Source organism: Equus quagga, chromosome 12 (genome assembly GCF_021613505.1).
Source record: "Equus quagga isolate Etosha38 chromosome 12, UCLA_HA_Equagga_1.0, whole genome shotgun sequence".
Taxonomy (NCBI): Eukaryota; Metazoa; Chordata; class Mammalia; order Perissodactyla; family Equidae; genus Equus; species Equus quagga.
The window spans coordinates 104,054,888-104,126,976 of record NC_060278.1 but is presented as its reverse complement, the minus strand read 5'-3'; positions in this window follow the sequence as shown (position 1 = coordinate 104,126,976).

Sequence of the window (72,089 nt, the reverse complement as noted above, 5' to 3'; positions counted from 1 at the left end):
TCACTACCCTTGGGGCTTGGTCAAAGCCACCCTGGCACAACCTGATTGGAAGCAGCATCATTTAGGTATAAACCCCTTCCCCTCCAGAAGGTCTGTGGGATCCTTACGGTACAGCTCTGAATATCAATAGGAGAGATAACTTTTGACAATCCTCACTAGACTAAAAGCCTTATAAAACATTTGCCATAGGAAGAAAGGTTTATCTGTGTAACGTATGTATAATTAAAAGAGACTGTACAGGATCCATCTCTCCAATGTCACCACTTATATATGACCGTGTAGGAAGGAGTTAGCCCATTTTCTTACCAAAAGCAAGGTAGGTAGGTAGATTGATAAGTAGGCAAGAGTTAACAGTCTCTGATAGGATATGCCATTACATCATCATTCAATGGCAATCAACTGAAAAAAAAAAGCTGTCTTGATTGTTACTGTATTTTTCAATAACAAAAGTCATTTAATGTCCCTAGTCTCGTAAATTCAAATATACTAATGAGAGCATTAAAAAAACTTCTCCTTTTATAGTTGTAGCCAGGTCCTGGCAAGGAAACGTGCCTAATTTTTATTTTTATAGCATATGTATTGTACGGTGTACACACTATATGTTTATACATGTATATGCATATACACATGTATAAACATACATACAGTGTATATGTTTTCAAATACAAACAGAAACAAACTGCTTGTGTTAAAAATGTTCAACTAAATTTATTAAAAAATCTGGAATCCCAGGAGCCTACTGAGTTTAAATTTTCAGGAATCCCACCCTTGAAATCTATTTCCATCTGTGGTTAGTAATTCAAGCAAAACACAGAGGGCCCATGAAAACATAGCCATAAAATGAAGTTCTGCTGTTGTATAGCAAGTTACTTCTGGAACTCTCTCCCTTAAAGCACTAATCCGTCCTCCTTTGCACCAGTTTTGGTCATACGCTTTTGTCCCTTTCTGAAGTCTCCACTCATGCCTTGGTACCTAACACACCCTTAAGGGTACCACTTGCCAGAGTCTTCCTTTCTCTGGCTGATCCCACTTTCTCTGAAGCTTCTTCCTGGGACGTATCTGCTATCTTTCCTTTGGCAGTCCTCTACTTTTCCCCTGAATTTAAAATGTAAGTAGTGAAATCGCGTTGAATGTTCTTAAACTCAGGAAACAAATGACCGTGTAAGACGTATTTTATAAAGATACCAAGCACAAGAGTCAGCATGCTGGATAGGATAAGAATGCAGACAGTGAACTCAAGTTGCCTAGCTGCTCTTTGGGCAACTTCCTTAACTTCTCCAAGCCTCAGTTTCCCCATTGGAAACATGGGCCCATCAACAAGATCTATCACTGAAGGCTGTTGCGAGTCATAGTGAGAGATTGTCCATGAAAACACTTTAGCACAGTGCCTGGCAGAGAGAAATCATTCAGTAAGTGTCGGCTGCCGTATTAACTATTGTATATTATCACTGCTATTGTCATTCTTATTTTGCATGCACATAAAATTGGATATCTAATAGGTAGTAGACGTGATGCTTCTTTTGTTCGTTCACTCATTGAATTTTTAAATGCATATTTTTTTAGCAGCTTCCTAATTTCTGGCACTATGCTCGGTTCTGAAAATATAGTGGTGAATGAGACAGATACGGTCTCTGCCCGGATGAAAGCTTTGTGCTGTTGTTAGTCTCTTTACAATGAGACAGCACAGTCACATAAAGTGATCAGCATGTTGTTTGTTTCCTTTTCCCCAGAGAGAATAAACGAGAATCGAACATGCTAGAAAAAGGAAATGGCTTTTGTATCACAGGCTAACACAGCTCAGTTGCTGCTGCCTGGAGCTTGGTGTTGAGAAGGATGCAGTGTTCATGGTCAGACTCACCGAGAGAAGGCAGCACTCATGATGCCCACCACAGGTGCAGGGGGAGAAAGCGTCCATATCTTTGATACATATTTGCTATCTATTTAGTGACTGAACACGTGAATTCAAAAATAAATTAAAGACTGGTAATTGTATAATTCCAGATTAGCTCTTAGTGGGATTTGTCATTCCATGAAGTTTAAAGAAAACAAAATTAGTAGCATGAACCCCAGCTGTTGACATTTTCCCGTACTTCTTGGAATCCTATTATCTCAGCTGGTCGAGGCATATCTCAGCAATTACCATAGTTCTGCAGGCGGCTCTCAGGCCACTTACGCTGACACTTTGAAATATTAGTGGGGAAATGCTGCAGGTGCGGTGGGCTGGCGGAAACCCAGCAGCAAGTTTGCATGAGCCCAGAATTTTAAAAAGTTTTGTGCACTATCCCTTATGTTATTAAGCTGTTTCAATTAGAGGCAAAAATCCTATTTTCTTTGGCAGCCACTTTATTTCATCTATAAAGCACCATCACTCTCACAATGAAAAAGGAGCCATCATTTTCTAGGATTCTGTGCTGGGTGCGATCATCGCTGCTCCCACTGGCAGGGAGCGCAGCAAGAGCTGTGTGTGACAGGTTGACAGGACAGAGGACACTTCTGTTTCCACCAAGACAGCCCACTCAGATTTCTCACTTCTCTGAATGCTTCAAATGCTTCTAGTCTCTACCACACAACCTAACATGTAACTCTCTACGGTCATATTATTTTCTTATCTAGTGCTTTCATCCATATTTCTCTTTACCATATTATTTCCTTACTGAATTTTGATCATCTCATATACACCTGGGTGTTAGGTAAGATGATTAGTTAAGATGAGATAAAAGTCATGTATAATCAAAATCACTTTTTAAAGCCTCTTAATATTAGATGATACTAAGGATTTATTATAAATGTTAGATAAGATACGGGAATGGTGGCTATGTAGGGAGAAAAAAAAATCCCTTTATCAGTTAGAAATGCATCCTGGAAGGCTTATGCACAAAAGGACATGAGGCCTGGGATTTGATTTAAAGTAATATAGCAAAAATTAAAAGTGTAGTGGGTAAACCAAGATTGTAAAAATATTGATAGTGATTGAAGCTGGGTAATGGATATGAAGGTATTTATTATACTATTCTCTCTACCTTTGTGTATATTTGAAATTTTATATACTCAGAATGTAAAAAGTAAGTGGCCTATTAAGGACAGTATACACACACACACACACATAATTTTATTCAGTATTCTTATGCTCACTAACACTTGAGGAGAGTAAACAGCAACAATAAAACTTTATGCAGATAGCAGATGTTCGGTTGTTCAAACTGTTTAGACTTTTAGGAACTCTCAAAGTCCATAGCGGTGAATCCAGTATAGTGGCTGATTTTAATGTGCCTGTCTGCCATTACATTTTACTCCATGTGATGGTTAATTTTATGTGTCAACTTGACGGGGCCACAGGGTGCCCAGATATTTAGTCAAATATTATTCTAGGCGTGTCTGTGAGGGTGTTTCTGGATGAGATTACCATTTCAATCAGTAGACCAAGTCACGCAGGCCACCCAGTCAACCGACATCTGCTGCATCCGCAGGAGAGATCGTTCCTAAGCCCACCCGAGCTCAGTCAACCCTCCGGATTCGAGAGCAAAGTAAATGATTATTAAAGCCATTGTTTCGTGGTGGCTTGTTTTGCAGAAAGAGATATCCAGAACACAAGAGAAGACAAACAACACGTTCAAGGTCACATTAATGAGGCAGAGGCCAAACTGAAAAGAAAAGCTGCACTTATGCACCTGATCCCTCTTGGTTGGGATTACGGTGAAGCACAGCGTCCCGGTTAGCTGGTCTTCCCTAATGCCTGTAAGTCAATTAGGGACAACTCTGATTAAGATGCTACAAGTTCAGTCTCTTGCTCGTAATTAAAATATTGAACTCATTAATGCTCTTAGGTAACACTCATTGTTTATTCTTTTCCTCTATTCTTTATGAGAAAATAGAAAGAGCCCTGGACCAGGCCTCGGACGACCTGTTATCTAGCTACTCTAATACAGTCAGGATTTTTTGGTTCACAAATGAAGAAACCTAACTCAAAATGGCTTAAATTAAAAAAAAAAAAAAAAAAAAAAAAAAGATAGTCCTGTCTCAGGCTACTGAAAATTCCAGGAAGTCCACCAAGGATCTCAACAATGTGACCAAAAATGAGCGTTTCTTAATTTCTCCACTCTGTTGATTGCTGTGTTGGCTTCATTAGCAGGTGGCTTCTTCCTTTTTGTTAGCCAATAGTCTCTGGCAGCTCCAGGACAGTAGCCCCAAGGGGAAAGACAGCTTGCCTTTTCTAATAGTTCTAGGTCAACTCCAGGAACTACAAGTCATCAGCCTGGCTGGGGTCACTGACACATGTCTGGTTCAATGAGTAATTAGCCAAACCTGGGTTCTATGCCAACCATTGGACCTTGCAGTGTGTTGGCAGGGCCAGGGATGTTCTGGTCAGCCTTACCTGAAAAGTACATACTGAGAATTGGGAAGACTATTTCCTAAAAGGAAAACTGAGGTGCTACTATATTAGGAAGGAGATGGAAACAGTATATGTCAACAGGGCTCTGTGGCTTTATAAATCCCACCTAGCCTTTCTGGGCTTCTGTTTCTTCACCAGGAAAATGAGAGGATAGACTATTTGATTGCCAAGTCCCTATCCATCTTGAAAGTTTAATGATTTACAATGATGCAGGCAAAACCTGTTATTGTGATAGCACTAGGAAAACCACTTACTTTTGATACCATCATTGTGATGAATTCTGCTACGGCAGACTGTCAAAAACAGGGACGGGGTGGTTTGAATTTGTAAAATAAAATCAAGAAAAGAGAATCTGAAGCTTTTTTTCTCCCTTCTCCCTTTTTCTCTCACTCCTCCAACAATCATACAAAATAAACCACTTGCCAGGATTGTAAATCATGCAAACCGTTCAAGGATCTGTGGTGACTTCAGTCATCATCTGACTGTTAAGGAGTAAAGCCTGGGAAGGATTCTCTTGTTTTCTGTATCGCCTCACCTTCCATTTGCTAATGAAGCCTATTTTAAAGGACAGCCCCAAGCATTTCAGTGTCTCTGTGAATCTACCATGGTTCAAAGCATCCGAATTCTGCCAGGCTGATTTAACAAGGCACTGTGTTGGAAATGATTACGGGGCTGATACAAGTGCCACGTGATGCTGGGTGACTCAGGGTGCTGCCCACCACCAGGAGCCTCTGGGGTGCACGTGAAGCAGCTTGATGCTATCAGTGTGGACAAGCAGAAAGAGGGTGGTCGGAACTCGACTCCCCTAGAAATGCAATTAGCCTTCCATTGCTCCTGCCGCCCCTGAATTAATCGGTCCCTTGTTTCATTCGCACTTCTGCTCACCCCTGGGAGCTGGCACCTAGCTGTGGAACAAGTTCACACCCTGTGCTTTCCAGGTGCTGAGCAAACCATTTGCACTTGTCACTCGCACTTTTACCTGTGACTCACCGAAGCACAGAACAGAATGTTACCTCTCACCTTTGTCTAAGAGGCCCAGATACAGCTTTTTCCCTTTCCTCCGACATTTCCCTTTCCTTCCTCCTTGGACGCTCATCCAGACCTCTGAATTGTAATTATCCACCAGAATGTACTGTTATGCCAAGTTCTAATGGAATGCTCATGTTCCTTCTTATTTTGCTTTTGCTTCGGGTGGCATCCTTGTGACAATGATGACAACAACAATAGCGAAATAATGAATTTTAGGTGCTCAATATGTGCTAGGCACTGTTCTGGAAGCTTTCCATGCCTGATCTAATTTAACTCTCGTAACAACTATTTTCCACGTTTCACAGATGAGGAAACCAAGAATTCCATGGTAAGGAAATGAACCCAATATCATGCAAAGGACTCAAATACAAATCTATTTGATGCCGGAACACATTTTACTCAGCACATTATACTTGTCACACTGCATTAGTGTAGAACAGAGGAGGAAATGCTCTGGCTGGTAGGAAAAACTTAAAACAGTAGACTCAGCATTGGTACCTCTAAGCTCAACAACCATGAGGCTAGTGAGGTTGGCATATGTAGGGCTTCTGTAACCTTGGGAAGTTGGGACTGGACCATTTTGCCCTTGACACTGAGAACCCAGAGAACCTGCTGTCTGGGAGATCTGGAAGGTGTTGTGCCCATCTCAAGCTGGTTATAATCAGTGTGGTCCTTGAACCTCCCAATGTTTACGTTGCTGCCTGCCTCTCCCTCTGGGAACATCAGTAACCAGAAAGGAGAGAGAGAGGGGCCGTGGCTCAGTGAGTGCAATCAATTGCGAGGCTGGAAGTGGTACCACAGGGATTCTCTCAGAATCTCTCCAGTGTTAATTAGACCCTGGGGGATCTCCAGGGATGTGGTTCTTACTGAGCTTCACCTTGCTACTTTCGGGCCACTTCAGGAGTTTAAAAAATCAACACAATTCTGGTGAACACTAGGTCTCAGTTCAGCAGCTTTGCTAAAAGTTGCTGTGCCCCTAACTTATGGAGACACTGCTTTGTGTGTCGATCTACCTCCATTCTCAAGTTTCTATATCACTTATTGTCTGCACCACAGTCTAACACTGTTGCATCCTGCCCTGGTCTATATTCTCTGGGTGCTTCATTTCTGAGTCATCACCTCCTAATTAAACTTGTGATGCCCTACACGTGTAACTTCAGTGCATTTCTTCAGTGGCCTCAAGCTGAAAGCATGCCAGGCCTTGAGCAGGTGATGCAGGATGGGCAAATACTGTGGCCACCTGGAGGTGGCTGCTACTCAGCCCCGGGCAGTTATTTCCAGGCCAAAATATGGGACCAGGGGGCCACTTCCTATTCATTTCATTTTTTTCAAAAGAAGTCATAAATTCAGACTGTGTGTGTATGTGCGTTATGAATTCTCCCCATTTAAAATGACGTCCTCTAATTTACGTTAAAAAACAAGGTTTTGAAGGCCAAATCAAACGTCCATAGAACAATTCTGGCTGCAGGGCTACCATTTTGTCTAAAAGACTAGATAATAAAGTATAAACTTTAAAGTTAGTCAGTCAATGGGCAAATGTTTATTGAACACCTTGAACGTTCCAGGGACTGGACTATTTGCCTTAACCCCTGGGACGAGATATTCAATTTTGTCTGCTAGAATTTTCTCGTCTACAAGAAGGGATGTTAATATAACCAAAGTCACAGAGTACAAGTGAGAACTAAATGCATATAAAAGCCTGGGTGCAATGGATGTCATATAGAAAATACTAAATAAGTAGTAGCAATAATTAGTAAAACAAATGTAGCAGTACTCGTCATTACTATCATGGTCATAGTAGAAATACAATTGTTACTATTTATTGAACACTCGTTAATCCTTAGGAAAGTTTGATGAGAAGGGGAATGTGAGTAATTGTGGTGGTGATAATGGTAGTAGTTATTGAGGAAGCTGCAGCTGTGGTAGTAGTAAGAGCAGAAATAATAGAAAGAGCCAAACAGACATCTATTTAGCGATATTAGAAATAGTACTAATAGTCAGATAAGAGGAGAGCTCGTTCCTTCTATTTTTCATGCATTCCTCTGACCACTGTCAAGAGTCCATATAGCATTGCTAGGCACATAGCCTGTCAATGAATACTTGCTCGATTGGTTGGTCGTTCCTAGAAACCCGGGAAGACTACTTCTCTTCTATTCTATTTGTTTAGATCCAGGAAGGATGTACGGTGTGTGGCTATTTTTATATGCCCTCTGATAAGCCATCCAGTTATACCATTGAAATCTTCACCCAGGAAGCAATTCTCTCAGCTCTCAAGAACAGGGAGGTGAAGTTTCTCTTCACCTCTACAGCAGGGGATGGGTGTCCTATTGGGGAAAACTAAGAATGCCAACAACTGAAATGTTTTTTAAAACAGCTGAGTATAGCAAACTGTGTCTTTTAATGCCAGGAGCTGTCAGAGAGATGCACCAGTGAAATCTTTCACACATTCTGTCCACGCAGCAAGATCATTTGCTTGGCTGTCTCATTGCCCCAGCTGTGAGATCCCTCATTTCTAACCTGCTGAGGCCCAGCCAGATGGTGGGGGCAACTCACACACCCCCTTGACCTCCCTGGCACAGAAGTCACCAGCTATGTTCTACCCTTCTTGATGCCTCGTGGTGGGGTTCCTGACCTTGTCTTGGTGGTCACAGGGTTCGAGGCAAGGCATGCTTCTTTTAATGTAGGTCTCTTGGGGAAGTCACCTCGTGACTTAAGGATTAAATGGATGCCTACCTTACTGGAACCAGAAACCATGAAAAAGGCAGACATCCAAAAGACTTTCCAAAACCGGGGAGAAAAAGAGTCACATTTCAGTATTGCAAAGACTTTGGTGTCATTGACAAATCGAATTTTATTAGTTAGGCTTGGAGGCTATTCTTGGTAAGGAAACTCGAAGAGATGTCTTTGTAAACCTGATTATTTGTGTCAACAGAATATCTTCTCATTTAGACTTCTCTCCATTTCTTCTCAAACTTAACAGTATCTAAGAGAAAATATTCATCTTTCACCTTCACACCTATTTTTATTCTTCATTCACAGCCTTATTATATCCCAACTGTCAAGGAAGAATTCTGAGAACCATTATCGTCTTCAATTTATGCCCCACCTCCGATCAATCACTCAAGTCCATCTGCAATCTACCACCTACATTTCTCTCAATACTTTCCATTTCTCTCCATTCCAAACTATCAGAATTGCCTATGGTTTTTAGTCCATTCCTTACTTAGCAGTCAGAGTGCAAGTCTGAAGCCTTTATAGAAAGCAAATTTAATCCTTATCCTCCAGCTAAAGACTCCTAAATGTTCTCCCATTGCCCTTAGCCTGAGTCGGAACTCCTTGACATAACTCACAAGATTCTCAGGGATGTGGCCCGTGTCTACCTCTCCAGCCTCATCCCTGCTTTCTTCACATTCTGTGCTCTAACCAAACTGAATTGATTATTTTTAGTTCATACAAAAAATATATTATTACAGTAGTCAAGACTTTGCAGGTAGTCAGTCTCCAAGATGACTGCCAAAGATGCTTGCCTCCTGGTATTCTTGTCCTTGTGGAGTCCCCTCTCACATTGTATTAACTTTGGTCTGTCTGACCATGTGATGGAAGTAATGGTGTGATTCTGAGGCAAGGTCATAAATGGCACTGTCACTTCTTTCTTGCATCCTTCATTCTGAAGGAGTCCATCTGCCATTATGTAAGGGCGCTTAAGCAGCCCTGGGGAGAAAGCCACCAAATGGGGCACTGAGGCCTCCTGCCAATAGCCAGCACCACTTGCCATCCCCATGTATGACCCATATTGAAAGTGGATCTTTCAGCTCCAGTCGATCCTTCAGATGACGGCAGCCCCAGCTAGCATCTTGACTGCAACCTCTTGAGAGATCCTGAGCTAAAAATCCTGAATTTAAACTCCTGAACTTTAGGCACTGTGAGATCAAAAAACATATATATCATTATTTCAAGACACTGAGTTTTGAGGTAATTTGTTAAGAGCAATAGATAATTCAATTTAGTGATAAGCTATTCTAAATACCCTACATATAGTCACTTATGTAATCCTCACAACAGCTCTCTAAAATAGATACTATTATTGTTATCATTTTACAGATGAAGAAATGGAGGCACGGAAATATCATAAGTGATTTTCCCAAAGTTGTAAAGATATTAAATTTTAGAGCCATAATTTAAAACCAGTGTTATACAGCAACTTATGAAATCTGCCTTTCTCGTCTTTGATGATTCAAACTTGGGCCTTTCCAAATGTAATTATGCAGACCTATCTTCATTAGAGGAACTGCCCATCATCTTTATACTCTTGCTGTTCAGGAAGAACCTGTTTTATCTGTTTCCCTTGCCCTGAGTCGCTTGTAAGGGGCTGTAAGCAACTCCAGCATTCCAGCAGACGACTAATGAATTGCCGTCCTGCTTAGCACATTATGAAGTACAGATTGGGCTCTAATGGAGAGCTTATTTGCACCATATCCCACCACCCCACTCATCCTTGTCAATTAAAAACCACTTCTAAAAGTGCAACTCAAGACATTAACAAGCCAACCTGCAGTTAAGGTCAAAGCCAAACAGGAAAAAAAAAAGAAAAAGAAAAAAGAAACATTCTGTTTGTCGTCTGACAGATTCAGTAATGGCTTGTACTATTAACAATCCTTCCAGATGATTCCCAATTAACAAAATCACCTGGCATAATGACCCAATCAGCTCCCAGGACTTTGAAAAAGACCTAGAGTCATTAAGAGACCATTATCAACCTTGGAACAAGGTCATCTATAGTGAAGATTCAACCTCCCACAAACTTTCTGGAGCAAAGCTGCTTGCCTGGGTCACCAATTGCAACTAATGAATTGCTTAAATGCTTGAGAAATCTGCACATGTGTATGGAGGTTCATCTTGCTGCTGCTATTACCAATATCTGAGTATTTTTCATTGAAAGTTTTTTTTCTTTCCTTGAAAGTCACAATAGATTTTTAAATTGAAGTTCTGCTTTATTCTTTTTCAAAAAGCCACATTTGACTGATATATAGACATTATTTCAGCTTCCAAGTTATAGAATATAATTTAATAATCTGCTAAAAAATAGAAATAGAAAATTTAAATAGAAAAATATAGAAATTTATTTCTATATAAATATCCTCACATTTAGACACTATAATGTAGTTACTTTCATGTACTAAATATGATCTGTAGTCAGGTCAGAATGTTTTGAAGGGCTTTGAGAGCCTAGGAGGAAGTGAGAGCTATGGTAGGTGCCTGACATGATTTGTCTCTCTCCTACCCCAAGTGTTATGGCATACTGAATAAATCTCATTCATTCATTCCATCAAATACTTTATTCGCTTAACAAATGGAATTAGATTCCTATTTTCCAACAGGTCCTGTTTTGACTGATTGGGAATAACGTAGTAAAAAAGACAAACAAGCCCTTGCCGTCATGGAACACATTATCTTGTCCTAAGGGAAACAAAAATAAGCAACAACGACAATAGCAAAGGTGAGTGAAAGAAAACAAATCCACATATAAATTTGGATGTGAATAAATCCTATAGGGAAAACTAAGACAGAGTGATTGTCAAAGAGAGGCTGGACAGGAGGGCTATTGTGTAGGGGCTGGCCAGGGAGACGCCTTCAGGTAGGTAGCATCTAAGCAAAGACCTAACTGAAGCACCTAAAAAATGCAGAGTTTAGGGGGAAAGGATGCCAGACAGACACAAAAAACAGCAATTCAATTATGGGAATGACATTTGTAATAAATAACACAAAGAGTAGTGTGACTTGAGAGAAATGAATGGGATGGGAGTGGTTAGGAAGGAGCCAATAGCCCTCAAGATTGACCTTGCCTTGCTGTGTGTGAATAGCAAAGTCACCTGGCTAACATTTGTCCCAGTTTCATTATCTGTTGCATGGAGCATCAGTTAAAATTTACCGACCATCTGCCACGTAGCAGGTATCTTCATGTGCTACCTTGTTGTGTAGGTGTCCTTATCCACGTTTTACAGATGAAAACACTTGGGCTCAAAAAGCTTTCGTAACTTGATCAAGATTATATAGCTAATCAGCAATCAATCCAGGATTCAAATCCATATCTCTCTGATATCAAAGTCCATGACATGTAAGGGGAGAAAATGTACACTATAAGGAACTAAAGAACATCAACAAAATCTGGAAGCTCTGCCTTAAAGTTCCTACTAAGCCTTTATAAGTCCAGTACTCTGGTTCAAAGGAAAACAGATGGTGGTCTTGCCTTGAAAGTTTAACCTAAGCAGATTTCTTTGACAAGATTCCAGTGGATCACTAGACATGGGGGACCAACTGAAATGACTTACGAAAAATATCCTATGAAATGGACAGTCTCTAGTTTCCATTATCTACCTATGTATCTATCTATCTATCTTACATATATATAGAGAGAGAGAGAAAGAGAGACTACAGAGAAAATGCAGCCAGCAATGCAGCAGAACAGCAGCACAGGCCTTCCCTTGACAAGAGTGCACACACCAACAGAGAGAGGGAGTTGCAGAAATGTCTAGCCATTCCTAAAAACCTCACATTAAGACCATCACTATCTGTGATGACCAATGAAGGCTTTGAAACAAGACCCAGTTAAGCATACAGGAAATAAAGAACATAATGCACTCAGAAGAGAAGACAAATTTGCACAGCCTGAAATGCTTCCTCTAGCCACAGGGCCACGCATCTCAAACTCAGGTTACTCTGAGAGTAACCAGAGGTGGGCCAAGAGGTCTTCAAAGCTAGAGGAATAACATGGCATTTCTTTCTGGAACTTTCATTTTACTTACTAATTTGAAATAGAAAATCTTTCTTTTTCATTTTTAAGATAATCTTAGAATTATTTTTATATTAAAAAAAGATGCAAAACAATTTCTCCACGGAATTTTAAAGCAAACTTTATGTTTCATAAAACTCCTTTGTGGTATGTCCTAGCATTCCTGGTTAATTTCTGTCATTCATATAATCCTTTCATTCATATACACATTACTTAAGTCATCTAACATTTGTTAAATATATGACAGGCCCAATGCTAAGATTATATTATATACTACCATAGTAGCAAAGGTTCTCAAACTTTCCCATGAATCACCTTGAGGTCTTGTTAAGACACTGATTACTGAGCTCCACCCCCCGAGTCTTGATGTGTTAAGTCTGTGACGGGACCTGAGAATTTGCATTTCTAACAAGTTGCTAGGTAACGCTGCTGCTTCTGGTCTAGAAATCACACTTTGAGGACCATTACTCTAAGGAAAAATTTAAAAAGCACTAGATTTCTAGGTAATTAACGAAGTTACATCATTTTACAGATGTAAAAAGTAAATCGCAGAGAGGATAAATAATTTGCCTATCACGCACAGCTAGTCAATGACCAAAAGTTATTATTTTGATCCTATGCACCTTGCTTGCTTTAAGATTCCCAGAATACCAAATTGAGACTAGATTGTTTATAGTGAGGGAAATTATAGACCCCAATTTTCTCCTCTCTTTGTGGTAGCAATCTAGTTACTGAACTTCCTTCCTTCCATAAAACTTTTTAAGCAACCTTTGGTTCAAGAAAACCAAAGCGGTGTTACCTCGAGGGGCAAGCATTTCTTGACCCTTTATTCTGGCACCTCTGTGTAATAACTGACAAGACCAGAAACAGATCCCAAAGACATACTTGTCAGAAATGGACAATTCACGGTTCGAATGAACGAAGAAAGTGCAATTATTGAGAAACAAATGTAAAACTTAAAGCCACTGTGTTGAATGAGCAGGATGTAAGATTGAATTTCAGGAGACGGGAATTTCACAAACAAGCAACACATCTCAGTCAACTCTCATCACCTAAAACCATTCCAACGACATTTAATAGCGGCCCTCAGTCTGCAAATAATTAACACCATTGCAAAAATAGTTTCATGGACAGCTGACAGAAAGTTAAACCAGGCAGTTACACCTAATAATTAGTGTGGGAAATGGGAACTCGCTAGCTCAAAAACACTTTAAAAAACAAAGCATCAATTACAATAAAGAAGAATAAACATGACTGAAATATGGTAAAGATATAAAGTTTATCTAGGTAAGGTGATGACTTAAACAGCATATCTGAATTAGTTTTCCTTTGCTGTGTAAAAAAATCACTATCGATTTTATGTCTTGGAACAACATCCACTTATTATCTCACATCGCTGTAGATCCAAAGTCCAGGTGGCCTTGATGGGTCTCACGAAGCCAAAATCAAGGTAATGGCATAGTTGTATGCTTTTCTGGAGGCTCTGGGGAAGCAGCTTCTTCCAAGGTCGTTCAGGATGTTGGCAGAATTCAGTTCCTTTGGTTGCAGGAATAAGGTTCCCATTTTCTTGCTGGTTGTTGGCTGGGGACCCTTCTCAGCTCTCAGAGGCTACTCTCAGGTCCTTATCCCCTGACCTCCTCCATCTCAACAGTGGAGAATCTCCTTCCCATGTTGAATCTATCTCATGTTATGAATCTCTCTGAACTTCTCTTCTGCTGCCAGTTGGAGAAAATACTCTGCTTTTATAGGGTTTATGTGATTAGATGGAGCCTGCCTTGATAATCTCCTTATCTTAAACTCAACTGATTAGTCATGGCATTTGCAAAATCCCTTCCATCATATAACATAAGATAATCACAGGACTAACACCAGGGAGCAAAGGTCACTGGGGCCATCTAGAGTTCTGCCCACCACAGTATCTAATATCTACATGCATAAGCGTGAGCACACATACATTCAGACACACGTATATTGATGCTTCCAGGTTTCCATTATATAGAACAACAAATATAAAAATAGGGAAAAACCTATATCTTCAGTGGGCGCCATTGAAGCGTCAGTTCACATATGAGAAGACTTAATGTACTGGATCTCCAGCCATAGCTGGATTGAGAAATGACCCAGAAAAGCAAATTAAGAGAATGAAGACCCTACTAACGCCCCCTAACTCAAAGGGTAAAACCTGGAGTGAGAGGGGTCATGGTTATGGGTACTATTATGGTCATCGCCACACCTCTGGAGATGTAGGGTAAATCAGGTGAAGTCAGCTAAATTGAGTAAGAAGCTTATGGCAGTGCTGACCCTCAGTGTGTATTGATGAGGAAAATCCAATTAGACATAGCGAGGCAACTGAGCTGTGACTGTGTGCCCGTGAGGTGATCAGCCCCAAGCAAACAGCTGTTCAATCAACAAATGTTTATTGGATGCCAAACACGGTTATAGGCACCAGGAATGATATCAAGAGTGAGATACATGAGGTCCCTTCTTTCCTAGAGATTACAATGTGCAGGTTAAGAATAACAATAAATAAAAAATGGATAAACTAAGTGATTAATGATTGTGATGAGTGCTATGGAGAAATTAAAAAATGGAGATGCAGTTAACAGTGATGGGGACAAACACGGCCAAAGGAAGACACTTGAGTTGAGAAGTGTACACTGAAAAGGGGCAAGAGTATCTGAAAGAAGGGTGTTTTAGGCAGAGGGCATTTCTAGAATAAGGAGGCAAGAACAAGCCTGGTAAGAAAAAGAGCCACTCTGGCCTAAGTAAAGGAAACAAAAGAGATTAATAGTAATGAGGCTACTAAAATAACTAAGGGCCACACCATGAAGAGCCTTAAAGCAATGGCAAGGAATCTGGATTTTATGTCAAATACACTGGGATGCCACTAGGCTATTTCAAGCTAGTGAGTAAAATCATTTGTGTTTTTAAGAGGTCTGTCCACCTATTGTGTGAATAAAGACAGGGAGCCAGGCAGGAGACTTTTGCAATGGTCTAGGCAAAAGATGATGTTGGCTTGAACCACTATGACAGATGGAGAGAAGTGGTTAGACTCAGACGTGTTTTGTAAAGAGGGTACAGAGGATAGCCTACCACATTAAATGTTAAAAGAAACTTTTCTGAATGGCAGTAAAAGCTTCAAAGGTCACAGCTGGCTGCGCCCTCACCTTTTCCCTAACTCTTCCTAGGCTATTTGAAATTCTAAAATAATATAAAATAAAATAAGGCAAAAATAAAAATAAATAAAAACTTTCCCATTTTCCTCTACCAAAACCTAAAAGAAAAATAAGATAAAGCTCACATAATTGCTGAGAGACTTCATCTCAACAGCAAATGCTGGGAATGCATAAAACTCCACCAAGGAAAAATGAAGAAACAAAAACCATCATACAAAAACTTACATATGAATATTCATTGTGGCATTATTCATAATATTCCTAAAGTGGAAACAATCCAAATGTCTACGAACTGATGAATGGATAAACAAAATGTGGTATATCCATACAGCAGAATACTATTGCTGATAATAGAATACCATTATACGAAATGACCAAGAAAGGCAAATCTATGGACACAATGTCCATCTGTGGCTGAGTGGAGCTGGAGTTTTAGCATGCATGGCAGGAATGATTGCAAACAAGTCTGAAGGATCTTTTTGGGGTGATGGAAATCTTCTAAATTTCAATTGTGAAGACAGCTGTCCTAGTTTCTAAAAATTTTTGAATTACGTACTTAAAACATTGTTAGGTAAATGAAAACTTACTGGTAGTTCAAAAGAAACTTCAAAGAAAAGGTCATTCACGTAAGAGTTACTTTATAAGCAAGAGAAATTTTAGATAATTATTAATTCATATTTGAAACAAGTTTCAAGAACACAGTGTACTGATGAAACTAAAGACAGAACTTATAAGATGGAAACAGGAGTCAGGAAACATTCTATGAAAGAAAAAACAAATTGTCCAAAAAAAATAAATAAGGCAAAGATCATTCTCTAGGTGAATGGACAAACAGACTGTGGTATATCCACACTATATACTACTATTTTGCAATAAAAACCACACAAACATATGCATTAAACTTAAATGCATATTGATAAATGAAAGACGCCAGTCTCAAAAGGCTACATAACTGTATGATTCCATTTATGTGACATTCTGTAAAAGGAATACTATAGTGACAGTAAAAAGGCTAAATGAGATCAGAAATAGGAGATAAAATGCCAAAAGTAATTCAATTCCATAACAGAGGAAGTAAGCTCAAAAAGGTATTCTATGATACAGAGAAGAATAAAGATATTGAAATGAGGAAAGTGATGATAGTAAAGGTTAGAAGCAACGCTTTCGAAAAACATATATTAGGAATTCAACATGGAGAGAGTAGAGCACACACAAAAAAAAACAACAATTAAAGAAGTTTTAGAAGAAAACCATAAAAACAAAAACTCTAGAGTAGAGTGCACAGGTATGGTCTGTTTGAGCTGCACTATTTTAAAGATATAGAAATTTTACATAATATATGTTTTCATTTTGTTCTCAAAATTCTGAAGATTTGGCAAACCTGAGGTTTGTAACCTCTGTTTTCTATTTATAAGATAGAAAGAAGCTGGAGGAGAGGAGAGGAGTTAGGACAAAATAGAAGAGTTAAAGCAAGAAGGAATCAACGATAAGAAAGTGTTCAGGAGCATTGCCCTTTTTAGGGGGGAAAGAAATGGTTTAAAATTTTTAACACTGTCTCGTGATACATACAAAAAATATTTCTTATTTCTCTGAGAATCAACAGTAAAGATTTGCATCAGTGCTGAATGTATTTGAAGTCAGGTGCATTTGTATGTGTTTGTGTGCAGTTGCGTGTCTGTGTTTACGTGCTTGTGCACAGTTGTGTGGCAGATGCAATAACATGTTAAATCTAGTTTAAAGATAAGCAGAAGATGGTTTGTCTGCACTCAGGTAACATAGTAAAGTTAATAAAGCAGGTTTTAGAGTAGTAGTTATATCAGAAGCCTGAAAATAATAATAATAATAATAATAATAATAGCTGAAAAAGGACAATCGAAGGATAGGTATTTTACAGTTAGCTACATATCAGAGATGGGAATACAGGTGGCATTTGCTTTTCTCCATTTCAAATTTGATTCAGAAAATATTTATTACATTTGTAATCAGAAAATGCTTGTAGAATTGTTGAGCTCAGAATATTTCCTCCATGCCAGGACAATAAAGGACTCCCACTGAGATATTTCAAGAGACATATTTGTTAGAAAGAAAATCAACCTCCAGACAAGCTGATGAGAGCTGCGAAGATGCAACTCACTGTCTTAAAACAGTTGTAGACTCTTCAGTCTGGCGTGGTGCTCTGTGCCTCATGGAGAATTGGGGACCTGATAAGCCATTCCTCCCTGAGGAGCGATATTTGGTAGTAATTCTTGCTTCATAGGACTCTGAAGGTTTTCATATCTAATGCTTGTAAAGGAGCTTCGCGATCTCTGTCTGTGCCTCTTGGTGTCATATCACAGTCCCTTTATGACAATCATGCACTTCCCACTCCACTGAGAGTTAAGAGTCCGTCTTTTTTTATGGTTTTAGAGGATCTGGAGTCTCACCCACGACCTTCTCCATCACTCTCCAAGGTCCTGCCACGTTTGGTTTTCTCTCTGTTCTCTGTTCTTCAAACACTGCTTCTTTCCTTTTTCAAAAAACTACTTTCTCTGCCTGAATCGCTCAGCCTTGCTGACTGCCTTTCTTCTCTCAACTCTCAACTCAAATGTCACTTTCTCAAAAATTCTTACCCCAAGGAGCTTAAAGCGTGTACCTCAACCTGCTATTCTTTATCTCACCCATTTTTTAGTCTTTCACAAATGAGGGCAATGGCATATATTTCCATTCACTATTGTGTACAAGGTCTGGTAGAGTCCCCAGGAGGAAATATTAGTGCCCAATAGGAAAGTGCCCAACAGGAGTGCTCGAGAAGGAAAGAGCACTGTAACGTGCGGATGAAAACAAACGGGACCAGAGAGACTGGACCTGGCACAGCAGCCTCACGAGCATAGCTGTGCTTTAACAAATCCAATTTAAAACTGCCTCCTGAAGAAGGCTGGATTTCTCAAGCATGTATTATTATCAGATGCTGACCACGTAGACAAACGAACTCCCAAACTCTAGGAAATTCACATAGGTCATTTTAACCACAACGTTTCCCAGCCTTTTTCAAATATGTTGAGGAAAAATTGGAAAATACGTTGAAAAGATGTCCTGTCAAATCCTGCCAACTAAGGACACTCACTGTCAGTCCTCAGTAAATTTTCTTCAGGCGATCAGGCACCCTGGCTATATGGAAAGCTGGGTAGCCATCTTTCTGTTCATCTTTCTATTTACTTGACCATTCATCTATCCAGCCATCCATATTCTCTCTATATATAATACATACCCACAAATGCACACACACGTATATGTGTATTTATATTAAAGATAGCATACTATTCATACAGTTTTATAAACTTTTTAAACTTAGTATACTTTTTCATCCATTTATTAATGTAACTAACATTTTTGTGAGCATAGTGTATGTCAGGCATTATTCCAGATACTGAAAAAGCAATAGATAAATGACTTCCTACCCTCAAGGTGATTATATTCTGACAAGGGAAGAGAAATCATGTGACACAAATAGGGAAGATTAATATGCAATAAAACAGGGTTATGGGATAGACAGTGACTGGGTGTTGAGGTTGTGGCTTAGGTGATAAGGGATAGTGTCTCAAGGAGGTGACATTTGAGTTGAAAGCTGAATAATAAAGAGGAGTCAGTCATTGAAAGAGTAGAGAGAAAAGAATGCCAGCTAGCAAGACAGCAGGATGGCATTAACCTTTCAACAACATGCCAATCAATATTCGTGTATAAACAGTATACTAACTGCATACTATTCCATTATATGGATATCATAATACACATTAGTAAACATTTAGGTTGTTCTAATTTTCTTATTTACAATTATTGATATACAAAGATGTTCATGCTTTATAAGCTAAAGAATATTTATATCTTTATGCAAATATTAAAATGACATAAAAACCATTTATTGGTGGAGAAAGGTGCTTATAACAGAATGGTAAGTGAAAAAAATTATCAAGTAGCATGTAAACCTGACTGCATATTTGTGAAAACAGAAATGGAAAAATGTGCATTTACAAGAAAAATATAACTTATGGATGGAATAAAGAGCAAAATAAACTAAAATTTTAACATTCCTTATCTCTAACTAGTGGCCATACAATGAATTATATCTTCTTCTTTTTTATATTCTCAAATGGACTGTAAAACTTGTAACAAAGCATAACTATTTTTAAGAAAAAAAGGAAGATTACAAAACAATACCTAAGTTGTTATTCCATTTTTTAAAGAAAATATATATGTATTTGTTTATTCCTTTCTAGGCACTAGGTGTGTATATTTGGGTGCATATTGAAATTGTTACCTTTAAGTTTGCAAAACTATGAATGACTTCTTTTTTCTTGTTGTAATCTCTGTATTTTCCATAATTTAATACTGTAACAATTTTGTGATAATTTGTCATATTTTTATCACTATAAAAAGACAATATCATATTTGTAGAAATGTCTTTAAATGCTGCAAATATAAAGCAATTAAAATTATCTCTAATCTCTAAGGATAGCCAAAATTAGTATTAAAATATATATAAACACATACAAAGTTATTCACATATATAATTGCAACTAGTTGCAAAATACTTTCCAATTTATTATACGAAGTTGCTTATATGATGCAAACAGCATGAACATCTGAATTGTAATATATAGCAGGGGTCCAGCTTTTTCTGTAAAGGGTCAGGTGGTAAATATTTTATGATTTATGGGTCATATGATCCCTCTTGCAACTGCTCAAATGTGCTGTCGTAACAAAAAGCAGCCGTCGACTGCTTATGCTATAGTAAACTTTATTTATGGACCCTGAAATTTGAACATCATGTGATTTTCACATCATTAATATCATTTTTTTAACTTTCAATCTTTGAACGGAGAAACCTATTCTTAGCTTATGAGCTGTAGAAAAACAGGTAGTAAGCTGGGTTTGGGCCCTAGGTCATAGTTCAGGGGTTCATCTATTTTTCCTGCTTCTTTCAAATATGGCGTGATTCACGCACAAACGTTCAGTCCCTGTTAACTTTGGGTGGCCACACCATGCCTCTTCTCCAGCTGATCTGAAAATAAACTGCCGATTCTCTTAGAGACTTGTCCCTTGAATTTTCCACAGGCATTCAACTGAAATGTCCTTTTCAGTATCAAACCAGATTTCGATTTCATCTTGAAGAAATATTGCTCTAGCAGAGAACAGAGTCTCTAAATTTCCCACGCAGTACCTAAGGGGCAGCTTTGAAACTAACACTAATGTCAATGAGAACTGCCCAGAACAATCTGTGTTCTCAGGTGAAAAACTGTTGGCAGCAGGTTGACTGAAACAACTCAGGGTATAAAAAAGAGACAAGCTACATGAAGCGCTTCCACCAAATCTGAAGATCATTACGAAAGAACTGGGGATTTTTCAAACTTTCCATTTCGGAAACTGTTTTTGATGAGGTAATTTAAGTAAATGGTATGTGGTAGTAATATCTAGTAAAGCAAAAAGGATCAGCTGACATTTTTTAGACTGCTTTTAAATGCTCAGTTTCACATACATCTGTACTTAATATAGTGTAGGCAGTGTCCAATAATTGAAGTTTAGCAAATGCCATATAAATGTTACCCTGATTTACAAAAATGTGCATTCAAATTTACAAGGTAAAATCTAGCAGACAGATAGCCACAGATCTCCAGGAAAAATACCTTTATGGCCAGTGAAGACAGTTATAATTCAGGACATTTAATTAAGTTTCAAGGCCCTAACAGATAGTTATTCATTGCAATGAAAATGCTTTATACACCATGAACATTTTAAGAGCCAGTACCGATTTTGTCCCAAAATTTTCTCCAAAAGAAGTTAGTGATTGCTAAGATTGCACTAGTTTGCCCTTTTCCCATTTAATAAAAAACCATGAACATGTCTTAGTATACAAGAACCCTGGGAACAAAGAATTTCAATATAAATTCCCACTCTTGCTTTCAGAATTTTTCTGAAATAATTTAGTACACAAAACACTGAGTTCTGGAGTGATTAAGGAATTGAGTATTTTTTTCTAATTATATTCAGTACACATTAAGTAGCAGAGACTATAATGTTTTCTATTTCAATCATTCATAAATGATCTGAATGCGCATGCCCAGGTACTATGTAATTTTACAAAGATGCAAAGGTTGTGTGTTGGTGAAGATGGGCGTGGTGGGAAGGATCCTACTACTTAAATAGATGCACACACTCCCTCCCAGTGTCAGTATCACATTGAAGCTTTGTTGGTCTTTTTTTCTGCTCAACAAATTTTTAAAGTGGTAATTACAATAATTGTAAAATTTGTTTCCTTGTGAAAAATGATCTTCTAGTGAGACGTAAAATTATAATAAAAGTTTTAAAAATGATTAACTTGTGAAATGATGACATGTTATGGAAGAATGTGAGGCTTGATGCACAGAAAATTTTGAGACACACATAAGACGCTCTACAATCACTTCTGTATTTGTGGACTTGAGAGGAGAGAGATGACCATGGGGAGTGTTACTGGTGAATGTCAATGATTGCCTGCTTGATGGAGTGCTATGATGGATGGCTGGACGTTTGAACTCAAACTCATGCATATAGTAGATGATTTTGATGGTGATGGAGGTGATGATGATGATAGTAATAATGGTGATGGTGATACTGTGACTGCATCAATAGTGCTATAGAGCATGAGATTATTCAAAGTTACACTGACCAGAAGATATTCCTAGCAGAGGGTAGGGTAGGAGCAAGGTTTTGAAGGTCTCCACCCCATCCCCCAAATTTTCACTGTTATTTTTTGGTAAATAAGTCAGATGCCCATGTATTTTTAAGAATATATATATATATCCTATATACATATTCTTGAATATATAGGATATATATACTTATAAAGAGTACATAAATATATATAAAATATACAACAAACTATGACGAGAGAGGTTTAAGGATACAGGCCTAGTTTAATATTCAAAAGTTAATCAATGCAAATCATCACATTGACAGGTTGAAGAAGAAAAACTACATGATTATATCAATCAACGCAGAGAAAGAATTTGACAAAATTTAACATCTGTTTCTGATAAAAGTGCTCATAAAAGTAGAAATAGATGGAAACTTCCTCAACTTGATAACAAGCATCTTAAAAACCTACAGATAACATTATACTTAATGGTGAAAAACTTAAAGCATTCCCCCTAAGATCAGGACAAGGCAAGGATGTCCACTGTCACCACTATTATTCAACATAGTTCTGGAAGTTTCAGCTACCATGATGAGACAAGAAAACAAAATAAAATGCATACAGATCAGGAAGAAAGAGGTAAAATTGTCCCTATGTGCAGATGACATGATTGCATAGAAAATCCCATGGAATCTACAAAAAATCTTAGAATTAATCAGTGAGTTCAGCAATGTTGCAAATACAATGTACATATTAAAAAAATTATGTCTACATATTAGAAATGAATTCATAGACATTAAAATTAAAAATATGACACCAATTACAAAAATACGACAAAATTACAATCTCTCCATACCTCTACAAGTTGGGATTCAGTATAGTTATCCCGTTTAACAGATTTGGAAACTGTAACTCAGGAGATTTAAGTGGTCTCCTCAAGGTCAGTGAGGGCACAACTGATGCTCTAACTCATGATTCTAACTTACTGCAGTGTACACTTCCCATTTTCCATCTCCAAAGTTGCCAACAAGATGTAGCGCCTTCCGCACATAAAAAGCAAACTTTAAAAATATGCCAACCACTTTAGCTTTGGTGAGTTCCTGACTCTTTTCCTTATGTGACTGAGTGAAAAAGGAGTAAACAAAATTTTGTAAGATGAATTATACCTAAATTGAGGAATTAACATAACTGAGAGAAATAATTGTAACTTTGTTTTCAATTTAATTTTCTTTTGTTGTTTAGCTTTTTCTCTTTTATAAATGGCTTTTCAAATCAACTGTGTATTTTCATTTAAAAAAAGATCTTAAATTTACATTTAAATTTTTCTTTAAAGATTTAAGGAGAGGGGGCCTGCCCTATGGCCGAGTGGTTGGGTTCACATGCTCCACTTTGGTGGCCCGGGGTTTTGCTGGTTCGGATCCTGGGTGCGCACATGGCACTGCTCATTAGGCCACGCTGAGGTGGCATCCCACATGCCACAACTAGAAGGACCCACAACTAAAATATACAACTATGTACTGGGGGGATTTGGGGAGAAAAAGCAGAAAAAGAAGAAGAAGAAGAAGAAGATTGGCAACCGTTGTTAGCTCAGGTGCCAATCTTAAAAACAAAAAAGATTTTAAGGAGAGAGAATGTTTTTGGCTCAATTAAGATAGTATCAGGACCAGCCCTAGTGGCCTAGTGGTCACGTTTGGTGTGCTCCACTTCAGTGGTCCAGGCTCAGTTCATGGGTATGGACCTCCACCACTTGTCTTTTAACAGATATGTTGTGGTGGCAGCTCACATAAGAAGAAAAAAGAGGAAGATTGTCAATGGATGTTAGCTCAGGGCAAATCTTCCTCTGCAAAAAAAACAAAAACAAAAACAGGATAGTATCAATCAAAAAAAATTGCTAGGCATTATGTTTGCTGGAGTGCTTTCATAATAGTAAAACATTAGAAACAATAAACAATTCTAATAAAATAAACATTGATGCATCAATCAACCGGAATACTACCATAATTGACAAGTGGAAATATTATAACATGTTCATGGAAAATATAGTTTCAAATATAGTTCTTAAAAGTGTGGGTACAACATAACCTGTATTATGCAAATTTGAGAAAAACTTTGTATACATATTCATAAAAGCACATGAACACAAGGAGAAAAAGACTACACAAATCTACATCAAATATTACAGCAGTTGGCTGAGGAAAATGCTATGTACTGCTTTACAGTTTTCTAATTTTTCCATTTTATTCTCCAAATCAATAAACATAGATTACTACTATATGGTGGGGAAAAGTTACTTGAAAGTATCACTAAGGTATGGAATACGTAAGAACCCACACAACCAAAAACAACGAGTTCAATTTTCTATTACTCAAATACTCACTGATATTTCATGATGAATTTCATCGTACATTTTAGGCGTGAGAGAAAGCTGAAATAAAATTCCTCTTGAACTTTACACAACATGGTTGAACAGATGGGACGGAAAGGGCTTTAAAATGACAGATATTTGGAATGGGGTGCACAACTAGAGCCCCATTGCATCTACCCACTTAAACTTTCTCATCAAAGGACTCGACTTTCCTGTATCAGAGGAAGATATTCCTGTTTGACAAGCAAATCCATTTCAACAATATCATTAGCACAACAATGCTTCTGATGAGCAGTTTTCAGCTGATGAATGTTCTAGGTTTTTACATCGATATTGCTTTCATTTTCTCCTAAAACTGCTAAACAGGAGAGCGGTAAAGTGTACCAATCAACCCCAACTACTGATAATCAGGATATATTTTGACATGATTGAAGAATCTTGGAACTGTGGACCGGCAATTTGTTTCCTGTGGGAAGTCTCCTGAATGAACTATGTGCCCCTAATCGTTTTAAACCCGCTTTCTCTTTTGATTACAGTGCATCAAAGTTTCTTCTGGGCCTTTTATTTTGTTCTTTCCCTGTTCCATTAATAAGTATGAACATCATTCTCCCTCAAACTCAAAATTTCAGAAAAATTGATGGATTCAATTGATATTTCCAATGTGATACCACCATGGTCAGAATACCACCATACAACTGAAATATAAATCAAATGATGACTTCCAAACTGGAAAACAGAAGACAGTCTTGAATTTATTTAACATTTCACCTTAGGGAAATCCCAAGGATGGGGACTTTTCCTGATATACTGAGTCTCCATGCCTGATATACTGAGAGCGCTCATATATTTTCATGATTAATATCTTCATTATTGTCATTGCTTTCATCCTATTCATTTGGATACAATTTTCCATTCTGTTATCCAACTCAAAGAAATGGTGGAATCCAAAGCCAAGTGAGAGAACATGGAAAAGGAAGATATTTGGGGAAAATAGCTAGAGGCAGAGAGGGGACATCTTTTGTCATGCGTAAACCATACTATGGAGATAGCTTCCAATTTGATCTACTATTTGAATGCTGATGATAATTTTTAAAAAGAAAAAAGAGCTACTCTTAAAATCATGATATTCTTAAGCAAAAACCTGGATGCTTCCAGACCTGAAGCCAATTTGACACTGACATCAGACCCCTCCAGCCTTCAAGTTTCCTACTCATCTTCTAACGTCAACTCCTGTCTTTCGCTCTCAATCTCTATGCCTCCCCCCCCCCCCCCCCCCCCCCCCGCCTCAGGGAAATTCCACTTACCACATGTTTCTGTGAATAAACTTTTATTGTATCACAGTTACCCCCATTTGTTTACACACTGCCTTTGGCCACTTTTAAGTTACAAGAGCAGAGTTGAGTTGCAGAGACCATCTGACCTACAAGGCCATGATTATTTACAAAATTAACTAACTCCTTCCCTAAGTTCTAACCAAACTTGTTTCTTGAAAATCTCGGGTCTGTCCTTCTGAGAATCTTTTCCTCTGAAATACTCTTCCCCTTAGCTTTTTCTTCTAGTTTCTAGTTTCTTCTCATGGCTAGTTTCTCCCCATCGTTCAGGCTTGGCTTTCATATCTCTATCTTTCCTTAAACTAGATCTGCCTTGTTATTTGTGTCAAAGCACTTGTCACAGTTTACAACTATTTTATTGAATAGTTCTCTTTCTTCCCATCTAGGATATGCTATCCATAATTTTCTTTCCAGTGCCTGGCAGCATCGTTGGAATATAAGCTGCTTACCAAATATATGTTGAATCAAGGCTTAGCACAAAGCAAATTCTCAATCAAGAGTTAAGGGTGGAAGGCTTGGATTATAGCAGGTCTCCAATGAATATGTATTGAAGAAAGGGAGGGCAGAAAGAAAAAGAAAGGAAGATTTGCTCCAAGATAAAATATAGTAGCTCTGTCTTTATCCACAAATGTGCACATTATCTCTAGACAATATGGTAAACATTTGAACTCCCAGATTCCTTTCCTGGCTCCATCATTCACTGTGTAATTCTAGACAAGCTTCTGAAGTCCTTTGTGCTTCGGAATTCACATCTCTGAAAAGAGAAATTTGACAAAGAAGATCCAAAGTCCATATTATTCTTAATACTTGATGATTCAGTACAAACTCAATATGATGTTACAGGCTAATTTTTAAGCACAATGCAACAGTTCTTGTCTTTGGCTGGCCTGTTTGTCTAGGAATACAACCTTGATTTCTCCTCTGGGGTACCATGCGATTCCTGTGGTTTAACCTTACCCGCTAGCTCTGGTTGTGGGTGTGTGGACCACATCTGTTTAATTCAGAGTGATCCATCTCCTAAGCATATCAGTTGGGTCTTTTGTGGGTATAATACCCAAGACAGGCCAACAAGACTTAATTCTAAGACTTCAGAGAAAACAATCAGAAAGAGAGCTCACTTTCTACCAGGATTTAAACTGCAAGATAACAGATATCTGTAGCTGCTAGGGACCCCCATGTAAAGAGAGATGACCTATGAAGGGGCCAACAGATAGACAAAGCCAACAGATGGAAAGAGAGACACACTCTCAAAATCCTTAGCTCCCTTGGAACCAGCCACACCTGAAGTTTAGACACATTGGACTTTTAGGTCACATGGGCTGGTAAATCCTTTCTCTGTTTAAGTCATTATGAATTCAGTTTCTTTGACTTTCAGCCAAGATTCTTGGACAACACATTTAGATTATCTCTTTTATGTATGAATTTCTTTTATAAACGATTCTTTTTCTTCTTGGTGTTTAAATCTCTACTCCCTGTTTGTCTATTCTCTCCCACTCTCCTTGACGCTTCTCAGTCTCTGATCATTGGCAAAAGCTTCAATCAGTGGAAGACATAAGACTGGACATGGAAATGAATATTTCTCGTTCTAAGAATCCGGATATCTATCAACAGTAATTATCTTGTGTAAATCATTAAAAAATAATTGAGTTGCTAGGAAAAAACTTATTATCACCATGCCATCAATCTCATACATAAATGAGATGGCCCTGGCCCCATTAGGCTTAAGCCGAGATAAAAAGTAGCTCAGGATGTTTACCTTCCTAACTTTAAAGGGACCCAGTGGGGAGAAATCAAATCATACTGTGATTATTGAACACTTCAGGCACTACAAACCACAGGCTTGCTGTGCTCTGAATGTTCTGAGTTGGAAACTTATCTGCATTTAACTAGTGGAAGTAGAGATTGACATGCAATTAACATTAGACAGCTTGGTCACGATATGGAAAAGCAGAGATCCCATGAGACCTTTCTTTGTATAGTTTAGATTTTACACTTTTTTTCATATATCTCATGTTATCATCTCCCCACGATTGTCTGAGTTATGGAATAATCCCGTTACACAGATATGGAAACTGAGACACACAAAGGTCAAGTACCTGTAGAAGGTCCCACAGTTACTTATCAGCAGAGACTAGAATAGTGGTCTTAATCATTTTGTTTGTTTGTTTTTTGGCTAATATTAAGAAAACATCTAAAGCTTAAAAGTTAGATTAAGATTATTGAAAAATTGACAAACTCAATACATCTTCTTCCTAGACAACGTACATACACATACCTAAAACTTGAATACAAAATCAGAAGAAATGAATTCCTAAAGCCTATTCATTAAACTCCTTGGAGTCTCTACACTGAGGTTAAGAACTACAGACTATAAAGAAATCATAACTATTGGCTCCTCTTCTTTTAGCCTCTCCATCGTATGATGACGGCCATCGTTTATTACCTTGAACACATTTTCTCATTGAGATAAGAAGCTGTATATCAACATTCAACCAAAGGCAAGTTTATCCTCATCTGTGAAAGACCCATGTCCCATTCTTCCTCTTTTTAAAACGAAAATTGCAATTGTTCATTAACCCAGTTATCTAGCCATGAGTTATCTCTGTGCCTCTCAAAGATTGTAACTTTTCAGTGCCTAGATGTTAAAGAAAGGAAGGAGGAAATAAGAGAGGGAGGGAGTAAAAAAGGAGGGAAGGAGGGAGGGAGGGAGTCAGTCAGTCAGTCTTTGGTTGCTATTAATATTACCACTATTTACATTTCTTACAACATCATCAACTGTTTAAATTTTTTCTTTAACTTTTGATAGTTTTCTTAAAATTATTTATGGGATTCCACTGAGGATTTCTCACATATACTTATAAAAACATCCCGTTAGCTGGGTTGTGCACCTTCCTTTTAATGACTTTTGCTTTCTGCTGCCTCTGCTCCCAGAGCCCACAGACGAGCTACAACCTCCTTATGCCACTGCCTGTACATGCTGTCACCTTCTCTCAGTGGCATCACCACCATGGAGGAATAGTCCTGCATCCAGTGCCCTCTGCCATCCTCAATAAGTCAGAGCCTCATGATGCTCTATCTACTGATAGAGAGGTCTATTCTGCCCCCTATTTAGTTGAGTTTGCTCATATAGGTATCCAAATACTACCTCCACATCATATAGATGTCTTAAGAAACCAATTTTTTAGCTTAGTGAACTTCCCCCAAAACAAAAACTGAGACAGTCCATGATGGGGATGAGCAATGGGCCATTCCACCTCCATCTGTCAACAAGATTTTATACCTGAGAAGTTTGACTGGATCTGTGGCGATAAATTTATCATAAAAATGTTCCCAATTCTTCACCCTTCCCTGTGTCCATGCTCTGTACAGTATGACTTTGCAGGTGCTCCCTTCAAGGGTGAAGTGTATTTCCCACTCTTGGCATCTGAGACGATTCTGTCTTGGATTAGGTCAACGGAATGTGGTGGAACTGATCATATGCTAGTTTTGAACCTGGGCTGCCAGAGGGCTTGAATGCTTCTGCCTTTATTGGGACCCCCAAGACTAGTATGTGAACACATCCAGTATAGTCTGCTGAGAATGAGAGACCACGGGGAACAAAGCTGAGTCTGCTGATTCCTCCCAATCTAGTCTCCAGCCATGCTGAGCAAGGCCAGCCTCTAGCTAACCAAAGGAAAAAGAGTGAAGCTGTCCTAGACCAGCTATCTCCAGTCAGCCCAGGGACTTGTGAACTAAATGCTTGTTGGTTTTGGCCACTGAGTTCTGGAGTGCTTTGTTATGCAGCAATAGGTAACTGGTACGTTGTTCTTTCCTCGGAAAGGTTTTCTCTTAGGAGGTCTCCATTTGCTGAGGCAAATACTGTCCTGAGAGCCTAAAGCATTAGTTTGGCGAACAAACCTAGATGTCTCTGAATCTCGTTAAGTTGATTAAAGTTGTGACAATCCCATTACACTTGAATTCTAAGTTCTAAGTTGATGTGTTTTGGTTTTTTTTTTTCAAATCAAGGTATGTCCAAGTTTCTGGTAATTGACTTACCCACATAATGCTTTATGCTTATTTTAAAAATAGTACATGCTGAATGATTTTGCCTCTTATTCACATTTTCTTTTCCCGTATTTTTTGAGGTTTTCACATTACTTAAAAACATTTCCTTTCAGGTTCTGTAAGAACCAACAATCCATCTGAGGTTACTCCACAAATTATTTTATTTTTCAAACGTTAATTTTCTTAAAAAACAAAACATCTATGATACCTTTGGCAATGAATGAATTAACAAATGTAACCATCTTTTAATTAATTAAATGAATGAATGAATTAATTAATTAACAAATGTAACCATCTTTTCCTTACCAGGTGCCAGTGTGTAATAGCTAACATGTATTAAGTTCTTATGATGTATTAGACACCGTGCTACATTCTTTAGGTGCATTTTCTCATTTAATCCTCATCACAATTGAAGAAAGCAGGTATTAATATTCCCCACGTTAGAGGGTTTAACTAACTTGGTCAAGACTACAAAGTAAATGGCAGATTATGATTCAAACTTATGTCTTACAAAAGATTTATAGAAGACATCTCTCTGACTTCTGCTTTTCTCCCTGCCTTCCAACATTGACTTCTCCATTACCTGATTGGGTTATTTAGTCACCAATGGTTATGGATCCACCCTATGGACAATTTTTGATCATGGCAAGACTCTTGGACACCTTTGAGATACGAGTAGGGTAACACAGCTGCTTTCTTCCAAAGCACATGGCTTTTTAGGTTATGGAGATTATTACTGGAAGTTTTTCTTCAGGAAGAGTAAATTAATTTTCTTCTATACTATTGCTACACTATCAAAAAGACCTCAGAATTTCAGTAGTTTGTAAACACAAGCATTTACTTTTCTTACTTATAGATTTGCAAGTCATGGAAGTTGGTTCATTTCACTGGACTGGGCTGAGCAGGATTCTAGGCTGTGGGTTGGGTTCTGGTCAATTCTGCCTGTCTTCATTACTCAGGTTCTAGCAGCTACCCAGGGCATAGTATTATTTTGGTTTTGGTTTTTATAAAGACTTTATCAATCATATTTGAGTTCTTAAGAAGTCTCCTTCCTAGATTTTTTTTTTTAAAGTTTTGGGTTTCATTTCACAGATTTCTTTTAGGACATTTTTTAGAGCAGTTTTGGGTTTACAACAAAATTGTCAGAGAGATACAGAGATTTCCCTATGCCCCTTGCTCCCACACACACATAGCTTTCCCATTATCGATATCCCCCACCAGAGTGGTACCTTGATTACAAGTGATGAATCTATACTGACACCTTATAATCATCCCAAGTCCCTAGTTTACATTAGGGTTCACTCTGGGTGTTGTACATTCTGTGGATTTAGACAAATGTGTCCATCATTACAGTATCAAACATAATGTTTTCATGGCCCTAAAAATCCTCTGTGCTCCACCTACTTCTCCCTCTCCCCCTCCAACCCCTGCTAGCAACCACTGATCTTTTTATTGCCTCCGTAGTTTTGCCTTTTCCATAACGTCACATAGTGGTGGGCACAGTAATGGCCCTTCAGAGTTGTCCACCCTCTAAACCCTGGAGCCTGTGAATAAGCTATGACACATGACAAAATGGATGTTGCATATATAATTAAGGCTGCTGATCGACAACCTTAAGATAGTGAGATTACCCCAGATTACCTGGCAGGGCCTGCTCCTGAGCCCTTAAAAGCAGAGAACTTTCTCCAGCTGGTGGCAGAGAGATGTAGCAGAAGACATTGGAGATATTTCAAGCAGCAGAAGGACTGACACACTGTTACTAACTCAGACATGGAGGTGGGCGCAGGTGCAAGGACTGGAGACGGGCTTCTGGAAGTTTAAGGAAGCCCCAGCTGACAGCCAGGAAGGAGACAGGGACCTCAATTCTACAACCACCAAGAACTGGATTCTGCCAACAACCTCAATGAGCCTGAAATCAGATTTCTTCTCCAGAGCATCCAGGAAGGAATACAGCCCTGCACACACTTTGATTTAAGCCGGGTGAGACCTCTGTGGACTTTAGACCTACAGAACTCTTGTGTAATAAATAAATGGGTATTTTTCAAGCAACTAATACCATGGTAATTTGTTATGCCAGCTATAAAAACTGATACCCCGCCTTACAGTGTTGTGGTGAGAATTCAACGATGTAGAGCCCTGAGCATCAAACCGTGTTAACTGTCTTATTTTTATATGTAACTTCTGGTGATTCCTACCGTTTTAAAGCATCCAAACTGAAGTGCGATTTCTCAAACTCTCCTGGCATAAAAATATCATTATCAGAAGTTTTTGGGGTTCTAGCTAATTAGACATGGTAGCTAACAAGCAGTGATCTTTCTGTGTTTGTGAGCACAGAGCCTTCTGCTGTCTGGCTACCACAGAAAACAAGTTGTTACAAATCCAACCACTGTAACTTCTCATTAAGTTTCCCTGGTTACTGGCCATCAATAAAAGCCTTTGTCTATCTTGAAATGCAAATATCACATTTCTCACCAACCAACCATGCAAGATGAAAAGATCCAAAAATATGGTTACAAAATTTAGGAGAGAGTGACACTATTTTCCTTGCTTTACCTTTCCTCCAAAATCTCTTTCTCTTCCCATATGATTCCTTTATTTCCTTTTGCTTTCTTCCCCAAAAATACCTTTCATATTGGAAGCATATGCAAAGAATGACGAATGAAAGGTGAAAAGGTGGACTTCAAAAGTCTAGAGTCAGGGGGCTGGCCCGGTGGCGTAGTGGTTAAGTTCATGTGCTCTGCTTCAGTGTCCTAGGGTTTGCAGGTTCAGATCCCTGGCACAGACCTATGCACAGCTCATCAAGCCAAGCTGTGGCGGTGTCCCACATACAAAAACATAGAGGAAGATTGCTACAGATGTTAGCTGAGGGCCAATCTTCCTCACACACACACATACACACAGACACACACACAAAGTCTAGAGGCAGAGTAAAGTGATTATGAAAAAAGCTCAAAACACTGAGTCAGTAAAGGCAAGGTTGAGAGCGCAGGATACTTGAAAAGTCAGTTATTCTTGCCTTTCTACACACAGGTGCATTTCCTTTAAATGATGTAGTAAGCATCACTTCCCTCTCAAACAGATGGGTAATTATGTGAGAGAAATGGCTATGGACAGCCATGCATACGGAAGAAAACCAAGCTACTGCTGCCTCTTCTGACCCAGCATTTTGTAACCCTGCTAAAAAAAATCCCACCGCCATGCACTTTCAATAAAACAAAGTCGCTTGTTATTGTGGGGAGTAGGGTATGAGAACAATTGTGCCAACCCACATCACTCCATTTGGAAATGTTGGGTGTGTTTAGCAAACAAGGACGATTTGAGAAACTGTCTGCTGCTCTGAGCGGGACTTAGGCAAATCTCTCTGCCCCTTGTTTAGCAAATTATAATTGCGTTGGGGCTTCCACAGGACCAGGAAGGGATACTTAGTCATACAAACCGAGGCTGCAGCAGGAATGAAATCATAGTTGGGATGGCCTACTAAGGGCTTTTATTTTCAATTACTCTTACCCGAGTTGCCACAGTTTGAGTTCTGGACAACAATCGCCATGGCAACCATTATCTCTTGCAATTTGTATTCTTTGCTCATTTTTGTTCCACTTTGGCAAAGCATTAGTGTTTTTGTGTTCAATTTATTTTTACAGTCAGTTATACTCACACATGCAGCGCTATCACATTGATACTATTTCTTTTAATGGTATGGTGTTGGGCCACGCATAGTGAAGATGGTTTCTTTTGTGAACTGTGAATTAAAATATACCTGCTCACAGATCTGCTCTTATCACTGAAGTTTCCTTCAAAATGATTGAAAAAGATGGGCTGTCTTAAGGTACCATCTCTCAACTCTTTGTAGTTGGAAACTGGTGAACAGGGCTGGCCTGATCTGTGCAACTTTTAAGGGTGAAATTGAAAGAGAAAGAGATGGATGCTTAACTGGATTCCAGGAGCCCATCCTCTAATCAAAGTACCTGCCTTATAGATCACTGCCCTTCCCAGATCTGTACCTGTCTCTCCATCACTTTCATATATAAAAGTGCAACATGCTGAGATTTGTCCCTTTAAAGCTCTTTAATATCAACTTTCCTGTACTTTTATGAGAAATAATTACGCATTCTTCTAATCCTTTACCTCACCAAAAAGTTACTTTGGTCTTTGGTGCTATGATTGGAGCACACCAGAATAAATGCGTGGCTCATTTCCTGCTGGAGGAATTAGGGTTCCTCTGCATGGATTTCTCCTCCTGACATACAGCACTAAGAAGTCAGTTCTATTTGCTACAAAGGCTGCAGTGTAGATAACATGGTGTTTTTCTTGCTCAAAAATATCAAGCACTATTACTATGTGCTAATTGCAATGCTGTGTGCTTTATCTAATTTAATTTAATCCTTGCAATCTTCATTTTTCATGGGAGGAAAAAGAATATTTAGAAAGATTAGGTAAGCACATCTGCAGTCATTTTCAAACTATAGCATGTTTCAGAATCACCTGGATGGCTTGTGAGAACTCAGATTCGGCATGTCTTGGGTGGAGCCTGAGAATTTGCATTTCTAGTAAGTTCCCAGGAGATGCTGATGCAGCTGGTCAAGTTTCCATATATTTAGTAAAACTGCACCATAGTATACTTGATTAAAATATTTAATTCAGTTCAAGTGTATTAAAGGTCACAGATTCTTTCTAAAATTCAAATATTTTAGGGAGTAGGGAACCTGCAGACCTTCCCAGGAGAAATTCATTCCCACAGAAGTAAAAACACATGCTCAATGGGCCCCAGAATGAATGGATTACAAAGAAGGAGGATATTGCTCAGGTCTGTCTTCTGGCCCAGCCCCCAGTGGACTAATGTCTATGCCCAATGGAAAGTAGGAAGCTCCAAGGAAAATTAGCAAGCTAGTTCCTTGGGCCCCAAGAATCTCTTCTTTGGTGTTCTTCTAAATTGGAGTTGAGAATAACAGTGAAAGGGAGATCTCTCCCAGTTCTCCCCCTTCCGCAGAGACAACTCTGCAGTTTTGAGACTTCAAGGCAGTGCCTACGGGAGCATTGGTACATTAGCAGCGGCTGCCAGCAGAGAGGCAGGAGACGCCCAGCAGGAGACAGAAACTTCCAAGAGTGTCCAGTACAATTACACCCGATGGATACTCAGCAAATATGGTAGAAATCAGCAAATGCTTATAAGGAGACAGTGTTGCCCAATAGACACAGAGACATCTGCTGAATATCCAGAATAATTTTGACAACTCTGAGAAGAAACAGAGTTTATAAGCATGAATGAAAAAACTGAGAGTAACTCACAGTCATTTTACGTTCATTTATTCACTCAGCAAATAATCACTGAGTGCTTATTATATTTCAGACATTGTGCTAAGGGACATAAAAAGAGATTGGCAATACAGATATGGGCCTGTATTTATGAAACTTAGAAGACATACATTAATACAATAATTATAGTACATACACTACACATAGGATGGTACTGGTTGTTCAGAGTCGAGAACAGGTTGTAAAATCAGGAGGGTAGTAGATGGTGAAAGAAATTCTAGGTTGGAATGCCTTGTGAAGAAAGGAGGACAAAAATTTTGTCACAGGGCGAGGAAAGTTCACATTGGAACGTGTTATGTCCAAATGATATGTCTTTGTGGGATGTTGGGTTCCTTGTTTAAGAGATGAGTTTTTTACAGTGGTGATGTCTGAAAGTGACTAAACAGGGCTGGATAGAGATGGATGGGTTATTTGAATTAAAAACACCAAAAACGAATTTGAATAATCTCTTGACTTCAGGGAAGTGGTTCCCAAGGTCTCATTCAGCACAAGGTAAGAGGTTCAAAGTAGGAAGGGTAAGTACAGTGTGTCTTGACTATAGAATGGTTGCTTTCTCCTCATATTGGAGTTTCTTACCTTCTTTCTATACATAATTTCCCTGAATGATCTCATCTCTTCCCACGGATGATGACAACTGTGTTTGTGGAAGCAATACTCACTGCCACTACAGGCTTACTGCGAGGTTATTTGTTGTTCACTCAAAGCCAGATGCCAGTCCACTTGCCTTCCTCCATCTTGTACCTACATCATTAGGAGCACGTGGCCCCCAGGTTTGCTATGGAGGAGAGTGACTGAAGAGTCTGCAGGTACGTTTGTAAGAGTCAGGCCTGGCAATGACTTTCACCATTTCTTCCCCTTTAGCCAGAGCCCAGTTACATGATCCTGGTCTAGCCACAATGGAACCTGAGGAAAAATACATTTAATGATTGCTAACAGTCTCTGCCAGAATGCCCAATCTATGTCTCCACCCTTGACAGCTCACCTTCATTTCAAACCCATGTATCTGCCTGCCAATGGGCATCATTTTCTCAGAAACCAGCCCTTTTGTTTGCGTCCCATTTCTGAATATATGATAGTACTTCAGTCTCCAATTAGAAATCCTGATTCTTCCTTCTTTTTCCCCAAGTCCATCCATTTTATGACCTTAGTCTGTCTACTACTTTCCATCTTCATCATTACTATGCCAGGATATGATCATACTCTCATATTCACAGACTTCTTATATAGCTTCCTGCCTCTGATTATGTCCCTCTGCTCCCTTTCCTTTCCATTCCCCAAACTCAAGCTAAGTTGTATATTGAGAATATGAGTTTGATCATTTCTCTTTCATGCATAGTTTCTTCCCTCTTAGGAAGATTCACCCTGAACTAACATCTTTTGCCAATCTTCCTCTTTTTGCTGAGGAAGATTCGCCCTGAGCTAACATCTGTTGCCAATCTTCCTCTTTTTGCTGAGAAAGATTTGCCCTGAGCTAACATCTGTGCCAGTCTTCCTCTATTTTGTATGTGGGTCACCCCCACAGCATGGCTGCCAACAAGTTGTGTAGGTCCAGGCCCAGGAACCAAACCGGCACGGCCAAAGTGGAGCACACCAAACTTGACCACTAGGCTGTGGAGCCAGCCTCTCATGAATTTTTTTTGTTATTAGCTTCCTCTTGTCCTTAGGAAAAGTCTAGCTTCTCACATATGGATTATGAGGGCTTGAATGATTAAATTTTTCTTATATGCCCAGGAGAGGATAATTATTAAAGTAGCAATTTAAAAAGAATCATTATTATTTAATTATGACTTTAATAAATGTTAGGGAAAATTACTGTTTTCTAAGAGGTTGATAGGGATATTTAACCTAACCTGGGGTGAGGGGCAGAGGTCTGGACAGGCTTCCTCGAAGAATTAATATCTAAGCTAAGAGTTGGAGAGACCAGGGGAAACAGCAGTGACAGGTAGGCAGGTCAAGGCCACAGGCTCGCAGGACTCCAGGACAATGGAAAGGGTGCCTACTACACAGCATTGTTGTCTATGTGAATGGTATTCCCTGAGTTCTGCAAAGCTGTTGCCCTTTGAGGAGAAAGGACATTCCAGACAAGAGACCAGCATGTAGGAAGGCCATGAGGAACTTCAGGGAGATGTGCTGATCTTGAATACTTGAATTGTTATTTGTTGTTTTATACACTAAAATGGTGTTTTCTAAACCTGAGCACTTTGGAATCACCTAGGGAACTTTTAAAAAGCTGCATTTCTATTACCTTCACACTGACCACAGAGTAAGACTTGCAGGAATAGAGTTTGTTCAGAATTTTTTTTCCTTATGTCTCCCCAAAGCCCCCCGGTACACAGTTGTATATTCTTAGTTGTGGGTCCCTCTAGTTGTGGCATGTGGGATGCCGCCCCAGTGTGGCTAGACAAGCAGTGCCATGTCTGCGCCCAGGACTCGAACCGACGAAACACTGGGCCGCCTGGAGTGGAGTGCGCGAACCCAATCACTCGGCCACAGGGCCGGCCCCCCCAGAATTTTTTTTTAATTCAGAATCTTCAGAAGATTCTGGTGTGTCCAATTCATGGACTGGAATTTGAGAAAATGCCGTCTGAAATATCAATAAACGTGGCTCAATCTCTACAGCAGCACAGAATCTCTCTTACCCTGATCATACTGGAAAAGAGAAGCTGTCCAAAAGAGAAAGGGGAAATAGTAACACCATTAATTTAGTTTTCATTTCGTGTCCAAAATGACTCCATTTCATTAAAAACATAAAAACTTTTAAACAACTAAGCCTATTTATAAAGAATACTTTTCTTTTCTTCTTTTTTTGTTTTTCTCCTTACCAAAGTTGCACTTACTAGGCTAGAATGTGGAAGTGACAGACAAATTGGATAATCCTAAAGGTCTACTCTTTTTAGAACAAAATCGATCATTATGTAAATTAGATAGAACTTTCCATTGTAGCTGTTTGTGTATTCATCTTATCTCTTTCAATGGACTGAGAGCTCCTGGAGTCCTGGAGCCATATATTTCTTCAGTAAAATCTCTCTTCTTCATTGTAAAGCTTTGCTTATAATAGACTAAATGAATGGATAGTGAAGGAAACACTCTAATCACTGCCATTTCAAATTGAATAAAATCCAAGTTGTATTATAAATAGCTACAAAACCCCACACGGGCCCTGCTAAACTCTTAGATCTCGGTTTCTACTTTCATTCTCCTTAGTAATATGTTAAAGTGACCTTGGCCTTCCTCTGCTCAAACACCCCCAATTCTTCCCCCAGATCCTGGCATGGCTGGATTCATTACATAAGTCAAGGCCTGGCTCAATGTCGCCTGCTCAGAGAAGTGTACGCAAACCATGATTTCTAATGCAGACCACATCTACTATTGCTTCTTATTCCATCACAATGTGGATTTTCTTCATGCCACGATATGAAATTGCCTTATTCATTCACACGTGGATTTCCTTCTCTTTCTGCTATAATGTAAAGTCCATGGCAGCAGTGACTTATCTGCCATGTGATACATATACACATACAAGCAGGGACTAAATCATCATACAACTCTCCATGTTCTACAACTTAAGAGTTAGTATAGGTCAGCACATCAGCAGAAAACACATGGCCTTCTCAGATTAAGATAATTTGAGGAGAGTTTAATAAATGACATTTATTAAGTTGTGGGCAGAGTACAAGAAAATCCTGGGGCTAGTTAAAACAGAGGTGTCACCCAAGGTGAACCTAAACGGATGGAGGGAGGAAGTAGGCACACAAGGCATGATAGAGTCATGTAAAGAAGGCTGCCTTGATAGGAGCAGATACAAGATGATGGGACTGTGCAGGGAGAAACTAAGGGAATTAAGAACTCCGATCTCCTACTTCTCCCTCTCTGTTACCATCTTATCAGGCTCTCCATTAGCTGAACTAAAAAAGAAACCAGAGAGGGCTGGTCCTGTGGCTGACAGGTTAAAGTTCCACACGCTCCACTTTGGGTGCCCGGGATTCATAGGTTCAGATCCTCAGCACGGACCTACTCCACTCATCAGCCAGGCTGTGGCAGTGACTCATATACAAAATAGAGGAAGATTGGCACAGATGTTAGCTAAGGGTGAATCTTCCTCTCACTCACCCCCAAAATAAAATTAAAAAAAAATAAGAGGGGGCTGGCCCAGTGGCACAGCAGTTAACTTCACACATTCCACTTCTTGGTGGTCTGGGGTTCACCGGTTCGGATCCCAGGTGTGGACATGGCACCGCTTGGCACATCATGCTGTGGTAGGCATCCCACATACAAAATAGAGGATGATGGGCATGGATGTTAGCTCAGGGCCAGTCTTCCTCAGCAAAAAGAGGAGGACTGGCAGTAGTTAGCTCAGGGCTAATCTTCCCCCCCTCCCCCAAAAAAAAAAAGAGAGAGAGAGAGAAGCCAGAGGACAAGATAGATGTATTCTTTTAACTTTTAATTTTGAGATAATTGTAGATTCACACACAGTTGTAAGAAATAATACAGAGAAATCCCATGTGCCCTTCATCCAGTTTCTCCAATGTTAAATTCTCATAAATCTTGTACGATATCACAAATGGTATGTTACATTGATAGCATCAAGATTCAGAACATTTCCAGCACCACAAAGGCACCTAATATGACTTTTTTATAGTCATGTCCATTTCTCTCCTACCCACGTCAATGCATTAGCCTCTGGAAACCAGTAATCTATTCTCTATTTCTATAATTTTGCTATTTCAGGAATGATATATAAATGGAATCATACAGTATGAAACCATTTTGGATTGGCATTTTTCACTCAGCATAATTCTCGGGAGATTCATCTGGGTGTGTAACAACAGTCTCTTTCTTTTTACTGCTACGTATTCCATGTTATAGAAGTATCACAGTGTGGTTAACCATTCATCCATTGAAGGATGTCTGCACTGTTTCTAGTTTTAGGCCATTGTAAATAAAACCACTATGAACATTTGTGTACAAGTTTTTGTGTGAACATAAGTATTCATTTCCCTGGGATAAATGCTAAGAGTGCAGTTGTTGGGTTATATGATAGTTTCATACTTAGTATTTTTTAAGCAACTGCCAGAATTTTTTCTAAATTGGCTGTACCAATTGAATCCCACTAGCAACGAATGAACAATTCGATGTCTCCACATCCTCACCAGCATTTGGTGTTTTATTTTATATATTTGTTTATTTTATTCTGATATGTATCTAGAGATATTTCACTAGGATAATAGTCTGCATTACTCTAATGGCTAATAAAGTTGAGCATGTTTTCATGTGCTTATTTGTCATCTGTATATTCTCTTCAGAGAAGAGTCTATTCATGTCTCTTGTCCATTTTCTAATTGGTTTGTTGTTTTTTACTCTTGAGTTTTGAGAGGTTTTTATGTATTCTAGATACCAGTCTTTCGTCAACACCTAGCTTCTCACAGTCCATAAGTATTTTCTCACAGTAGCTTGCCTTGTATTATCTTAACAGGAGATTTCACAAAATAAACGTTTTTAAGTTTTACAAAGTCCAATTTATCAATTTTTCCTTTTAGGGAGTATACTTTTGGTGTCAACTAAAATTCTTTGCTTATTCCTTCTTATTTTAAACAGGAGAAAGATTTTCTCCTACTTTTTTCTAAAAAAATATTGGCTGTAAGTCTGGGATATATGAGGCAAAAGGAAACCCATGGAACTTACTACCTCATTGTTTCTCCTGATCCAAAGTTGTTAGCCAGTCCGCCCTCTTTTTTGCACCTTTCAGATTCTTCTTACATTTCTTTTACATATAATATCCAGGGTTTTAGCTGTGCTTAGCAGAATGAATAGGAAAAAGCATGTTGACTCAATCTTTCTAGAAGCAGAAGTCCAAGAAAGACTTTTATGTAACCAAATGTCATTCTCTTTAAAGACAGAGTAAAGTTGAGAGTGAATATGGAAAGAAAAATGGAAAACATCCAACAGGGGGCTTAAGTAAGAGAGAGCACATACCCATTTAGGCTCCTTGAACTTTCACTTAGTTTTCTAAAGAAAACAAACACACACATTCTGAATATATTTTTCTAATTAAAAACATTTTAGTCACAGTTGCACAAACCATAACTGTATAAGGGTTGGACTTTGTGTTCTGTTTTATGATGCTACTGGTTTAATAATCCTTTTGGTAGTTTCTGCATCATTTGGAGGTATTTATACAGTTTTTCAAAGAAAAGAAACAACATAAATGATGACTAAAAAAACTTAAATGCTATGAAAAGTTGTCAGAAAATAATCTATATCCTTGTAAAAAAAGATCTTTATTTTTCCTGTCCTCATATCCTTGTATATCAGGAAAGTATCCAACATAATTGCATGCAGACATTTTTGATACAAGACAGCTAGAGACCAGATTATTTGAAGCAAATGAATTGCTGTTGGATTCTACTCAAAGATTTATTTTCTCACTGATATTTTTTCTGAAAGCTTCACTTCTTATTACAATGTCTATTTTCACTTTGTCCCTTAAATATATTTTGTGCTCAAGTAATAATATTGGAAGTTACAGACAAGGAAGAATTGGTAGTTGGGTCTCATCACACAAATTGGAAAGTATCACGCAAGGTGCTTCCTGAAGGAGAGACAGGAGAAGAGGTATCCTTTTCAATGGGCTTCCCCAGTACATAATTGTATATTCTAGTTGTAGGTCCTTCTGAGTATGCTATGTGGGACGCCACCTCAGCATGGCTTAATGAGTGGTGCCATGTCGGCGCCCAGGATCCAAATCAGCAAAACCCTGTGCTACAAAAGCAGAGCACACGAACTCACCGACTCAGCCACTGGGCTGGCCCTGTTGGATGGGCTTTTTGACAATATCTTGACCATGTAGCAACAGAAGGATAAATCACAAACTATAATTAATTTATTGCAAGTGCTTCCACACACTGTATATATGTCTACACTTTTGCAAAAGGTATGCATTTTCCATCACCAATAAATGTGAGGAAAGGCCTTTGTTAAATAGTGGTCTGTATTCTCTATGACGATTCAGGTCGAATACCATCCTCTACTTACCAATTTCCTTGGGCTAACAAAGAAGTAGCGAGAAAGGAAGTTGTAATAAATAAGCTCTTATTATCCTACCTGCTCCTTCTCAGATATTACATTGATGTGGACTGGAAAAAAGTCAATAGTGAGGTAACAAGTAAGCTTCTAACTCACTCTAATCACTAAAAAACTGGCCTTTCAAGAAAATAATGGACTTTTTCTATTAGCTAAAATGTATTTTCAACTATCATTATTGACTGAATTGAACTCATAAAAGCATGAAATAATTCATATAAAATATCAAAATTATGGCATTTAGAACACATCTTTAAATTGATAAATTCTAGGGCAGATAGTGATTTTTCATGATGTAGAACATGATAAAATTGAACTGCATCAATTACCTATTTTCTTTCTTTTTTAAACACAGTTTTATTAAGGTATAATTGACATACAATAAGATACACATATTTTAAGTGTGTAATTTGATAAGTTTTGACATGTGTACACAACTATAAGTGCAGAAAATGAACATTTCCATCACATCTAAAAATCAACTGGGCATCTCCTTGTACTCCCTCTCTCCTATGCCTCTTACCACTCTGTCCACAGACAACCACTGATCTACTTTCTATCACTATAGATGAGTTTATATTTTCTGATATTTGATATAAATGGAGTCAGTCTGTATGTATTCTTTTTTGTCTAGTTTCTTTTGCTTGGAATTATTATTTGACATACAACCCTGTTGTAGCAATGACAGTAGTCCATTCCTTTTTATTTTTGAGCAATATTCCACTGTGTAGATATAGAAAACTTTGTTTAGGTATTTACTTATTGATAGATGTTTGCTTTGTTTCCAATTCTTGACAATTAAAAATAAAGCTGCTACAGATATTTATGTATGAGTATTTGTACCATAATATGATTTCATTTCTCTCAGTTAATACATGGGAGTGGAATGGCTGGGCCCTATGATCGATGTTTTTCAAAGCTGTTGTACCATTTTACATTCTCTTCAACAGGGGATGAGAGTTTTAGTTCCTTGTGAATTTAGACGCAAAAATTCCAAGTAAAATGTTAGTGAATCATATCGAAAAATACATAAAAAGGATAATACAACATGTCCAAGTGGAGTTTATCCTGGAAATACAAGTTTAGTTTAGCATTTGAAGCAATCAATGTAATTCACCTATTCCATTCATTTCATCTAGAAATATTTACTGAACATCTAACAGATGCTTGAAACTAGAGTAGACTTTGGAGATATAGCAGTTAAAAAAATTATAAAAATGTATGCGTTGCAGTGGTCAAAACATAATGGAGTCAGAAATAAATTAACAACAGAAATACACACTATGTCAAATGATAAATGCTGTGGATATAAATATGGCAAGAATGGAAGATGAAGGGAGTAGTTGCTCATTTAGACAGAGTAGCCAGGAAAGTCATCATAGGGAAGACAATATATGAGCAAAGACTTGAAAGAGATATGGACGCAGGTCATAAGGATATCTTGGGAAAGTGTGTTCTAGGGAGAAAGAACAGCGAGTGCAAAATCTCTGAGGCGGAAGTGTGCCTCTATCCAGTTTTGCTGCAGTAGAATGAGCCAGGGGAAGAATAACAGGAAGAGATGATATTAGATAAACAGTGGTGAATGAACTCATGTGCGCCTGTGTGTAGGCCACTTCAGGGATTTTGATTCTTACTCTTTCATTGTAAGCCTTGAAAATGTGTTGAACAGAGGACTGGCCCGATCTGATGTACAGTACAAGACATCATTCTCTTGCTGCATTGAGAAAAGATGGTAGGAGGCTAAGGGTAGAAAATCAAGAAAAATCCCTAACAGGCTACTGTAATAATCCAAAAAAGAGATGAGTGAGGCTTGCGCTAGTGTTTCTGCAGTAGAAATAATAAGACGTGGTCAGACTTTGGATATATTTTAAAGATAGAGCCAACAAAATATTTGCTTTAAAATTGGATGTAAGTTGTGACAGAAAGATTCAAGGATAATACCAAAGCTTTTGTTCAGTTTAGTTTTATTTTGTTTGAACATTTAGAAGAACTGACTTCTTATTTATTGAAATAGGGAAGGATCGTCCCATATTTTGAGGGAAGATCAAGGGTTCATCTTCGGATTTGTTAAGTTTTAGAGGAATTAGAGAGCCTTAAGTGGAGATGTTAAGTACGCTATTGGATGCTCAAATACAGAGGAGAAGTTTGATTTGGAACAGAAATTTGGTAGTATTCAGTATATTGATGGTACCTAAAGCCAAGAGATCAAATAAAATCATTTAGGGAATGAGTGTTCATTGAGACAATATATAAGAAACAAGGAGCAATGTGGTCAAAATAAATTAAAAAGGGGTGGTGACTTTGGGGTACGAGCTGCTAAATAATCTTTGAGATCTCCCACGTGTGAAATATGGCCAGTGAAAAAGGAAAGAAAAGAGGAGAGTTACTGTCTCTGAACCCAAACTTTTAAAAGTGTGTCAACAGGTTGGGAGTGAGCACTTTCCATTTGACACGTACTATCAAATGTATTGAAAACCTGATTAGCCTTTTCTCCTAGCATAGTACTAACCAGATGGGAATTAGTCCATTCCACCATCTATGGTAGACAGATTAACATGGCTCCCATGATCCCTGTCCCACACTTTCCTTCAATACTGTAATCCTCTCTCCTTGACTGTATATGGAGCCTATGACTTGCTTCTAATAGAATATGGCAAACGTGATGGGATGTCACTCCTGTGATTACATTAAGTTATATAAGACTCTGTCTTACTGGTTAACTTGCTCCTGCACCCCTTCCGGCCTTGAAGAAGCAAGCTATCATGCTGTGAACTGCCATAGTGAGGGCCACAGGGCAAGGAACTGTGAGTCTCCTCTAGGAGCAAAAGGTGGCATCCGGCCAACAGACAGCAAAAATCTGAGGTTTTCAGTCCTATAATGCCAAAGAAATTCATTCTGGGGCAACTTGAGTGGATTTGGAAGTTGATACTTCTCCTTCAAGGCTCCAGATGAGAACACAGCATATTTGTCAGTTTGACTGCAGCCTGGTGAGACCTAACGTAGAAAACACACCTAAGTTGTGCCTGAACTCTTGACCCACAGAAATGATGAGATGATTAATGGGTGCTGCTTTAAAGCACTAAATGTGTGGTACTTTGTTATATTGCAAGCAAACAAACAACAAAAAAACACTAACACACCATCCATTTGGGTTTAGGCATAAGTTGTGTTGCCAATATCCATAGGCCCATATACAATATAGTTGCCTTGTCAACCATATTGGCTCTGATCCAGGACTGGATCTCTAATCAAAGTCTACCTCTATTTCTAAACGATTCTTCTGCCAAGCACACCCAGTTTTTTCTTCTTAGAAACATAGCTAAACTGGCTTGGATCCAGCTGTGCTTCACAGCATTAGCCCATCTGCTTCTGCTAGACTGGATTTCATCTTCATGCCCATTCCCATTCAGTGGCTTCACTCCAGATGCATTTGGGCTGATCACGCCAGATTGTGACTAGGACTTGCCTAGTTCTTAAGAATTTCACCCACTGTCTGGAAACCTTGAGTTCTACTACCTGTCTCCTAACTAGTTACTTGAGTGGTTCTAATACCGCTCAAAGTAAAAGACCTTAAACAACAGGAAAAATTGAAAAGAATATTGGCTTTTGAATCAGATACAATTCTTGCCCTATCACTTACTGAGTCATTGAACCAACCTGAGCCTTAATTTCCACATCCATAATATGGGGCTGCTTTCAACGAGTTTATTTTAAGGCCTAAAAAAGAAATGTCAGTGAAAGGATTATGAGATTGAGTCATAGATAATAAATAATCAACAAAATTGTTAGTTTTATTGACACTCTTTTCTTTCTAGAATTAAACAAACTGGAGTTTTTTTGAAGATTCACGGTTTTTAATAGGAAAAAAATGTAGTTTATTGTTCCAAATATATCTACTAAGACAGTGACTTGTTTTCACAGTGTCCATTAAGTTCTGAAAAAAGAAGTTACCCTGAGTAAAAGTTAAAAATCATTAGAAGCTTGGGAAATAAATCGTTTGCACATAGAACCAAGAACCACCATCACATCAGCAAGATTCACTTGATACTCAGTTCACAACGACTTCAATCAGTTTAACAGATGAAGTTCAAGGGCAGATACACACTTAAAATGTTTTCAGACAGGCTTTGATCAAGAAGGCAAAAAAAAGTGTATTGAAATGGTTTTTGGATAATTGATACAAATTAAACTAAGCTTTCAGTCAATACTGTAATTACCAGGGTAATGAACTGTAAAAAAATGTATAGCAGTTGGTGCACATGATTCAAGTTAAGTTTCATAGCGCAGCTCAGAGCTACGTCTATTCACCTGTCAGAGAAAATGCAGACAGAACATTTCACCTTCTCGGCCCTTCATATCTTAGTTTTTACGAGCTGCAAGTCCCAATTCTCCTTTATCTAATTTTTATCATTCTTCCACTTTGGGTAAAAAGAATGTGGTTGATGTAAAATGTGCCCTTGTGTTATACTTTAAAATTTTTTAACTAAAAAATTTGCATATGGTTTGCGTTATTCTTTATGAATAATGGTCAATTTAATAGAAAACAATTGTACATGATGATTTCCATTTGCACTATTTTTATTAACATTTTCCCTGGGATTTTTGAATCTTTAAATTTTACTTCATCAATTACCGTGTCGTTGCCATTTTCAACTTTCTTTTATAATGTTTATATTTTTCTAACCAATTTGTAATAGCATATATACAATAGTACATATATATATATATATATATATATATATATACCTCTCATATGTGATACAAATATTCCCCTGGGTTTTGTCTATCTCAAAACCCATGAGAAGAAAAGCTACTTGAGGGAAGGGTGGTTTGTTTGCTTAATCCACATTGTATTTCCAGCACTTGGTAAAATCCCTGGCTAGTAATTGTTTTATAAATATTGAAGACTTTTTTGATGGAGGGACGTGAATGCTTGGATAGATGGAAAGCAGATCTCTTGGTTACTTACAGCTCTGAAGGAAAGAAGGCTGCCAGGCAGGGCCCCCAGCAGGTTGCACCTGGGGACTGGGTAATAGCTAGCTGGAGCTGTAAGGGCAGCTTGTTTATGGCATGCAGGGTGAGAGGTTAACCAGATTTTGTGTTTCCCTGTGGACTGGCTAATTTGAATAAATCTGAGGGCTCTGGGTCATAGAGACTGTCCCTGGTTGTTGCCCTGGAGAAACGAGGGCTGGTACTGAGGAGTGTGGGAGGCTGAGAAGACAAGGGGTGCAGTGTGTCCTTAATTAGCTGCTCAAGAAAGGGAATCAAACAGTCTCTAGCCCGGGCCTCCAAACTGGGTCAAGAATGCACCTAAAATTTTTTAATAGAATTTTAATTATATTACAGTATTAGACGTTCAATAGATATTTGTTGAATGAGTTGTTTAATGTTGAATATTATTTATGGTGCATTTTTGAAACTGAAAAGTTTTTCATGTTTTATATGTTTTAGTACATAAATACAGATTTATAAATATGATTGGAAAGAACATCAGCCCAACACTATGCAATATACTTTTAGGTTTATTTGCACATGTGGATATTCTCACATATCTGTTCTTTTAGATGAACTTTAGAACAATTTTCTTGAGTGCCAAACACTCCTTTGAAAGGTTGTTTTGAATTGAAATCAATTTGTAAATTGATTAACGAGAATGATTAGTCGATGACCTTGAGTCTTCTTAACTTCACAAATGGTATGTGTATCAGTAGCTATCGCTGTGTAACAGATCAACCCAAAATTAGAGACTTACAGCAATATTAACAATACGTTATTTCTTATGACTCTATGGGTTGGATGAGTACAGCTATGTGATTATTTTACTCCGCATAGCGTCTTCTTCAGTTTCTCACAGCCTGTGCTCATCAGGAAGCTTGGCATCCCTCCCATGTATGCCATTTAATGATGACTATCAGCTAAAGACTCTAATCCTCCTCTTGGAGCTCCTTCACTCCCCAGTACCACTTACCCACATGTCCTCACTGGCAAGACAGCATAAACTTTGTTATATACCATCTGGCTTACAAGTAGACAAGCCCTAATGCACAAAATATCATATCTGTGTCAAACTTATTGATAGCTCATTGGATAAAGCATGTCAATGACCAAACTCAAAATTAAGGAGGTGGACAAAGAGACAACTTCTGGAAAGAAGAATAGCAAGGTGACACTGCAAAAGAGCATGGATACTCAGATAGGAGGAATTTATGGACATTAAACAGTCTAACACAGTGGTCCCTTTGGCCAAAAATTATTCACATCCCTCCCACATGCAAAGTATGCTAACACCAAGGACTTTCAATAGCCTCATCTCTGTTACAGAATCAGGCTCAGCCTAAGTCTTGAAGTCCAGGATGTCTCTAAATTAAGTCCAGATAGAAGTGAATTTCCATAGGGGCAGAGCCTATTGATCCAGAGATCTGTTAATTTAAAAGTTATCAGTGTCTTGCACATACAAAATACAACGATGACATGGGATAAAACAAAAATATACATCCCCATTCAAAATGGGGAATATTGGGGAATAAATAATAGTAGCTAATCTATAACAATTTTGAAATCATTAAGAACATCCCACTAACTTCCCATACTCCAGGGTCAGGAAATACTCTTTGATTGGGGCCTAATTCTGCTCCCTAGGAGAGCTTCCTGAACTCCTTTTTTTTTTTAACCAAAGCTTTTGGCTCCTTCTTCTAAGCTCCTTGCTACCTGTGAAAAGGTGGAGGCCTCTCTTCATTTTGAAACACCTTTTATTCCTTTTAGTTTAAACTGGTGGTGCTTTGCCAATGAAATTCTCTTAAAAACATTGTGAGACTGTTTTTTAGGAATCTTATCAAGGTCCACTTAATGCCCCAAACCACAGCTATTTTATAAAGTGAGTCTGCTTTGTGTGTATCAGGCTTCTATGGGATAAATGCCTTGAGGTTTTCTAGAGCCATTTTGTCTAATTGGGAGGGTCAACTATGCACCACTTTAAATCTTTCTGAGATCTTAAAAAGAGGGTCTTAAAGCTAAACTCTTGATTTGATTTTACCCTGTGTCTTTTTCATACTTTGAGGATGTTTTGCCAGCCAGAGAGACTTCCCAAGGCCCTCTATATTTTCTCTAACTCTGCTTGAAAATGAAATAATCCCTTCTTTACTTCATTTCTCGCTTTCTACTTTATGACACACAGCTAAAAGAAGCCAATTGGCACTTTTTCAACATTTTTCTAGGAGTTTCATTAGCAGGATCTACAAGTTGATTAGGTGCATTTTTCAGCTTCTACATTTTTGCCAAATGTCCCACTACACAAGACAGGTCATCTTTTCTCTAGTTTCCAATAGTGATTTCCGGTTCTACTCTGAGTTTTCCTGTTTTGACTGGGAATAGATTTCTTAAAAGAAACACAAAAATCATCAACCATAAAAGGAAAGTTAAGAATGTATATCCATGAAAAGACACAGCATTTAAAAGTCAAGCAATTCATATAATTGGCAAAGGGTTCATATCCGGGCTATGTCAATAGACCTCTTACAAACCAGTAAGTAAAATGACCGCCCAGCAGAAACATGGAGGAGAAGAAAAAGCAGTTCAAAAAAAAGGAAATCCAAATGGCCAAAAAAAGAGGAAAATATGCTAATTAGGAATCAGGAAAAAGACTTTAAAACACAATGAAGTATCAGGATCCACTCTCTATAAAGACTAATATGAAATAGACTGAGAAAGAGTACAAAGTTTCAATTAAGCAAAATGAATAAGCCTTAAAGATCTACTGTACAGCATAGGGCCTATAGTTAGTAATACTGTATTACATACTTAACATTTTTCTAAGAGAGTAGATCTTATGTTAAGTATTCTTATCACAAAATATAAAGAGAGAGGAAGAAAACTTTTGGAGGTGACAGATGTGTTTTTGGCATTGACTGTAGTGACGGTTTCATGGGTGTACACTTATCTCTAAACTTGTCAAGTTGTATACATTAAATACGTACAGCTTTTTGTGTGTCTGTTATATCTTTAAAAAGTGGTTTACTAAAAGCTGACTGATAGAGTTGCTGTTAAAAAAAATGCCATCATACAGCTGGTGTTCAATAGATATAAATTTCCTTCTTCTTGTTCTGTTTCTTGATTTTTAAAAAATGTTACTTTATTGAAAAGCAATATTAAAATAAAAGGAATGCAAAAATTAAAGATATAAATTGTGTACAAATCCATTTGATAATTAAATAAATGTTAGCTTTTCACTCAAAAAAAAAATAGACTGACAATAACAACTGACAACATGGAGCAAAACAAAACGTCATATACAGAGGGAGGGAACATAATTTGGTAAATTGTTTCAGAAAACTTTTGCATAATCCATGAAAGTTGAAGATACACTTATTCTACTACCCAGAAATACCGATTGGAACTGTAGACCCAGCGTAATATTCATTATTATTTTTAAACTGGAAACAATCCAAATATCCAAGAGAACTGAGATATAATTACACACTAGTACTCTACACAGTCATGAAAAAGACCACACTATACTTTCGACAATGCTGATGAACTGCACATAATATTGAACAAAGGAAACTCAATATCCTTGCAATTGTATAAAGCAAAGAGGACTCAACCAAACTTTCGGTTTTTAGGGATGTACACTTAAGTAGTAAAAGCATGAATAATTGAAAGGAGGTGATTACCATAAATGCAGTGGTGTGCTGGAGCTGGCCCAGGTTGCATCCCGAGAGCTAATTGGGCGTCTCAACCCAAGTCCATTTTGGTAGCTTGAAATATCTGATACTGGATAGATCTGTGTAAGGCAGTCACTAACAAAATTTTTATGCAAATTCTTTACACAGCAAATACTGCTTCTAAAAAATCTCTCCTAAGTCATACAGCACAGGTATGCAAAGAGGGATCACCATCATCAGCATCATAGAAATAAAAAGCAACACTTGCGAACACTAACTGTAGCATGTCATTATACATGTTACACTTTAGGTAGGCACTGAGATTTCTTCATTGTTTAGACAAGGAAACTGAGGCATAGAGAGACTAAGTGACTTGTCTCAAGGTTATAGTTATTACTACACACCATTTAAAACAATGAAATGCCGAAAACAGCCTAAATGTCTACTTACAGAGAAGTGGTTAAACAAATTGTAGTGTGTCTCTACTCTAGAATTCTACAAAGCTTTTACAGTTCATGAGCTTGACCTATATGTACTGACTTGAACAGATTTCCAAGACAAAATAAGTTGCAGAAAAACGTTTATAATATGATCGCATTTATGACTTGTGTGTGTACGTTGATATCTTAGTCTCCCTACTCCACGTATGTGCATAAAAGAAGAGTGACAGTCACTTCAGAGCCATGGACAGTGGTTACCTGAGGTGGAGGGAGAGCTTCAGAAGCATGGTTGTTGGGATGTTAGATCACATGTTTGTCTATGTCCATATACAGCAATATTTGAATCTTTAATGACAAAATTGCATTCATATATTACTTATTTCTTAAAAAATTAAGATAAAAATTAAGGCAAAACAAATCTAAGTTAAATTTTCGTAGTTTTTCCACGTCTTATCCTCTAAACCTTAATCCACGTTTTGCAAAGATCTGAATAGATTGCACTTTGATCGTGCAATCTGTTCCTCTAAACATGGCATTTAGATCACTTCAGTGTTTATGTCTTCAGTCTTTGAACTAAATAAACTCTGACTTTTTGAGCTACCAAGGGCTGAAGTAAACAAGACAGCATACAGCTCCTCTTTGCTCACCGCTTTCCTTACATCTATGAATTAGAAAAAAACAGGGCACATAAGCATGGAAATCATGTGACCCAGATTCTCCAATAGGAAAGTTTCCTTCTGCACTATTACATCTCTCTGGACATGAGTTCTCATTCACTCTTCAGAAATAATGGTTCCTGTTCACACACAACGTGTTTATACTACTCACCTGCGGGTCCTCTGTTCCTACCTATGCATTGTTCAAACTCACAAATTTAGGAGGCAACTTTCCATAAAGAAATATAAAATAGTTACCATTCCTCTAGTTCCCTCTCAGTAGGGAAGGGTAGATCTACAATAAATTTACAACAGATGTGACAAGTCGAACCAGTGGGTTATCTAGGAAATAGTCTTGAGAATATTCTGATGGAGACTGCCTCCCCAGAGCAGAACATTTTGGACCAAGCTAAACGAAAGTTTAGAACAGAGGTTAAACTGGTTCCATTACAAAGATATGCATGCAATTGTGAAATGAACAGGAAAATCTTCAAATTGTGGAGAAAAGTGAAGAAATGAAGATAAGGAGTTTCAAGATCCTTCTTTTTGATGTATCTACTATCATTTAAGGAAAGAAGGAAGAATTGGAGTTGAAAGGCAAGGGCTGCCATTTAAGGAACATTATTTTACATGCTTACAAGCTAGTAACCATATTAACAGACACGAATAATCATGCTTTCTGGGATTCTCATGTGAGCAGATCTTCTTTTCTTTCTTGCAGATGCCCTAGTACTCCTGATGAACAGTTAGCAAAAACTGGAGAAGAGCATGTTTCTAAAATGAAGCCTGAGAAAGAAGGGACACAAGTCCACAGAGAACTTCTCAGAAGCAATCTTGTGATTCTATATTTCACTTGAATGGGATTTAAAATTCTAAGATGCATCTGGAAGATTTGGGGTTTATATCTTTCAGAGGAAGATAAGCTAAAGGGATTGCACTTAGAAACGTTGATGCAGGATGAAATCAGATCTTACAGTCTTAACCTTTAATCTTTGTAATTGGAAATGAATGTTATATATATATATATATATACGTATAGAAGTTTCTGTTGTTTGGCTAGCTACATAGATAGATACACAGAGTCTGATACAGGAAAGAAGAACCAGGAAGAAATACACAAAATTATGAACAAATGGTTACCCAAGAAAAGGATATACTTTCATTCTTTTTAAAATATATACCCCTCAAAAGTAAAATTATGGGCATTTTTCACTTTTGCTGTGTTTTTTTGTATTTTCACATTTTAATAATGATGTAGAGTGGTTTTTATAATCATAAAAAGTGCTTTAAATACCTTTAAAATCAGCTTTTCTCTCATTTGCCATTTTTCTAGCTAGGATACTAATTAATCACACTTTGTGTGCATGTTTCTACTCACAAGAACCCAGTACTCCTGAAAAACAGTATGAAAATCAATTTCTCAGAATTTTATTTCTCTCAAGTACTCAAAAGTGGCTTTCATTTTTAAGAAAACACTTGTGAATATTCTTGTAAAATTTTGCAATACTCAACTTGATTAAATAATTGTCTGTTAAACCAGTGATGGCATACCCAGTGTTTGTTAAGGTGTAAATAAATATTATCAGTGTGTGCAAATTGGTAAACTCTTTCTGGATGGCAAGGTGGCAATAATGATGATAATTTCAATGCCTACGTCTTATCTTTAACAATTCTCCTGCTTGAAATTATCGTGAATAAATCTCACAAGGATGTGTGTTATAGCATTGTGTTTAATAGCAAGTTTCTGGAAACTATTTGAAATAAAATACTGGACAGAATACATATATAAGACAGACGTGCATAAACTGGAGTTTATATTCCTGAAAAATAATAAGTTGTTAAAAAGAGCAAGCTGTATTTATGAGTGTTAACGTGGCAAAGTTGTAAGTGAAAAAAGCAAGGCTCAAAATAAAGTATGTAACATGATCTCATTTATGAACATTTAAAAGAAATAGAATATACAGAGATAAAAATATATATAACAGTATATTCTTGTTTGAACATTTCTTTTTTTGGAGATGAATTGCAAGAAATTATTAATAGTGGTTTTCTTTATGGAAAGGAATAGCAAGGAAAGAAATTAGGAAGAGAAATTTCAGTATTTGTTTTATTTTAATTAACACTTTATATTTTACTTATGTCTTTTTTTGTATATGCCTGTCATTTAATATCTAACAACTACAAATATTTAAGCATTTAAAAACAAAAGTGTATAAAACTGAGGAAGTATATGTGACTTTGGTGAGTCTATATGAATATATATTCACTTATCTACATACTATGTGAATACTACGTGTGCGGGTATAGATATATGAAAATTATATACTGGTAATCACATATATATAAGGGCGTGTGTATGCGCATATATATGACATACTCATTGAATTAATTATGTCACCAGTTTAGGTTTAATTTTTGAAACTTCCCTACAAGGAACTTGTTTTCACGCAGTCTCCTTCCAGGAAAAAGCAATGTCTAGCCCTGCATGGAGGCAAGTATGTGGATGAACGTGCCAAGGGTTAAAGTATAATGGAAATTAATTATTATCTCCCCTACATTTTATTAATCTGGACATTTTCTCGCTTGAGAACACATGATGTGCTGAATTTATGGTATATAGTCCTGTTTCAGAGAAATAAAGCATCTTAGATTATATCCTTTTTAATTCATTGAAGTATAATGGATAATAAATTATTTAGTTTAATTAAAACCTCTTTATCAGATGGGCATTTACCCATGACATTGTCATGCATAACTGGTGCTCTACAGAAGGCATCATTTCCATTTCTCTTCTCATTTCATTCACGGATTCCTTTAATTGCATTTCAAATTACATCTATTTCCACAAAGTCATACTATAAACCCGGCAGAACTTCATGCCTACTCCTCTACCTTCAACATTAAAAATGTCTCTCTTCTGTTTGCTTTAAAATTCATCCTTTTCCCCTTGTTTTTGAACGAAGAAACGAAGGAGCACTAAAGTATGGTATTTAAGGGGTTTCTAATAGACTGGCCTGGCTTGAATCCCAGCTTTACATTTTGGAAAATCACTTACCTTCTCTGAGTCTCAGTTTCCTTTCTCACCTTATGCGGATAATAATAGTTTTTAAATACAATGAAGTAATACACGTAAAATAGCACATCTCCTGGCATCTGGTAAGAAATGTTGGCTACGATCATAATTATTTTAATCGAATTTTACTCAATGTCTTGAAATCCATTTTCGTTTGGGGCATGGGAGGACAGAGGGATGATATGATGCAAACATAGCCTTTTACCACTGAAACTTCAGACTGAGAGTTGGGAGACTAGACTCTATTAGGATTCTGGCATCAAAGTTTAATTTCCCTTGAGCATGAGGATTCCCTGAATTCGCAAGGGTACTAGTTCCCCTCGCTGTTCCCTCTCTTGCAAGTTCATTATGTTCTCAATTTTAATATTATTTTAAATTGCCTTCATTTTAAAATATCGCCAGGTTCTCAGACTCCTTCCTGAAGTATTATAGGAAAGACAAAGAAATTAATGGGTTCAAGGTATATAAGAATCTATAAGGTGCCAGAAATGAGTAGTTTACCAAAGATTTTGTGGGAAGGCAGGGAAAAGAATTATAATACATTCTACAAGGCAAAAGTTATTGAATTCCTCACAAAAAGGTATCTTTTTCCCCAAAGGTTTTCCTCTCATTAACAGCTTCACCTCTCTCCTTTCCCATCCTAACATGGCATAAAAAAGAAAAAATCCACCACTTAATCTTACCTCTTCAGTTCCCCAATTAGCAAAACAAAGTTTGATAACTGGCTAAAAGCACATTATCTGTTTTTCCTCAAGTATAATGATTTTGGGCTCCAATCACAGTAACAACACTGCGCACTGCTGTCTTTCTAACTATCCTAAGGTGTAGATCTCACAGGCCTTTATCTTTACTCTTTCCTCTTGGGGAAAAATCCACCCTAGCTGTCTTTTCCTTTGTTCACAAAAATTTGAACATTAAAAAAAAATGATTCCCACTCATAATCGAATACTTGACTACCTACATGCAAAGTGAGAAGAGTAATTAATTCCAGAAAATGTGGTGTTAGTAACAATGGTGATGATGATTGTGGTGGTGGCGGTTGTAAATAAAGAAAAAAGCAAGAAGGCTAAGCTCTACATGACATAGCATCAGCTCTCTTAAACTTCACGATAAGTGTAGGAGTAGGTACCGTCGCTTTACCTACTGAGGAGGAAACAAAGGCTTGGATTGATGAAATCACTCGTACTCATTCTCGCAGCCAGTGTTTTAGCTATGGCGTGCCCCAGTCGAAAGCCCAGGCTCTTCACAAAATTGTATGTTATCCTGACAGCTTAGAATGCAGAAAACAATAAAAAATAAATTAAAATAAAATAAAAGATGTTCACTAGAAATGTTTTCCATTTGTTTCCTTTATACTCTGCTCAATAAACATATTTTGTGTGCCCATGACATTTCAGATACCAAGCTAGGTATTGGACACTTAAAAAGAAAACAAACAACAACCTGTGTCTTATTTATATTTTTTCCTTCTATGCTGCTTACTTGTCTCATTTAAGCAACGTGTTGTCCCACGTTGTTTCTTATGTTGAACTAATTCTTTTGTTTTGTGGTTCTTGTTACTGTTTTGGTGGCAGGAAGAAATGGAGATGGTAAAAATTAGATATCAATAATTATGTCTTCATCATAAATTATCTAAAATTTGTCCACTTATCTTTAAAGCCCCCTCTCCTTTCCCTCCTCCATTTGTAATTTCAAGTGGACCAGATTGCTCTGAAAGGAGGATGAGCTTTCTAAGTTACAGTAACTATTACAGTGAAAGCGCATGATATTCTTGCTATGGTTTGCTGGAGAGGTGGGTTGGATCCAGCTACTTACGTGTGAAATTCATATGCAAGTGAACAACTCTGGGGAAAAAGCAGAGGAATATCATCTACCTTTGCATGCCATCACCTAAAACCACATTACTCATCTAATTCTATCCTAGCAGCAACTCTGTAAGATAGGTATTGTTATCTTCATCGTTTAGATATGACAATAGTACCAGAGAGATTAAGGGATGGACTAAAGATCAGAGCTAGAAGAGGTAGATGTGGGATGCAAGCCAGACTTTCTAATTCTATCCTATCACTTCTGACCTCTCTTCAAAATAACATTATAGGACCTTGTCTCTATGCCATAAAATTCTGCACCAACAGTGCAGATTATTACTTATAGGCACAGTAGGAATTCTTTACATAATGAAATTGAAAATTAAACCTTCTCCATTCCCTGAAGGAACACTCTTTTATCTTATGGCTTGTGATCCATCTTCCTGTACAACAGGCCGCATCTGTTCCCTTTGCCACTGTGTATCCTGCACCAGCTCTAGTGCCTGCTACATGGGGATACTCAGTAAATATTTACAGACAGCGTGGATGAAAGAATGATGGATGAATAGCAAATAGTTAAGTTATAAGCCATATTCACTTTAGCATAAATTAAGTCCAATGTTTTCTTTGAATCCCTTCCATTTTCAGGTTTTGAAATTGAAAGTAGAGAGAGAAACCACAGAGATGAGCTGGAGAAGGACCGGCTGGGAAGATGATGGAAGCTTCTCTCAGGAGCATGGTGGGCTATATATGCTCACAGAACAAAAACATATGGTGAAACCAAAAAAGTCACCAATAAAGACATGCCAAGAGCATGGTGGCATGCGAAAAATGTGAACCTAAATGCTGTAATTAGGACACTGAGCATTTGATGAACAGCAAAGCAACAGAACCATACACAAGACGTCAAGATTAAGCTGGGGATCCTGAAATAGTTTTTGTTTTGTTTGTTTGTTTTTAAAGTTCCACCTGGGTAAAGCCTCCTGTTTTCTGTTAAGAATGAATGCAAATTCTCTCTGGAAAATTAAATCCTCGATTTAAGCCCTAAGTTTCCCACAATTTAAGATCAAATATGTATGAGTTTAGAATCAAAGATCACAAAATATGAAAAGAAATAAACCACAAGAGTAAATGCCAGTCAAGCAATAAACAGCGGAATCAGGCTCTAAGAATTTCACATAATAGAATTATGAAATATATCATAAAAACAATTTTGCAAAAAACTTAAAGATATGGAATAATAGAAAGAAAAGGGGCATTTAGTAAGAGAATCAAATATAGCGTAGCAGAATCAGAATAGAAAGGAAGAAAATAGGGCTTTTAAAAAATTTTTTTAGTCATTGCAATTGAGAAAAAAAAAGAGTGGTTGCACAGCAAATTAGGCATAACTGAAAAGAAGGATCAGTGAACAGAAAAAATGCAGGCCCGAGGTGAAAATTATGAAATAGAGGTTAAGAGATGTGGAGAGAGTAAGAGTCTACTATACATTTCATTAAAGTCCCAATAGGACAGAACAGAGAGAAGTTATGTAAAAATATTTTGAGAGATAATGACTATATCCTCAAGCCAATGAAAGATATCAAAGCAAATAAATGAAAAGAAACCCCACCTGGACAGTGTAGGGAGTATGGAGAAGACTAAAAATGGGGAGAAGCTCTTATTAGCAGTAAGTAAAAAGACAGATTCAAATCAAGGAAAGAATTATTCTGACAGCTTCTCTACAGCAACAAGAATCTTACAAAGAACTGAAAGAAACTAACTCTCAACTGAGATAGCTCATACCCCATTGAAATTATATTTCAAGAACAGAAGTTGACATAAAGTCATTTTTATGTCAACAAAAACAAGGAATTTTTACAAGCAGGCTTCTATTAAATTTTTGAAAGTATACTTTAAAATACTATACTATGCTTTAAATTATCTCCCAGAAGGAAGATCTGAGGTATAAGAAGAATTAACAGAAAAATTGATAAAGGCATGTATATCTAAACAAATATTGTCAATATAAAATAATAAGGTCTAATTTAGTGGGTTAAATGATGAAAATAATATACTGACCAAAGGCCTATTGTTGTGAGAAAGTAATTAGAGTTTAAATATTGTAAATTTCTTTCATTATTTGGGAGGGACTATGATATTAAATTTAGAATAAAAATAAAATATAAAACTTCCAAAATGGATGACACAAAAAACATTGGAATAATAACATAAAAGAATAATGAAACATTTTGGTAAAGGTAGGAGTAAGGAAAAAGAAGAAGCTTATAAAAATTGGAACCCAATACAAAAAATCGCTATGACAGAGACAAGTCCAAATATATTAAGGCTTATCAGAATGTACAGGAAATAGTTGTAAATGCCAAAAAAAACACAATAAAGCTATTATTAAAATGCAGTTCTGACAAGGGCTCATGGCATCTGAGGAGAAATTCTTTTTAAGTGTGAATTGATGGCACGGAATGAAAATAATGGTTCAAGCTCTAAACAACAGCGGAAACTAACCTCAATTAGACCTCTTTTAAGGAATGGGCCTTCTTCCTTCTGCTTAATTAAAACGTCAATCTCACAGCTCTTTGTCTAGCATGCCCATATTACAGATGAGACAATTTAGACACAGAACAATCCAGAAACTTACCCACGCCTCCACTTCCAGGGAGTGGAGAAGCCAGTTTTAAAGCTCCAGTCTGACTCCAGAGCCTGTGTGTGAACCACCTCCACTCTCCTACCTCCAGTTTTATTTTAAACTGTTGCTGAAAGTTCAAAGCCAGCCCATGCACACAGGGGAGGATGGTGGGATGGAATCAGAAATTACCCTCCTGGATTCAATTCAGAAGCTCCACATGAAAAAAGAAACTCAGAGAAGCCAGCTCACTAAGGTACAGTAATAAATAAATTGCGTGCCTGCTCGCGCCTACCACTGTGCCCAGCGTTGTGTGACGCAGGACAGACGTGCGAGTCATTTACAGACTCTCCTGAGTGTCTACATGAACCCTCATTTCTCTGCATTCAGTGTGATTCCTTAGTGTGATTGACGGAAATCCACTTTGTCTCTCTCTCTTTCTTCCTGAGCCCCATTTTCAATAGCTCAGCCCCTGCTGTGTATAAGGGGATAGTAAACACAGATAATCAAAAGGTGACCCCATCCTGGTCACCAAGCCTGGGCAAAGACAGACACAGGCTAGGAAGCGTCTTCCTTAAAATTCCAGACCATACCCAGTCACTCTTGCTTCCAGGTGATTGTTACAGGACGGGGTGCTGAAACAGTGCAGCTTAACTGAGTTCATTTTCAGAGCACCACTAAGTCTATGCTTGACCTTGAGCAAGCCTGACGGGGTACTACAAGTGGGAAAACCATTTTCAAAAACACACGTGAATTTATCAATATGTTTTCTAGGACAACATGTTCTCATAGGTAGCAGATGAGGTGGGGTGGGCAAAAGGCTGAGGGTTCAGAAAGTGGAGAGGAAAAGAATAAACAAACCAGGAACATAATCTATAATTTTGTTTTCAGATCATTTCACATTGTTTGCCTCAAATGATATGAATTGAATAGTGTCCTCATTGCAGAGGTGTTCCGCCCCCCCACCCCAGCCTCAGTAGACATGAATTCAAACAGAACTTGGGATTAATTACCAAGGAGTGCTGATGGCTTTTCAATGCACCCTCTCTCCAGCCAGCCCGCAGGAGTCTCCACAGCGCTTTTGTGTCTACGTTATTTCCTTCCTCTGTTCTCTTTCTATTTCCCCAGGGAACAATCACTATTTCTCTCTACTTCCCTCTGCCTCTTGGCTTATCAAATACGCTTATGTTTGTGGTCCAACTCTGATTTTCTTCCCAAATTAATCAAATTATCACTTTCTTAAAAAGAGCTGGCCCTCTGCTCTATAGAGAGCACTTTCCGAGCTAGCACTCTGGGGAGGAATAGAGAAGAACAGAAGAAATCCTTGGTGTGAGTGAGTACCTCCAAGTAGGTTTTCAATATTTTTTTACTAAGGCCCACACTTATCATCATAATGCCTGATTCTTTAAATAATTTCCATTGGATAATAATTTTATTAGAAATATAGTTGCCACATATCAATCAAATATCACTTCCAGGCATGTGCTGAACCCATTACACATTTTATTTAATTCTCACAAACAGTCTATGATCCATACTTTCCCCACTTAATGATTGGGGAAACTACATCTTAGAAACATGAATTTGCCCTTGTTCATGAAGCAGGGAGGTGGGAAAGTCTAGATTCAAACTCAGACGGGATTATTATGCTCTTCCTAACGGAAGGCCGAAGACCTGGCAAGGCTGGAAGATTGGTGGATGCTATGTGACTTTCAGGAGAAGGGAGAAGCAGGACAAAAATACTTTTACCAAGCACTTCCTATGTGCCAGGCATTGTGCAAGGGGCTGCTGAGGTGATGTTGTTACTGCACAAAATTACTATTACAAGCTTGGGGGGGAGGAATTATTGTATCCATGTTTAATCCACGAGCAAACTGAGGTTGAGAAATGTTAAGAAACTTGACCAAATCATAGAGCTAATCAGTAATTGATGTGGAAGAAAGACTCTGTCTGTCTGATTCCAATGATCATCTCTCACTAGTGTGCTGGGCATGCAGCCTCTGAAATGAACCCCACTGACCCCCGTCTCCAGGTATTCATACCTGCGTGTAATCCTTTCATCTTGAGTGTGGACTGGGCTTGCTGATTCACTTCTAAGGAACGGAATATGGCAAAAGTTAAGGGATGTCAGTGCAGAGACTGGCTTACTAAAAGAAGCTGTCTTCTTTCTCTCTCTCTCTCCCTCTCCCCAGCCCCCATTTTGGGGGGAGCAAGTTTCCACGTTGTGAGTAGTCCTATGGAGAGGCTCGCTTGGCTGGAACTGATGACTCTGGCTAACAAAGAGAACCTGAGACCTGCCAAAAGCCCCCAGAGTCAGCTTGGTAATGAATTTTCTAAGTGAGTGAACTTAGAGGCACATCCTCCCCCAGCCAAGCCGTGAGAATCTGTAAGCCCAACCAACACCTTGATTACTGTCTTGTGAGACACTCTGAAGTAGAGACACCCAGCTAAGCTGTGCCTGGCTTCCTGACCAAGAGAAACTGTGAAATAATAAACCTTTGTGTTAGGCTGCTACACTTCATGTGGTGCATGTGGGCAAAGGATAGAGTTAAAACAGGCAGTGTATTCTAGAAGGTGTCCATCCTTTCTTTTGCAAGCTCCATATCAAATCCTTTCTGGAGCAAGCCCAGCTTTAAATGACCAAAATGCCCAATAATCAAATGAATGAATAAATATTGTGTACTCATTCAGGTTCACTAATTTTCTCTTAGAATTCTTACACCTCTGCAGGGGTCAAGATGTGGGCTCAGTCACTTTAATCAATTCTACATGTTAGTAGAACTTAGCTTCAGAGTCTAGAAGTTCTGCATTTGGAGAGGAGACGTGAAAACGCAGGAAATTTAGAGCTAGTAAATTGATCTGAACTACTGCAAGATAGATTCTGTGTTATATAACTAACACTTATTTATTGAGCAAATTTACCATAAATAATTTACTATTTGCTCAGTACCAGGCCAGAAGTAAACTATTCAAAGATTAAAATGATATTTGATTCACTGTACATTTATCATTTTTTAAAATTTATGATTGTGGTCCTATTCTGCTCTGCAATTGCAGTGTCTCTATGAGCTGGATCCCAAATGAGTCAGACTTCACATAATCAGGACAAGTTTGCTGTGAACTTCTGAGAGAAAGTGGCAAACGAGCAGCTAGCCAAGAATGTCTTTCAGGTGATGTCAAGAAGATAATGAAGATCTATTTTTAGAAGAATCAGATTATTAATATGCTACTATTTAGAGGGTTATCTTAAAAAAAAGAAGGCAAACCTTGGTGCCTGTATAAAAGTATTGATCCGGTGGATTGCTTGATCCAGTTCCCCTCAAGACTGTTATCTGAAGCATATAGTCATGTGGGATTCTAGGTAATTGTATCTAAGAGCATTTTATATAGTTTTGTAGATATATACAGGATTCCCAGACAGTGAGATCAGCAAGCCTGACCTCTCTGAGATTAAACTGAGGATGGGGGAGGGGGACATTCCTTTCAGACATCCATTACTCTGGGGAAATACAGAGGCTCTTTTAGAGAAACCATGAGTTGAGAAGTAGTGGTGCACGTGGTAGATTAAAAACACTGGGTTAAAGCTTGCCTTAGAAACAACAGAAATTCTAAGATACAGACCATGTGGCATCCCCAAACACTGTCAGTATCACTTTCATTTATCTTTCCTGCCACCCTCCATTTTTCCTTTCAAATCAAAAGCTAAAGAAAGACACACATTTGGGGGGAAGTTGTCAAAATTCATTTTATGGAAATGTGCTACTCAGAAGTATCCTTTGATCAGCAGCGGCATCTTTTGAAATTGAAATTGAATAGATTATTTGGTGATCTGCCTCTTCTCTCCTTCTGAGTTCAGCCGGAAATAAATTGCAAATCCATGTGAAAATACAAACTCCTTTTTGGTTTGAGCTTCCCTAATATTGGTTTCACCCCATCTTTGAACAAGAAATGTCACCAAGCTACTGGCAAATGTGGCTCCAACAGTCTTCTTTAGAAAGAATAAACATGCTTAGCTATGAGAACTTGAATTCATAAATCGTTCATATAAAATTTATAATTAAGCTAAAAACTTTGGGTCTTTGGGACATACGAATTCCAGGACTAATGCATGTCCAACTTCTAAAGAATAAGAGAGCTATCTTTGGATTTAGTAAGTCCAACTCTAGCTGTTAGCAATTTGGGGGGTTAAAATGACTGAAACATAAGCCCAACCAGATTAAACAAAAATAGAATTAAATAATTGAAAAAATCTAGAAGGGTGCCCACTCTGTGGTGTAGTGGTTAAGATGGCGTACTCTGTTTCGGCAGCCCAGGGTTCACGGGTTCAGATCCCAGGCGTGGACCTACATGCTGCCCATCAAGCCACGCTGTGGCAGCATCCCACATAAAATAGAGGAAGACTGGCACAGATGTTAGCTCAGGGCTAATCTTCCTCACACACACACACACACAACATCTAGGAGGATGGGCCTCCCCTTCAGCATAACTAGCTCTAGGATTCAAATCTTCTTACCAGAGTTTATCTCACATCCTCTTCTCTCTCCCGCTCTCTCCCTCTGCCTTTCACCTCTCCATTGTGCTCTGTTGCATTCGATTCCAGGCAGTTTCTTTCTATCCTATAGCTACTGATTCCCAAGACTTACACCCTCATACCTCAGTCTAGTAAAATAAGCATGCCTCCTTCCTGGCAGCTTCTGCAAACACCATGAAATTTAGGCTCACTGAACCAGCTTGGGTTACTTGCCCATCCCTGAACCAAATGGTGTTGGCCTGGATTAGAACATGCTCATTGGCCAGGCTTAGTCATGTGCCCACCCACTGAGATTGAGGTGAGAATAATAAAGTCAGTCACACCTGGATCGCATGCAGTGGGATTGGGGATAGATGGGTCTACAAGGAAAAACTGAAGGGATATTCTAGAACAGGAAATAAAATCTGAGCAGGAAAAAGCAACAGATGTCCACCTCACTGCCCACCGACCAAAACTTCTGTTAAGCAGTATGCATTTTTTTAAATAAGGCCAAAGTGTATTTTAAACTCATTAGGTTTGAAAATTTTGCGATGCCCTTCCTTTTATCAAAAGTGATGACAAACTCCAAATTAAAAAAAATAATAATTGGTAGACATTATCACAGATGGCAAATTCTATTCTCAGTGTAGCCTGGCATGATTTTTATTGCCAACATACATAATGCCAAAAACTGGCCCAATCACTTCAACTGATTCTTATCACCCATCTGATTGGCAGTGAAAAACAATTTGACGGAAATCTGTGATGTGCATGGGGAACCATTCTGTGAAGAAAAGAGTCAAATGAATTTTCCGAAACTGCAGCTATGCGGCTAGAACACAGCCGTGGTGTCTATAGTGAACACATCAATTCCGGTTCCAGAAATACTCTTATAATCTCTAGTGCTTGGCTTCAAGATACGTGGGCCTGATAGCACAGGGAACATCCAGGTTTCCTCAAAACTCAAAGGCCATTCACATTCTGAAACCAAACCTCCATGGCATGACAAAACTGCTTGGAAACTGCCCTTGTAGACAATTTGTTTGATTTATGTGGGGGTTTCTAAGCTGAAGAATTGGTTGGGTCTCTAAAATGAACACTAAAAAGGCCATTGGCAAAGGACGGTAACAAGTTCTGCCACGTCTTCTTGGTCATGTCTATAATTTAACACCCATCTGTGGAAACAATTACAACTGCAAATTAACAGATGGCCCTGTCCATGTTTAGGGAAAAGAGTGATTCAGACTAAAAGTGACAGTTTTATAAAATAATTACATGCAAAAAGTTCACTTCAAAAATGTTAATATACTTGATCTTTTTCAACTTTTAAATCCACACTGTCGTGTAGCAATCATTATTTGTAATGTACCTACTATGCACAGAGCACTGAAGTCCTAGCAATTTATAAGACAAAGACTCAGGATAAACAAATCACCAAATAATATCCTAATAATTTCAGATAGTGCTAAGTGCTCCGAGAAAAACGCACAGGTTACTGTGAAAGAGAGGTAGGCTACGTGGATGTGGGTGATGGCAGGGAGAGATGGCTAATGCAGGATCCATGAAGAGTGACAGTCTCTCGGAAGGGATGACTAGAATGGAGGAAAGGAGCCAACCAAGAGAAGGTTCGGAAAATCATTTTAAGGAAAGAGCAAATGCCAAGGCCTGAGGGACATGCGGAAGGAAATAAATGCATTTTATTTCTTTAATTGCCTTTATTTTGAAATAAGACACATTTTAATGGATTTTTTTTTAACATAAAGCTTTAAAATAAGTTTTGTCCCTTTCTTCACAGATATGTGGGCCATGTTTGCAGTCTATAAATGGTTTCATTTCTGCGTCAGGATATAAACCCCTTGAGGTCAGGGTTTTTTTTTTGCCCTTTGTTAACTGCTATATTCCCTGACCTTTGAAGTGCTCAGCATATATGGGCATTGAAGTGAATAGATTTTAAGTATCAAATATTGAAAGTGGTTAAAACATTGAAACCTGTTTTGTGGTGCACGCTCAAGAGCGTTTAATTGACAAAGAAAAGAGAGAGAAAGTGTCAGCGCTGTAAGCTTTGTTTAGTTGTCTGCTGCAGGGTTTTAGATCCCCTTTCGGATGCCCTCCACAGCAGTGAGGTTGATGCGAGTGAGCGGAAGAGGCCACACACGCACTTAACATAAATTCCTGGTGATAGAACTTTCCAACCCTTGAGCATTCCTTACAAAAAGATGGCTTTTGTTTTTTAACCACTTTTCATTATTTGAGATCTCACAACGTATTCATTCAAGAGATATCTGAGTGCCTTTTATGTGCTGGATCTTTCTAAGGCCTAAAAACATAACAGTTAACAAAACAGTGAAACAGAATCCCAAGGAGTTCACATTCGGATGCAAAAATGGAATCATTTGCAGATGGGCAAATGTGACCCCATATGAGAGGAGCCGGGACCGATGCAGCCTATCTACGTGTGGCTTATTTGTTGTCGTTATTACTATTATCATTAATACTGTTATTTGCCAGGTAAACTACAGTTACCATCACACAAGTAAAATGTATTAATATTTGCCGCCTGGACATTGAGGAAATGGTGATTCTGAGTCTTTTCACAGTGATTGCTAAGCTACATGTCTTAGAAGGTATTTTCTCTGCTTTCCTACAATCAACATGGCGTAGAAGAAAAGAGAAAATTTTCTCAGCAGGTCAATTCCTAAGTAATCACTTTTGATAATTCTTTTAAGTAATCTGTGCTTATTTTGTTAGGCTCTGCATCACAAAGCTTTAAAATTTTAGAAAACAAGGTCTCCAAACTCTTCTCAAGAAACCAGAAGATCAGTCATCTGCCCTTGGTGGCGTCAGCAGGTGGCAGTCATTGACAAAAAGCATCATATTCAATGTCTAACTCAAAATGGGGTTAACACCTTCTCCCTGGCCCACAGTTCCGATTCCTCATGAAGGTGAAAATGGGGATAATGCTACGTTTGTTAAAAATGGAAGAATTCTTGAGCTTCGTCCAGATGTCAGATCTGGTAATGAAGGAAAAAGAGCTCACTTTGACTTTTTCCTGATGGAGACAGCAGGAAACAGGGACTGGGTCTTTGAGTGGCATCCTTGTATTAGCTTAAGTTACACTATGGTCCCTGTGGGTTTCTCTTTTAATGGGTTTGCTGTTACCCAGGCTTTGATCTATGCTGGACGTCCCACTGTTTTTCAGAATAAGAAGCCTCCCCGGCTTTATTACAGCCCAGCCTATCCATAATGCTTTTAATATTATTTCACCATCCACACCTCTACCCATATTATAGCTTCGCAGAGAAGTGATTTTCCTTCTCTAAAAATAAGGCATCGTAATTAGAATTATACTTTTAAGATGACAGTAATCCAGTAATCACTTCTAGGAACCCAGATTTGTAGGACAACATAATATAATAATTATTATGCAGTTAGATATGGGGATGATGAGAGGAAATGCAAATTTCATCATTCCTAATAGTTCAGTTCCAATAAAAGTTGACATAAATTAGAGGTGAGCTTGAAAGGAAAGCAATTTGGGCCTTTTATCTCATATCAAGTTTTTCTCCTGTAGGAAAGAAAAAATTACCTGAAAGCTTCAAAAATTAAGAAAATCGTATTTAATACATATTGCATCAAAGTTCCCTTCTCCTCCTCATTTCATTTAAAAATAACCCAAATGAATCATTTTCCTGTATCATGAAATATAAAAATGACTTCAAAGAAGACAGTTATTTTCCGTCTTTTTTTTTGTTCTCTCTACCTCTATTTTATGTAAGCTAGTATTCATCATAAGGTACTTTTCTTTACCTCCTTGAGGAGGAGAAAAGCAGGATCTTTTCTTTATTATTATATTTGTCTTTACTCTTCTTTTTTCTTCTTCTTCTTTACAACACACGGCGGTTTTCTTTGCCTGGTGGAGGTGAGAATGCCAAATGTCTGTTAGCGTTTGGTATCTGTTAAGTTGCATCTGCTCATCAATTAGAGCAAGTTCAGGCATCATGCATCGAGATTAAAAGTTTCACCCCAAAAAAATCCCTTCCATTTAAATTGCTGAGAGAGAGAGAGAGAGAGAAAACTGTCAAAGCATAAAATGTATTTGACTAAAATACAATGCAATGTTTTCTGTGACAGTAAAATTATATTCTGGGCCGCTTCCCTGAGGACAGCTCACTTAGAAATAGTGCTGCAAAGTCAGTCAGTAGGAAAAATATTTCCATCTTCATTTGAAAGATTAGCACCTTGTTCCTTTTTGTTACCAAATTGGAAATAAAACCAGTTTCTTTGGTTTGCATAAGGCGTGAAGGAGGAGAAATGCTATTTTCTGTGCTCGTCCTACTGGCACTAGCTGTGTCTCTAATGTAGAGCCAGCTCCCTCCACTGGGCTGAAAATGACCAAAATCACTTGTATAGTAGGTTTTCTCTTCGTGATGTCCCCAATACGTGCCAACCTGGTTAGCTTCAGGCTTACAACGTCTCAAGGATAACAGTGTTATCAGGTTCTGGTGTATATATTTGGATGGCGAAATGCATTAGCCAGTGCACAAACACGAGCTTCTGCATGCAGAATGGCCTGCATGACACAACACATGTTGATCCTTCCCACATCTGTGTTGGAATATGTTACTGATAAATAGGAGGGCACACAAAAAAATCGGGAAATGGATTGTAAAATCAAGACATAAGAATATATCAGTGAAAAGAATAGAAAAACTAGGAACAGGGAGAACAATGGCATAGGTAGGCTTTGAAATGTCCGGTCTCTAACAAGGTGTCATCACGCTTACCACATAGGATTGTTGTCAAACCTCAAAACCCAGTATTTGGGTGAGTTATTGATATGAAAGTAACTAGCATAGATTCTGTTACAAAGTAGGTGTTTGGGTTAATTTGTATTCCTTTAGCTACAAACGGCAGAAACCTAATTGAACATGATTCAAGTTACTGAAAAGTACATGGGTAACTTCAGGCAGAGCTGGATACAGGATTCCAGCTATTGCTCCATCTCCTGACTCTGCTGTTTCTTTATGGGGGCTTCATCCTTAACCAGAGTCTCCGAATGTGGTGTTAAGTGGCTCGCTAGCAGCTGCAGCCTTATATCTTACGGGGTTAGTGAAAGTAGTTGGGAACCTTATCCCTCTCTATAATTCCAGGAAAAAGTCTGGAGAATAATTCTCATGGGATCAGAAGCATCACATGCTAAACCAAATCAAGCAATGTCACTCTAATTGACCAACTATCATCACAGGACCACTCCTTGAATCCAGGACAGATTGCTCTCTCAAAACAGACGGACAAAGAATAAGAAAGAGAGGCTGCCTCAAAAGAAAATTGGACTGCTATGATCGGAAGAAAGAGGACCAATTCTGGGCAGGATGCACTACAAAATGGCTGCTGAAATGAAGGCGAAAGCTCTGAGCAGGCCGAGGGCATGACAGTGCTAAGCAGCACATTTAAGATAGAAAGCACAATTATAAACATGGGGTCAGGAATTAGCGGTATATAGGCAAGAGGTGACCAGAGCAGAGAAAAATAGTCTGTTTGGGAAAATAATGAGAAATTAGGTTGATTAGCTGTAGAGCAAGAGGGAGAACTAATTAGTGTCAGGACATAAAAGTGAGGTTGTGCAGTCTGGATCTAACACAATCAGCCATAGGGAGCATCTATATATTTTAGCGATGGTTTCAGGTGGAAGAGAGAGGCAGGGTTACAAACTGAGGTTGTGTTTGAAAAGAGTCCCCAGCAGTGAGGAGATTATTGTAGCGAAGCTTGTGTGCGTAGATGATGGCTGAAGAAGTTTTAAAAGCCTGGCAGGAGGGCACGTGACAAAGACAGGGGGGTGGTAATTGGCATAAAGGAGACTTGGCCAGATTTGGTGCTGAAACATATCCCGTGTGGGATCTGGAACCCTGGGGCTCCCCAAATGTCCATCTGAACATTACCACCACTCTCCACAACAGTCTCAAAATCCAGACAGTTCCCTTGGGCCCTTTGCATATCAGTGGTCCAAAAACACACAGAAGAGAAGTTTCGCTTTAACCGAGGCCAAGAATGGCATTGCTTTCCTCTCTAATCACCTTCATTCTTTCCATCTGTTTATGGAACTTGCTGAGTATTTAAGTTTTTGTTGTCATCATTTGAGAAGGCAGGAGATGATATGGAACATCTATTCCAAACCCTTGTGAGGCTCTTACAAATTATTATTAAAAATTCTGTTGAGACTTTTCCATGACTCTGTGATAATTTTTAAATATCTAAATGTTTTAGATGGCTACTTAGCTATAGAAATGTGCTTGGTCTCTATTTGAGCCAAGGTAGGAATGCCAAGCCTTAAAAACATTGTAAAGGGATTAATTTCAGTGCTTCGCCTAAATTCTAGCAATGTTTTCCAAAGGCTGTTCTGCAAAATGCTACTTTCAAAGCATGTGAATAAATATTTTATGATCATAGATCTCTGGGGTCAAATACTAGATTAATTCAAACATAAAGAGTTCCCTAGAATTTAGCAAATATGAATATCCAAGTGAGGGACATGGTCTGCAACATTTCCCAAATTTATTTGTCTCCAGAATCCTTGCCTTCCACAGAGAGACTCTCGTAACTAGTGTTCCACAGAATATACTTTGAGAAACACTTTTCCAGAATATTGTCACCTACATGTGTGACAATGAATATGAAAATTATATAGAATTTAAGCATTTAGAAAATATTATTTTATCCTGAGTCTTTGGGCAAGCAAAACCAAGAAAATTTCGGACCACTCCCAAGTCACGACTTTTTTAATGTTGTAATGGAGTAGTCGTTCTAAATTTCTGTCTTTAATGAAGTCATCTCTAGGCTCTCTAATGGCTAGTCACCTCTAGTCACTTCTAGTAGCTTGCCATTAGATATACGGCAAATGCCAGTGTTTGAACCTGGTGGTGTCAATCTTTGGAAGGTCATGGCCATAAGTGGTGATGGAGTCCCAGGCTCCCTGACAGCTGAATATACAGTAATTGAGACTGAACAATGGAGTGTTCAGTTTTCCTAAAACAAAAATAATCTCAAAAGAGAATTATTTTTCTCGTGAAAAGAAAACAGAGCAATGCTTTTCCATCCATTTCAAATTATTTTGTACTATTTCTTTCCTTATAATACACACGCATTTAGGGAGGGTATTGGACAAATTGTGACTTGGGACTGAACATGGTTGATCGGTCTATTTCCAATAATATGAGAAGTTCCTCTTGGCTCCTTCTCCCTCCAGACTCAGAAAATCTGTTGCGATTTTTCACTAAGAGAAAAATGGAGCTCCACCAAGGACCAGTTTGTAAGTCAACACTCACAAAGATTGAAGAGTGGCTCTCTAGCAGGTATCCTCATTATTCCATCAGGTTTTTTTAACTTTATTCTCCAAACCATAACTCAAAGACTCAATGGTAGACCCTCAGAGGCCATATTGTAAGACATTTCATGAGGGGAAAGCAGGAAATACTTCCTTCTATTCATAGAAATAAATTACTTCTTCTGCTTGTGGTTTTATATGGGTCGGATTGAAATCTTCTCTGTGATCTTCAGGAATTAAACTGTTCTTCCTGAAAAGTAGAGGTGTCTTTTCAGCATAATTGTCTTATTCAGAGGATGATGAATTAAGGTTTGAAAAAGCAGAGAAGAGTCATAACAAACCAACTAGGCATAACCAGACATGAAAATGAGAATCGGGATATAGATAAGGGCAATGGTTAACATAATCTAGGAATCAGAAGTCATACTGACATTATGCAAAACACCTGTTGGACTTAATATGTACATCAGTTTTAGACCTCATCCTTAGTATAAGAAAAGGAATATGCTGGAATAAATAATTGTCTTGTCAGCTATTTTATAAACACTGCAATATTCGGTTGAGACTTTTCAATGTTTTCACTGTATTTGTATTAATTTAAAGTAAAAAATGAGTTTTAGGGTACTCTCTGTTAGAACTAAAGAAGGATCCTGTGCTCTTCTTCAAACATGAGGGGTGAAGGATTGTAGTTATCCCAGAATCAAGAGAGCATAACCACCTGCATGTTTTTCTCCTAGCTGATACATCATATTGTGCAACCGTTGCTAGCTGCGAGCCTAGTGTTCATTTCTAGCCTTATTTTTAACTAACAGAACCCCCGTTTTGTTTAAGTAG